General features: G+C 38.4%; 1 pseudogene; it reads left to right on the forward strand.

Moving 5' to 3' along the window:
* The first annotated feature begins 32,379 nt into the window (after positions 1-32,379).
* Positions 32,380-43,011, forward strand: LOC114614467 (annotated as a pseudogene).
* Positions 43,012-72,089: the final 29,078 nt, after the last annotated feature.

Consider the following 72,089-nt stretch of genomic DNA (forward strand, 5'->3'; position numbering starts at 1 on the left):
CCTCTACACATCTGTAGCAAACATGAGGCTTGATGTTCAGGTGGTCCCGATGACAAGTGGAGTGGGGGCTCTCTCAGTCTCTGTTCCCTGCCATTGAATCCCTTTTCCTCCTACCTGGACTGCTTGGATGGGCCTCACTGGGAGAGGGATATCTAGTCTTGATGGGACTAGATGCCCTAGGTCAGAGTCATACCGAAGGCAGGCCACCCCTTTCTTGAGGAGAAGGGGTGGGGGTAGTTGGGGAAGGGATTTGTAAGAGTGGCGCTTGGAAGAGAGGGAAGAGGAGGCTGTAAATAAAAAAAAAATAAAAAATAAAAAACAAACTACTAAGCTCTCAGGACTGTGCAAGACTTCTGCCTGTATACTCATGATGATTACTCTTATCAGCAAAGTAAAATTTGAGGTTGATCCAAAAACTTTTTAACAAAATTGACAAAAATGTCATGGATGAAACCCATGAAAGTCTGAGGGCTGCTTTTGTCAAGCTTTCCCAGTGGGGAACAGCAGCAGAACAAGAATGACAACTTTTATCCATTTCATTCTATTTGACCATTTACTCCTAAGCCTCTCTTTGTCATTATGGTTCCAAGTAGCAAATAATGACATTTCAAAAAAACTCTAAGTAAAGAGTGTAGACACTGTGAGACTCTGCAGTAGATTGGATTCAACAGAAAGTAATGTGAGCAGTTATCTTAGTTACAGTCTTTAGAGCTCAAGCATTAACCTTCATGAAAGATTCGTTGTTGGACAGGAACAGCATGCTATCAATAAACGTTAAGATGCTTATGCTTGTTTGTTGCCCCCAAATAAGCCTTTAGGAAATATAATTTATTCTGAAAGGGACATACTGGACCTAAACAAACATGATTTAGTTCATACTATTAATTTCAAGTCAAATCTTCTCACAGTAAACACTGATCTCCTAAGAACAAATAAAACATCAGAACCATGTTAGTGCAGGGGAATTATCAGATTACATGCTGTTGAAGGATGAATACTTATTTCCTATAGCTATTATTAATATCTATATATTTTAATAATTTGTTCTTGTGTGCATGTATTTATTGTGATTTTATAAAAAGTACAGTAAAATTATTGCCTAGGCTAAATGTCCCCAAAAAACCAGTCATTACTAAATGCCATGCATAGACAAGTTAAATGGGCCAACTACATTCTTAATTGTCATTCTGAAATTTATATTTTCCGAAACATACCAAATCTTGGTGGTTTTTATCTTCAGCTGCTATTTCACAGTATTTCTATGATTTGTGTGTGTATGTGTGTGTGTGTGTTTAAATCTAGAGTTTTCCATATGAAAGAATATACTTTCCAATAAATAATAAAGATCTCATAGTTAATTAAATGTATGAAACAATTCAAGGAACAAAATTATGCAGTTTTCTGCTTGACCCTTAGAACTTCCAGTATTTTAAAATGTATTCATATTATGCTAGAGATATAATAGAGAAGCATAATATATAATACTAGGTGCAATATTTTGTCCTAAAAGAAAGAGATGTATCAAGTTGCATTGTCGCTGGTTAAGATCTAGAGGTACATATGTTGAGATTCATTAACTACCCTAAATATCAGTGCTATTTAGATTCTCCATCACCTGTATCCTATATTATATGCCCCAGAGAAAACACAGTACACTAGGATGCACTAATTCTGTACTGCATATATTTTTTCACAAGCATAAGTTCTGTATTATTTGCTGTTTTGTCTGTGGATCTTGCCTCCTAGCTGGACTATTGTACTTGGTCTTGTGAATCATATCTTGCACTGTCTTATATGGCACACCATCTGGAAGTTGGTGAACATAGTGAATAATAGCACGCAGCTTTGGTTACCCATCCTGAAATTAAGTTCTTCATGTTTTAATGACATTGTAATACCAGAATCTGATGAGATTATCAGCTTACATTCAGTAGAATATTCTCTGGTAGTATTTTATGTCAAATATACCTTTATTTTTATGAAGAATTAATATGAGTACTTCATACATACAATTATCATGGTAAAACTAAGATTTGAAGTTTTGAAAATTATATATATATAATATATAATATATATTATAATATATACATTTATATACATATAGATTATATATATATGTACCAGATATTTGTTTTCAAATCCCATAAGCCAGTATACAAAAAAAGTCCAAATCCAGACAGACTATTACTTTGGTCTATTTATTTAGGCCATTACCAATGAAGTTCTTAATGAGACTCAGCAACTTTTTGTTATTGATCCTGCAAGTAATGCTGAAATTGTTAATTTATAAAGTATCCAGACTCCGTATTCCCACAGGTGGAGCTTACAGGAGTGAAGCCAGCTTCGAAGCTCCCTGGTCTGTGTCTTCCTAGCATGCTGCCCTTACAAGCACAGATTCTAGTATCTTTTTCACTAAAAGAAGAATGGTTGTATGCTCTTGTTTAATGTGCAGCTTATTTGTTACATTCCTTCATTCTTATAGGAATACTGAAGGCTTACTTAAATTTAGAACTTTTGCATGGATATTCAAAATTAAGAAAACAAAAAAAATACCCGTTTAAGCTCAGAAATCTGTTTAACATTCTATGCCTACAGTGTGAGGTGATAAATCGTGGTGCGGGGAGGTGGGGATTCCCCTGCTATGGCTTTTAGGCTACCTCAAATTTGGTGCTTGTGCCTACAATTCTAGTTATTCAGAAGACTGAGGCAGGAGGACTACTTGAGTCTGAGTGCATGAAGCAATCCTCAGCAACATAGCCAGCTGCCCAAACAACAACAACACCTTCCTACTCAAACAACAAGAAAAACCTCCAAGTGTTGTTTCTTCTGATTTTCTGGTGAGAAGACTGCATATATAGAAGAAAAAAGTCTTCAGAGTGATTAGCTTTATGCTGAATTTTAAAAAAATTACCAACCTATCACATACTTAAAGAAAAACATGACTTTTTTATTTATTGGTTATGTTATTTCTTTACATTTGAAATGTTATTCCCCTTCCCAGTTAAACCCCCTATCCCATCCCCCACCCTGTCCCCTTGCTTCTAAAGGGTGCTCTCCTACCCAACCTCCCGCTCTTGCCTAAGGGCCCTAGCATTCCCCTACACTGGGTTATCAAGCCTCCAAAGGACCAAGGGGCTCCCTTCCCATTAATGCCAGACAAGATAAACCTCTGGTAGATATGCAGCTGGAGCCATGGGTCCCTCCATGTGTACTCTTTGGTTGGTGGTTTAGTTGCTGGGAGCAATAGACTGTGTTTTATTTGTTTTTTTCGGGAATCTACCACTGTACAGTTATAGATTCTCAGAGCCAAACTGATTTACTTAGGGAAACCTGGAAATAACTTAGTATCTTAAATGAGCAAGTGAATGAACCAGAGAAGCAAACTATTTTTTGGTTATTCAGAAGACACGTATCTTAGATTGTTGTGAACACGTGCCTTAGGTGATTTTGCCAAGTCCCCACCTAAAGGGAGAAAACAGGATAAAATTATTTAACAATATTCTTTATTATGTTAACTTAATTATGTTAGTTTATTTGAGTATAGGTTTTTGAAAATCCCTCTTTTTTTTTTTTTTAAGAAACAAGAAAAGTCACCTCTCTCTATAGGATTTGGGTCCAAAGAGAAAGGTCGAAAAAGAGTGGGAATGAGATTTCAAAGTCAAGGAGCTGCCTGCACATACCTATCAAGGTTTCAACTCCAATCCTGTCCTCTCCTGGACACCATTAGGAGAACCATCAAAATTGAATTCAACGGCTATGTATTATGCATGACTGCGCTGTTTGCTGCACTGCGTTCGGCCGTGCCATTCAGTTCACCTAGATGAAATCAGGCAAAGGAGGTAAATTAAGTCTACGTTCAGAATGCCAGACTGCTGACTCTTATGAAAATTGATTTACTAGTTTATCTAATGTTTTAAAAACTCATTTTATTAAGTTGTAAATCATATCATTCAGGACCACTACATCAGAAGGTAAAATTAATGATCGAGATAAGGACATTAAAAAAAAAACACAGCATGGTTACATGACAACATGAAAAAAATTGATGAATAGCGGCTTAGGAGCAGTGACACAGGGTTCAGATTTAAATAGAATGGTGAAGGGCATCATCTTATGGAGCAGATGGGATAAGGATAAGTTCATATTGACACCTGGTTTGATGTCATCATGGGTGATGTGGACCAATGATACAGCGAGGAATTGCCATGTGTAATTTTGAGGACCCGAGAAATGAAAATTTGAGGTTTTCCGTGAAAAAATGGGGTTCATTTTCTTTACCAGATAGGAAAACCAAACAAAACATAACCCTGTTTAGTAATTCTTAAATGTAAAGTTGTTGGGTTTTTTTTTCTTTCCTTTTCTTAGAAGTTGTCTAAAAGGAAAGCAAATTTGATGACAAGGATATGGGGTCATGTTTGCTATAGAAATTAGGTGACAAGTTTGTGACTAGAAGTTTTATGTCAATAAGGTTTTACCAGATTGAGAGGAAAAGCTTTATAAAGATACAAGGTCTCCATTGGGAATCTGAGTTCCTTTCAAGTGGCAATGCTTCCCACAGTTCAGTATGCCACTGTTAATATACCTCAAGGAAGACATGATTTAAACAGAAGACAAAAAGAGTTTTAATTTTATGTAATGAGAAATTTGAGAAACAGAAGGCTGAGCTTCCCATGTGAGATTCTAGATGAAAAGGAGGAGGCTACCTCAACATACTGACTAGTGCATATCATTAGCTCTTCGAACCATGCCCTGATTCCATCCAGTTTAAGGTAGCAGCTTCTAGCCATTGGGCATCAGATTTCCCTGCACCTGAAGAGGGCTTCCACCACAACCAGCTAACTACACGCCACCACTCCTGAACCTGAAACAAAAGCACACAGATGGTAGCTGGCCTCAGTTTGAAAGCCTTACATCCTGTATCCCTGAGTCAAAGAGTGCTGATGAAGATCAGATTGTACAATCCTGTAAGTGTAGAAAATAATAAAGAGAAGTTGTCCCCCTCTAATCACCTAATGACAAAGCTAGAGAGCTTCAGCTCTCCCGGGGTTAATAAGCCTGCTCACAACAAACAGCAGCCATTTGCCCTATTTCATTTTCAAGGAAGGGATGATGTTTGTATGTCAAGAAAGGAAAATATCTCTTTTCAGGGGGAAAAGGTATTCTATTAATTCACTAAACTAAATTTCAAAAGATAACTATATCTTAATTATGTGAAAATCAGCAAAAACAAAACTCCGTAAAAGGAAAATAGTATTGAAACCATCACAGTGTCAAAAACAAAACCAATCTACATGTTTGGCAGTGAAAACGGAAAGATGCTAATCTTGAGAATTGTGTATGTGAGTCAGGCTTCCTGCTTGATTTGAAATGAACACATTTAAGGGCCGGTGCATGTGCCTCTCTACTGGTTTATGAGTGAGACTGAGGCAAGTGTGCACTTGCCCAAGAAAAGTAGACCTCTCCAGAACTCTCCTCTGACCATTTGAAGATTCACACTCACAGCATGAAATAATCAGGTCTCTGCTCATAAAATAACCACACTTTTATTTCTTTATTTCCTTAGAATTAAAAATTGATTTTTAATGATGAGCAAACATTTTTACCTTCAAAATGGAAATGAGGTTTATAAACCTTTTGTTTCTTTCGGTGATACACCTGGCTCCTCCTTAGTATTCTGCAGTGACATTTGAGATGCTCGGTACTCTAGCACCTCAGTATTTAATTGAAGACAAAGAAACATGCTCAAGTCCTGCAACTGTCTCAAGAGGGGTAGGCAGTGGTAAACAAGTATCGAGCATAGCTTAACTTTCCTTCAATTCAAGGATTAGGGACATATGAAAAGCAGAAATGTAGAAAAGAAAACTAGAAAATGATATAGGTATATGGCATGTTTGGCTCACATATACAGTTCTATTACTTAGGAAGCTGGGCCAGCCAGGATGATCAGAAGTTTGAAACCAATTTGGTCAACATAGAGATGCCATTTCTCAAAATGAAAAATAAAATTGAGTATGTTAAATACGGTGCCAAATCCCAATAAAGTATAAATACAAAGAATGCCTATGTGGGGGCAGGGACCTGTGACAGCACGGTGAAGCTGCATTGACCTTGCACAGCTCTTGACTTCTGCATTAAGATCTGTACTTACTAAACCCTTCTGAACTTATTCAGAATCTCATTGTTTACAGGTTGGCCTTACATAATAAATTCACACATCTGGGTAAATGTAAAGTTCTTATTTTATTTTTTAAATTTTAATAAATAATAAAGCACAAAAGTTAAAGCAGTTTTTTATTCTCCTTTACTTATTCTCAGTAACCATTTATTGATGCCCATGATGTGTGAATGGAAAAAGACAAGTGACCCTGAGTAATAAATCAGAAATGGAGAATACTCTACACAGAGACCTGTGTAGCTAGTCTTCTGAAGATGGATATCACTGACTACATCATCCTAGAAATGAAGCTGATGACTTAGAGTTGTAAGAAAGATCTGAGACCACTCATGGACCTTTGGGTTGTAGGAGCATGGATTGTTAGCAGGAGCTGACCCTCTAGTATGCCTTGCATTACAAAGAAGAATGAACAAATATAATGTGCTTTTCATAGCTTTAGTAATAAAAACTAAATGTTCAACAAAAATATAAAACAAAATTATTTATTGATGTAAATCTTATTCCCTCTACTTTTTCTTCCTGTTAGTACAGAGTGTCATAGTATAAGTAGTCTACCTTGGAATTTGTGGTCACTTTACTTCTTAATATGTGACTTTCTTCCTTCTAGAAGACCTTCCTTGAAGAGTGAAGGATGCTGTCTTAACTGTTCTTTCAGCTACATATTTTCCTAAATATTCACAAATAGAAATTAGTTGTTTATTATTATTTATCATACTTTGGCTCTATGAACATCAAAGATAATCATTACACACAGAAGCAATGCTTCAGAAGGGACGCTCTGTTTGCTGCTTCCTACTCTTTCCTCAGATTCCAGCTATTTCACAGGAACACAATATACAAAAGTGCCAGGCCACTCAACATTCCTTCAAAGGATGGAAGATGCTGAAGGGGAAATCCACAAGGTCATAAGAACTTGTGTACCCGAATTCAAGTCTCCAGAGTATAGCTGTATGTAAAGCTGCCCATTAGCACAGACAAAGGTCCTCAGTTCTCACCCTGCAGGACTGGGCAGCAGAAGTGCCTTCAGACCCTTCTCACATAATATGTTAGTGAATGAATTCTTAAAGACAAAAGACATCCCTGCAATCTTTAATAAAGGCAGGGTTCCCAGTAAGTGTATGAAAGCAGGATAATGAATGAGTGAGCTTTTATAAAAGAAATCTAAGTACTTTCAGCTGTTCTGAAATGCAGCATAAATGGTCTGTTTGGCTTTATATTATGGTAAATGTTGTGCTAAATCCTACAAAGGAAATAAAAATGGCCTTGTTTTCTCATGGATGAACACCATTTTCCTAGTTATACTGCAGCAATACAATGACTAGAAAGGTCAAATAACCAGAGCCTGGGCTGCAGGGACAAGCCACTCCTTTTTCCTTTCATTGTTTGCCACATCCACAAAAGCATACTGTGCAATTTCTTTCCCTAAGCAAAATAATAATTCAGTTCATTTATACATTGCTTATCTTATTTAAGAAATCCTTATATCGAAGGAGTTACCAAATTAATATTAAATAGAAAGAGTAAATATTTTTCCTGAATCTAATCTTTTATTAATCTGCATACATGTTATTCCAAATATATACATGTAGATCGCCACATATATATGTGCATAGAATGTATAAATGCATATATATTATACATGAATGATTTATTACAGAAATATCAGTGTTTCTAGATTACACTGAATACTTGATGAGCTGTCATTAGTGCAGAAACGATACATAGCTTTTCAACAAAAGAAAAGAATGAGGCTGCCAGAGTGTGCAGTGGTTTAGGCTTTTTTTTTCTTTCTTTCTTTCTTTTTTTTTTTTCAGCATCCATCCCTGCCAATCTCTGCACTGCCAGTAGGGAAAACCATATCCATGGCAACCAACCGTACCATTCCAACCCACATCAATGACGCCTCCAATCTAAACTGTCAAATATTCTATGCACATCATGTAAAATAGGTCTCTTTCCCCTTATACCTCTGTGCATCTCGTTTCCGTGGCTACATGTTTATGCAAATGAGAATTGTCCTTTCTCTCTCAGGTTGATTGAACACTGAATTTGTTTTGCACCTTGGCAATGCAAAGCCATGCTGTCTTGCCACCTGGTCTACCACATAATTGCAAAAAATTACATTATAATGATAACTGTCCCCAAATTAGCCTGATAACACCATCTACTTGCCTTGTGAGCAAAAGAAACAGTATGCAATAAAGAAGGATGTTAAAACAGAGTCGAGATAGGGGAATAATGTTTAATTGGCTCTCCAGAGTCTACTAATTTTCAGAATTGGAAACCTAGTGTTTGATTTGTTCTTTTTAGTCAGTGAGAAGAAAAAAATATCCTTCATAAATTCTGAATGACAAATTTGCCCATCCTTTTTTGCATGTGGTTTCAGCATCCCTGGGAATCTATAGTGTCATTTCCTCCCTAGAAGAAAGGAAGCACAAAACATGCTGGCCATGTACTCTAAATTTTCACTCAGAGTCAGTTTCAGCCATAAATTTCTCCCAATCCTCATGTCTCTCTCAATCTTTCCCCCAATCCACTCTAAATCTTGCATCAATATCTTTCTTTTAAAGTTAAGATGCAGAATTTTTACAAGATGACACATATTAAAATAAAATAAAGCTGCGAGTCTGGAAATCCCCTATATCCACTCCCTTCATCTTTTGCTTCCTACACTATTATGTGTAAGAATGATTCTCTGGTGGTGTTGACAGTATTTGATTTCAATTCCAGAAAAAGAACAAGCATATACAAATGAGAAAAATAATTAATTACTTTTCATTTGGTTAATTCAAATTATATTTTACAAAATATGATGACTTTAAGGATTACGTTTATGTTAATCTTTTTACCAAAAAAAAAAGACAATAATAGCAGATAAAAAAAGTAGAATATATTAATTTTCCCTAGAGTGTAAGTGAAAAAATAGAAAATATCAACCTCTATTATAACAAATACTGTATATATGTTTTCCTTTTCCCATATTTACTACCTGTGTTTTCGAAATATCAAATCCATACATATTGAAAAAAATGTGAAATTTCACAAGATGTTTCTCTTACACGGATCCCCTGAGGTTTGTATACACAGGACTGGAGTCACTTTTGAGGAGATCACGGAGAAACAGAGTTTGTAACTTTCTTTGCACTTCCCTTTATAAACTCTACATACCTTTCTGGGTTCAGCTGAGAGCACCCTTTCTTACTATCTCCGCCTAAAGAGATATCAGACTCCAGTCTCCTACTTGATCTCTTGGCAAGCTCAGAACAGTTGGAGCATGGCTGGAGGATGTTCACTTCCTGTTTGTATGACTTGCACTGACAATAATGTAAACCTCAGAACAGAGTAGCGGAAAAACCATGTGATACCTTTTTTTTCTGTTTTATCCTAAAAATAAGTACTGTGCTCAGCTGAATTGAATACCAAGTCATGATTGCCCTTAAATTTTGTAGAGGAGACATTGAGACAGTGAACAGTTAATAAACATGCCTGAGGTTACAGAAGAAAAGAGTACCTTTATTTAAGTGTTCATTATCCTCAAGAAATCACATCAAGTAATTTACACAGGAAATCATAATCTTTTTTATTGAAATTTAATTTTAAGAAACATTATATTTAAAAAAACAATTATTTGAATGAGAGATGGCATTCTGGGTAATCTTGTTTCATTGTTGCATCTACATACATACATATGCACGCATGCTCACACAAATGCATGTGAACAAAAATACAAATACACACATGTACACACGCACACACACACACATACACACTCAGAGGTACATACAGATGTTTGCTGAGCACTGTTTTTTCCTCTTCATAGAATTACTTAAGATTGAAAGATCTAACTATGTGAAGATCATAACCAAATAGGATAATAAACACATCACATACAGGTGACAAAAATGCTTAAAGTTATGATACCAGTCATCATATCATGATTATCATTCCAATGATCTTACCAAATGTAATATAGAGATTATACAAATATTTGGAGAAAAAAATTATTAGATTTATGTTCTCAATAAAAAGGCAAAGAGAGATTTGAAGCAGATTTACCTGAAGAAGACAAACATTTAAAGAGCTAAATTTTTTATTAACTCAACATTTTCCAAACTGAATGTGCAATAGGATCCACTCTCAGATTCAGAGCCCCGATCCTCTAAGCTGCATTACTCCCAGCACAAGAAACGTACTTTCAGAACAATAGCAGACAGAAGCAAAGTGAGATACAGGAAGGAAACATGGACAAAGACCTACTTCTTCAAGCTAGCACTTATCTCTTAAAGTTTCCAAAACTTTCCAGAATAGTGCCACCAGCAGGACATGAAGCATTAAATAAATGAGTCCATAGAGACAGTTTCAATTCAAATGGTAAAATCACTGAAGCCTCAAGCTCAAAATAGAGCCTGGCACTTACTATGTATGTAATAATACTTGACGCACTGAGGAAGCCAATGTATAAATCAAGGTACAAATATACCAAGAACAATCTACATCACTGCTGGCATTATGGTTAGTATACTTCTAATAACTGAATATTGTGAATAATTTCACAAGATTTGATATAATTTGTTGAACGATTAAAATAAAAGGGAAGTTGAGTTCTGAAGACAGAAGTTTAGGATTTAATTTTAAAGTTCCATCTTATTATTACAACTTTATTTAAAATACTGAGAATATAAACATTTAAAAGGAAAAGAACCTGTGGGGAAAAAATAGAAAGACAAACATTATAAAGATGTTGTTGCAAGATTCTCCTTTCAGGAGTGAGTTCCTGCTACCCTTCATCCTAGCTAAATGATATTAGTATGCACAAGACCACCTGCACATCACACACACACACACACACACACACACACACAGAGAGAGAGAGAGAGAGAGAGAGAGAGAGAGACAGAAGTGAATATTCGTTTAAAATGGGTAAGACAAATGAGGCAACTGCCACTCACATGCACATCTTACGTTTCTCTTGTGGACTCCATACTCATATTTTATGCCCTTATGTTTGTAAGTTATGTTTTATTTCTCTCTATTTCATATTATGCAAAAAAGAAAAGATAAAGAAAAACAAACAAAGTTAAAGGTAAAAGAGAAGAATTAAGCACAGGATCCGCGGAGAGAACAAAGTTGTGAAACCATGAGCCAAAATGAATCTTTTCTTCCTCATGTTGTTTGTATGTTTTGTTTCAGCAACACAAAAATAAGGAGTAAAATAAAGCTCTTACACTTATTGGGTTCTTGTATAATAGAAGTGACTAAAAGACAGAGAGGGAATAAGAAGAGGGAGGAGGGGGGAGGAAAAGAGAGGCTTCGGACCCAAGGGACAGGGCAGGAATAGAGGAGACTCCAAGCACACAGTGTTTTCTAGATGCAACAGGACTGATGTACACATGAACCCACAGAGACTGTGGCAGCATGCACAGGGCCAGCATAGGTTTGAGCCAGATGGAGTCCCAGTGCTGATAGTTAAAAGATACTATATAAAATTTTTTCTGTAATGAGGAAGGAGGAGGAGGAAGGAGAAGGAGAAGAGAGGATAATTGTATACTTTTAGAAAACAAAAATGTTAATGGAAATTTTACTGATAGAAAATATTTCTAGAGCTATCAATTATATACTTGGAATAAGTAAAAGGTAATTAAATAATTAATAACTTATTAATTTTCTTAGGTGTCTGAATTTGTTAGGTATTTACTCTAACATGGTGATTACTTGATCATTATTTCTTCAGTGCTGGCCTGTTCTCAGTACTGTCCACTTCTTCACTCGTGAGATAATGCTAGGATCTGGATAGGGGTCTTAGCAGTCAAGAGCAATGGTTGCTCTCTCAGAGGGGTGAGGTTTCATTTCATTCCTACACCCACAGAAATGGACATATCTGCAACTCCAGTTCTAGGATATCTGATGCCTACTTCTGGCTGCACAGACATACGTGTAGGCAAACACTAATAATAATAATAATAATAATAATAATAATAATAATAATATTTTAAGAAGACACAACTATGTAAGACTGGAAACATGTTCTCATGCAGAAGCAATGCCTCACTCACCAGTCTCTCTTTTTATCTTTCACATCTCAGATCTCTCCTCTCTCCATCATATATTTTTTATTTAATTAATTAATTTTCTTTTTTTACTATTCACTTTACATCCCACTCACTGCCTCCATCCCAGGAACTCCCTTCCACAATTCTTCCCCCTTCACCCCTCCTTTCTACTTTGAGTGGGTGAATCCCCCTGGATAACCTTACCATCGCACTTAAAGTGTCTGTGAATCTAGGCACTTCCTTTCCCACTGAAGGCAGAAAACGCAGCCCAGCTAAAAGAACATATCCCACATACAGCCAACAGGTTTTGTGAAGGCTCCTGCTCCAGTTGTTCTGGACCCACATGATCAAAGCTGCACATCTGCTACATGTGTGAGGGAAAAGCTAGGTTGAAGCCCTTGGATGTTCTTTGGTTGGTGGTTCACACTCTGAGAGTCCCAAGGGTCCAGGTCAGTTGATTCTGTTGGTCTTCCTGTGAAGTTTCTGTGGGACCTCAAAGGGCTGCCCTGCCCTGGGTGAGACTTTCTGTATGCTGCTGTCTACCAAGTAACATTTTTGGTGCCCCAGGCAGGTTATTTACACTTGACAGCCCATTGTCCCCCATTTGAGTTCCTGTTTGTGTTTTTCCTTCCCTGGCTTGGTGTATATATTGAAGCTGCCCAGTTAAAGTTTTGGCATTCTCTCTCTCTCTCTCTCTCTCTCTCTCTCTCTCTCTCTCTCTCTCTCTCTCTCTGAAATTTTTTATTGGATATTTTATTTACATTTCAGATGTTATATCCTTATCAGATTTCTTTCCCCTGCCCAGAAACACCCCACCCCATCCGCCTTCCTCCTGCTTCTATGAGAATGTGGCCCCACCTACCCCTCCACTCCCACCTCCCCACCCTCAAATTCCCCCACACTCGGCATCCAGCATTCATGTGACCAAGGATCTCCTCTCTCACTTATGCCCAACAAGGCCATCCTCCCCTACATATATAGCTGGAGTCATGGGTCCCTCCCTATGTGCTCTCAGGCTGGTGGTTTAGACTCTAGAAGCTCTAGTTGGTTGATACTGTTGCTCTCCTCATAGGCCGCAAACCCTTTCAGCTCCTTCAGTCTTCTGTCTAACTCCTCCATTGAGAACCCCTTGATCAGTTCAATGGTTAGCTGTGAGCATCCTCCTCTGAATATGTCAGACTCTGGCAGACCTCTAAGGAGACAGCTATATCAGGCTCCTGTCAGCACGCACTTCCTGACAACCACATCAGCATCTACCTCTGTTTGGAGATCATTCCACCTGGGTATCCATCCAGACAGATCCTCCTTCAGTTTCTTCTCTACTCTTTGATCCCATATTTGTTCCCTTGAGTATTTTGTTACTCCTTCTAAGAAGGGTCGAAGTACCCATAGTTGGTCTTCCTTCTTCATGAGCTTCAAGTGGTCTGTGAGTTGAATTTTGGGTATTTCAAGCTTCTAGGCTAATATCCAATTATCAGTGAATGAATACCATGTGTATTCTTTTGTGATTGGGTTACCTGACTCAGGATGATATTTTCTAGTTCCATCCATTTGCCTCAGAATTTCTCGAATTCATTGATTTAATAGCTGAGTAATACTCCATTGTGTAAATGTACCACATTTTTTGAATCCATTCCTCTGTTGAAGAACATCTGGGTTCTTTCCAGCTTCTGGCTATTATAAATAAAGCTGCTATGAACATAGTGGAGGAGATGTCCTTGTTATACGTTGGAGCATCTTCTGGGTATATGCCCAGGAATGCTATAGCTAGGTCCTCAGGTAATGCTATGTCCAATTTTCTGAGGAACCTCCAGACTGATTTCCATAGTGGTTGCACCATCTTGCAATCCCACCAACAATGGAGGAGTGTTCCTCTTTCTCCACACCCTTGCCAGCATCTACTATCACTCGAGTTTTTGATCTTAGCCACTCTGGCTGGTGTGAGGTGGAATCTTGGGGTTGTTTTGATTTGCATTTCTCTCATGACTAAGGATTAATATAGTAAAATTGGCCATCTTGCCAAAAACAATCTACAGATTCAGTGCAATCCCCAACAAAATTCCAAATCAATTCTTCATAGATGTAGAAAGAACAATTTGCAAATTCATTTGGAATAACAAAAAACCTAGGATAGTGAGAACTATTCTCAACAATAAAGGAACTTCTTGGGGGAATCACCATCCCTGATACTACAGAGCAATAATGATAAAAATGGCTTGGTATTGGTACAGACACAGGCAAGAAGATCAATGGAAAAGAATTGAAGATCCAGAAATGAACCCATACACTTCTGGTCACTTGATCTTTGACAAAGGAGCTGAAACAGTCCAGTGGAAAAAGGACAGCATTTTCAACAAATGGTGCTGGTTCAACTGGAGGTCAGCATGTAAAAGAATGCAAATTGATCCATTCTTATCTCCTTGAACAAAGATCAAGTCAAAGTGGCATTCTCTCTTAACAAATGACTGCAGTCTGTGTCTTCCTTTAATCCCCCAGGCCTATACCTGAGCTCGGTACCATGACAGCACTGGCACTGTCAAGTGGAGGTCCCACCAAGATCAGGAAAGTGAGGAGAACCTGACAGGATCGTTCCTGAAAGAAGCCAGCCAGCCGGCTGATGCAGTAAGTGGAACATTTTGGAGAAGTGGAGCAGGAACCAACTGAAAGTTGCACTACATAAGTTTTGGTTACACCATGGGGATTATGAGTTCCTTCCTGTGAGTAGTGGCACAGGATGACGCATCTAAAAATGTCTTTGTATGAGGCAGAGAATAGCTCCAGCTCTGAGGATGAGAAAGAAACTTTAGAAAAAGAAATAGCTCATTTAAAGGAAAAATTGAAGAAATGCAAGGTCCAAAAGAGAGCAAATTGGAAAGGGGAGCGACCACCTAGTAAAATCCCTTTTGTGGATTCTACAGAGGCCACTGCTCCTCTGGTGTATGATGAATACTACCTTGTGGACTCTATGGAGGCCACTGCTCCTCCAGTGTATGATGAATGTTCACTGAGGGGTTGGTGGGTAGAGGAGCCCATCCCTAAGAAGGGGGTGATTTTTTCTAAAGGGGGTTCCAAGTATACTTATCCTGTAATGGAAGTCCCTCATCCGAATAACCCTGGGCAGATGCTTAGGCAGCATGTGCCTTTGTCTTTTAAGGAATTAAAGAGCCTTAAAGAAGCAGTTTTCTTTTATGGGGCCTTGCCCTTTACTTTGGCAATTTTTGAGTCCTATAGCACTTTTAATTTAACGTCAGGAGATTGGAACAACTATGCTGCACGACGTTGAGTGGAGGAGACTATTTAATGTGGAAGGGAGAACATCAGGAGCAATGCATTTCCTTAGCATGATTAAATGCACAGGCAGGGCAGCCCCAGAGAAATCTGCAAATGGTAACTGGATCAGGACAATATGCTGCTCTCTATCAGCAGATTAATTGTGATTCTGCTGTTTCTGCCCAAGTTGCTGCTGCAGCCAGCAGAGCTTGTAAAGCTTTGCCTAATAAGGCAGCTGGAGATCAACTATATAAGGTGGTTCAAGGACCCTCTGATCCCTTCTAAGATTTTATGAATAGACTACTCCAGTTAGCAGAAAAAATGTTTGAGGATGCTGATACCGCCATGCCCATAGTAAAACTGTTAGCCTTTGAAAATGCTAATAAATGGTGCTAAGAAGCCATTAGGCAACATGAATCAAAAACCTGAAATGATTACATTAGAGTTTACAAGTTGGAAATTTTGTTATAGGGCAAGTACTTGCAGCTGCCCTGCAAAAGGATCTAGAAGAATAAAACTTGTGTTGGTTGTGGCCAAGCTGGACATTTTAAGAGGGATTGTCCCAGGGAACAAGAAGATTATGGGTCCTGGCCTGTGCCCTCGATGCCAAAAAGGCCATCATTGGGGTAATGAATGCAGGTCAAAATCAGATGCTGATGGCCACCCTCTCCTCCCCTCCAGGAAATAGGCAGTAGGGCCCACTCCAGGGCCCACAAACCAAAGTGTACAGAGTCATGAATACCACTATTATCCCAACTCTAGTTCAGTTTGTGCCTCAAACCAACCACTTTATGTCAAAGACCTTGTCAGAGTTACCCCAAGAAGTGCAGGACTGGAACTCCACTCCTCCGCCAGAGCAGTTTTGACACCTCAAATGGGCCCTCAAGCATTAGGCACTGGAGTGTATGGCCCCATCCCTTCAGGGAGTGTAGGCCTTGTCCTAGGATGCAGCAGTGCCTTGTTGAAGGGAATTAGGATACTTCCAGGAGTGATAGGCTCAGATTATACTGGAGAAATTAAAATTATGGTTACTGTGGATAGGGGAGTTGTAGTTATTCCCCAGGGAGATAGAATTGCTCAGCTAGTTCTTTTGCCACAGTTATCCACTAAACATGCTACAATTAAGGATACCAGAAGTGATAAAGGACTTGGATCCACAGGGACTGCCCCCTTCTGGGTTTCTACCCTCGAGGACTACCCTACCCTTACCCTTTGGGTTGATGGAAAGCCTATGAACAGAGTTCTAGATACTGGTGCAGATACTACTGTGATATCTAAAACATCTTGGCCTAGTAGCTGGGCCCTGGATAGATCCTCTTCCACCTTACAAGGAGTAGGGACAGCTGCTGCACCCTTCAAGAGCAGTGAGATCTTAAAATGGCAAGATGAGGAAGGACATGAAGGATGGTTTCAACCATTTGTCTTGGAATATCTCCCCATTAATTTATGGGGTCAAAATGTAGTTAATGACATGGGAGCTGTTCTCCCAACCCAACCAGTTCAGAGTATGATGAAAAAGTAAGGATATATTTCTGGGAAAGGATTAGGGAAATATTTACAAGGAAGACCCCATAGTGTGTGGCCAAAGGATGTCATATAGTCAGACAACATAAAGACAAAACTGGGATAGAAAATATATATTAAGGGTCATTGTGAAGCCTCCTAAACACTATCAATCACATGGAAGTCCGACGAGCCTGTGTGGATTGAACAGTGGCCCTTATCTAAGGAAAATTTAGAGGCAGCTCATTTATTGGTAAAAGAACAACTTTTGACCAGTCATAGTTTCCACCAACAAGACTACTGGAAAAATCACAGCAGAATTGATAATCTTTTGCCACTTTCGCAGACAGCAGATCCAGTCCCAGGCAATTACTAAGCAGATGCTTATATCACTGACACGAGAGAACCCTTCTGCCCAGGTTTGGCTCAGCCTTTACCAAGAATAGTTAGTTGATGACAGGTAACTCCTTTGCAGTCCTTACCTACCTAAGACAGGGGCCCTGAGGTTTGCAGGATTCCCAATAATGGGTAATTGGTATTGACAGAAGTTGACCTAAGACAGACACTATTCGCCTATAAAATAAAAACAGGGGACTCGTAGGATCCTGAAGAGCTGCTATGCCCTGAGTGAAACTTTCTGTGTGCTGCTGTCTACCAAGTAACATTCTGCAGTTTTTCTAAGATCAAAACATTCTGATATAGGTATGGTGCCCCAGGCAGGGTATTTATACTTCACAGCCCATTGTCCCCCAGTTGAGTTCCTGTTTGTGTTTTTCCTTCCCTGGCTTGGTGTATGTATTGAACCTGCTCAGTAAAAGTTTTGGCATTCTCTCTTAACAAATGACCCAAGTCTGTGTCTTCCTTTTAATCCCCCAGGCCTACACCCAAGCTCAGTACCATGGCAGCTCTGGTGCTATCAGTTTCTATCCCCTTTGGGACCTGAAACCCTTCCTCCCATTCTTCCATAAGAGTTCCCAAGTTCCATCCACTATGGCTGTGTGTGTCTGTATTGTCTGAATCAGCTGCTGGATAGAGCCTCTCAGAGAGCAACATGCTCTTGTCAGCAATCCTAACAGCATGATTAATAGCGTCAGGGACTGTGCTGGGAAGGGTCTCAAGTTGGGCCAGTTACTGGTTATCCATTCCCTGACTCTCTACTCCATGCACCATGCCTGTATTTCTTGTACACAGGATAAATTTTGGTTGATAGTTTGTGGGTTGGTTGATATCTCTACTGGGGGTCTTGCCTGGCTACAGGAGGTTGCATTTTCAGATTTCATGTCCTCAGTTTTGTGAGCCACAGATAAGGTCACCCCATTGATTCTTGGGCACCTCCCTTTTCCCAGGTCTCTGTCTCAACCTGGAGATACCCTCAACCTCCTCCCCTGTCAGTTTAAGACTTTTATTAATTTTCATGGCCAATTCTTTCCTTCCCTGCACCTTATCCTGAACACCACATCCCCCTTTCCATTCCCTCTCCCTCCCAGTTCCCTCACTCCATCTGCCTCTTATGACTATTTTTCCTCCTGTTAAATGAGACTCAAGCATCCTCTCTTGTCCCTTCCTTCTTCTTTAGCCTCTTTGGGTTTATAGAGTTTAGTATGGTTACTGTATTTTATGGGTAATATCCACTTATAAGTGAGCACATACCATGCATGTCCTTTTGGGTCGACATTACTGCACTCAGGATGATATTCTCAATTTCCATCCATTTGCCTTCAAAATTCATAATGTCTTTGTTTTTAATAGTTGAATAGTATTCCATTGTGTAGATAGATCACATTTTCTTTATCCATTCTTCAGTTGAGGGACATCTAGGTTGTTTCAAGTTTCTGGCTATTACAAATAAAGCTACTATGAACATAGTTGAGCAAGTGTTTTGTGGGAGCATCTTTTGGTTCTATGCCCAGAAGTGATATAGCTGAGTCTTGAGATAAAACTATTCCCAGTTTTCTGAGAAACTGCCAAATTGGTTTCCAAAGTGGTTGTTCAAGTTTGCAGTCCCTTCAGCAATGAAGAAGTATCCTCCGTGATCCACATCCTTGCCAGCATGTGCTATCTCTTGAATTTTTTTCTTAGTCATTCTGATTCTCCATCACATTTTAAACTAGTCTTTCACACTCTGTTTTTTTAGACTCCTTTATTTTCTTATTTTCTTGTCAGCTAGTATATTTTTTAATTCATTATTTTAAAAAATCCAGTATAAAATTATATTTTAGATCCATTTACAGCTTACAATGGCAAACTCCACCAGAAAAGTCTTCAATTATTAAATTAATAATGATGACAAAAATTTTCTCTTCTTACAATGGTTAATAACAAAGGGATTACTTACATGTGGCTTTTATGAACTTAGAAGATGGTATGTATCAATTAAGATTTCTTTAGTCATAAAATACACACTGAATTACAAAGCATAGAAAAAAGAACACAAAATTTCATACTAAAATGACTTTTTAAATATTTACAAAATTAAATACATTATTAAAATCAATTCCATGTTTCTTTTACATTTTAGGGTAGCTATCACAGTTACAAATATAGCTCACATGGTATTTTTACTGGACACTGATGCTTAGCCATTGACGTTTCATGAGCACCTGTCTTATTCTGACCCTAGTGTATAATGTATTGATTATTGGATGAGCAAGTGCGTGTAAAATGAAAAAAAAAACTACAAAGTAGCATAAACTATATAAAAAGTACTGTTGGTGAACAATCTTTTCTCAAGAGATGTTAAAGATAATTAGTTTGTGTAGAGTCAACCAATATAGTTTTGACTGAACTCAAACAGGGTTTCTCTGAGTAGCCTTGGCTATCGTGAAACTTGGTTGTAGATTAGGTTGGCCTCAAACTCATAGAGATTCACCTGCTTCTATCTTCTGAGTGCTGGGATTAAAAGCATGTGTAGCCACAATCTGGCTTTAAATCAGTTCTTATAGTTTGCATACAACACAATGTATTTCATTTGTTACAACGAACACTCTTGGTTCTTATTAATGTTCTTGTCATTCTTCCTACCCCTTAAACCCTCTTGCTGGACCCCTTTCTCTAACAGGCCCCTTTTAATTTTATGCCCTGTATCACATTGCTTCTTTCTTCTTAAAATAGAGGATTATGAGTTATTAAACTTTTAAAACAAATTACGATGCTTCAAAACCAAAATACATTGAAATCGTGCTGAAGTGGAGGGATGAGGAGAAGAGAGCAGAATGTTCAGACATTGATGAAATGCAGTAACAGTATGCAGATAGCAGTATTTAATCAAGATAGCATTTCCCACCAGTCAGAAAAATGTAGTTTGACTTTTTTAAGTCGAATGATGAGATATTCAGCTTAAGCTATCAATAATAAATGTAGAGAAATTTATCAACATAGAATACATTCTACAAATGAAACAAATATTAGTAAAAATAATGAAATAGATGAAGAAAACTCAACATGAGGCAAACATAAATTATGTAGTAGAATAAATAGGTGAAGATATTTCTGTTGGGAAAACATGTAATCAAGTGACAAAAGAAATATCAACTAAGAAAAAATATAAATATGAGTGACCAATGAGTTAATGAATTCACTAAAAATCGTACAAAATTTCAATGAAATAGACATAATCAATTAGGCATAAAATACAAATAATCAAATTACTAAATTTGCTTCTTGTCATGGTTTGAATGAGAGTACCTTCCACAAGATCCTGTTTGAAGGCTTGGGTCTCAGTTAATAGTATTGTTTGGGAAGAGTCAGGAGGTGTGGCTTAGTTGGAGGAGATGTGATCTTGGTGGAGGAGGTGTATCACTAGAGGTGGACTTTGAAGTTCCAAAAGCTAACACTAGGCTCATTCTCTTTATTTCTATCTTTTTTGTTCCCCTCTTCAAGATCAGGATGTAAGCTCTTACCTACTGCTTCAGCGCCATGCCTGCCTGTCGGCTGCCAAATTGTCATGATGGTCTTGCACACACCCTCTCAAACTGGAAACAAGCCCCTAGTTAAAGGCTTCTGTGGTGGCTTGAATAAGAACGGGCCCCATAGACTCATACATTTGAATGCTTAGTCATCAAGCAGTGACACTATTTGAAAAGGATTAGGGCACAAGATCTTATTGGAGGAAGTGTGTTATTAGATGTGGCCTTTGAGTTTTCAAATCCAGCTGCCCTCTGCCATGGAATCAGGATGTAAGCTCTCAGTTAATTCCCAGCACTGCTCATACTGCCTTGCTCTCTGCAGTAGCAGTATTTTCCCCTAATTGATTAACATAATAAATACAAGAAGCCAATCACTGGGCGAGGAGGCAAAACTTCTAGGTCCGAGAGAGGAAGAGGGATGGCAGGAGGAGTCAAAGACCCTTTTGGACCACAAGAGCAAGGAGACATGATGTAGGCTTGGGGCTGTCAGGTCAAGTGGCGAATCCACCAAGATGCACCACTGGGAAGATTTCTAACTTAGAATAGTTGGTGAAATTAGGATTCTAGGTTCTGTGCCCAGCGATTGTGTTATCTGTTGATTCTGAACTGAGATTGTCTGATGTTTTCCTTCTCCCAGAAATTCAGCTGTACTCCAGGGAAAGGAAACTGTTGGGGAGCATTGGTTTGTGAGTGTTCGCTGCAGCTAGCCATGGAAGTTTGGGAGTGCTAATCGGGTTTGGGAGCAGCCAAACCCGGAGGAGATAGCTATTTCAGGGCTCTGAAGAGGCAGAGCCATCTTTGGTGGGACAGGCTTTGGCAAAAGTGAAAACATGCAGTCTTGGCCTTTGTGCCAGACTGGGAACTGAGACCGAGAACAGACTGGGGCCTAGCTGGCTATAGTGTGGATTGGTTTTTAATATTACACACTACACTCTGCCATGATGATCATAGACTAACCCTCTGAAACTGGAAGAAAGCCCTCAATTAAATGCTTTCGTTAGAAGAGTTGCCTTAATTGTGGTGTCTATTCGCTGCAATAGAACGGTAAACTATGGGATATTAATAAGCAGCTTATAAAAATAAAACACCATATTTTATAAAAATAAGCTATAAAAATATTTCACCTTACTGATAATCACAGTCGTAAAACTATCATGTGTGATCTCATCAATTATAATCAATTAAAGCATTTAAGGGGGGCTGAGGAGACGGCCGAGTGGTTATTTAGGCATACTGCTCTATCAGAACCCTGAAGTTATGTTCTCAGTACCCATGTTTAGAAGTTCAGAAAAGCTTATAACTCTAGTTCTAAAGTTTCTGACACTCTTTTTCTGATATTCAAGGGGAATATTCACACAAAGAAACACACCACACAAAGAAACAAATTGAGATAAAGAATAAAAATGCCCAGCATAGCTGAGCAAGAAATATACATTTAACATTGTTTATAAGAAACAGAAATGTTCAAAATTTGAAAGATATTAGAACTTTTCTCAAAAATTCAGGTTCCAAGAATTTTCCTCATTTAATGTATGGATTCCTAAAGATGAAGATATGAATGAACACTGTAATATCACAAGTTCTGAAAACCTAGGAACAAATAAACACCCAGATATTCACATGTCACTGAATGATCTTCAGTCAACTGTAGATTTCCTTTACATCAGGAGCGTCTCACAGTTACATCACCTAATGATGTTTTAGTTTGTGTTATCTCAATGATGATCACATCACAACAGTGCCGAAAACCCATTTCTGAAAGAATGTCTACACTGAACTTGTAATTTAGAATCCATCCAGTCAATAAATGCAAGGGCTTATCATGTCTTAGTATGCTGAAGACACATTATTACATGATGAAGGTAGCTATGACAAATGACAACAACAAAACCCAACATCTACTCTGATCCTGCTTGAAAGATGCATGTATTTCATTTATATCACTTGGAACAACCTACAAGAATACTCAATAAAATCCTAACAGTAGCAATATTGGAAATATGGCTGGAAGTGCTATGTGAGATAAGGATATGTGTACTTTTTCTTGTTTCTGTTGGGCTTTCTACTTATTTGTTTGTTTTTTTTTACATAAACACAAATTAGTTGAGTGTTTTAAAGTTTCAAAAACTATTTCTATTTTGAAACATTTTGAAACAGAAGTGAAGTTGTATTCCAATGTCAAAATCTACTTGTGTCATGTTTTTTTCCCTTTATAACGCAATAAATCTTCAAGCCCACAACATTCTGCATGTATTTATATCAATGTGGATACAGACACCTAGATATATCTGGTTTGACTGTTGGAAGAAAACATGTACTGTGCCTCATCTCAGTACCTAAGTCTAAATGAGTCCTCTCTCTCTCTCTCTCTCTCTCTCTCTCTCTCTCTCTCTCTCTCTCTCCCTCCCTCCCTCCCTCCCTCCCTCCCTCTCTGTCTCTCTCTGTCTCTCTCTGTCTCTGTCTCTCTCTCTCTCCCTGAAAAAAAGAGTAACAACAACAATAACAAAAACAAACAACTTTTATTCAGTGTTTCTAAGTAAACAGAATGTTACATGGTGATCTGGGGACAGATTTGGCTGTTCACTAACCTAATATAAAAACAAGAATAAAAAGTTTTAAGTTATAGATATTTGTGTGTTTTCAAAAGAACTCTTTGGGCTTGATTGTTTGTCTTTTTCTTTCTAATCACATGTTAGGAAAATGAAGTTCAAAAATTTATATAATTTTTCTAATGTGATGATTCAAACACAGCAACTTTTGTTTCAAGCCCTAGGTTGTGTTCCAGCTTAACACAGATTTTGTGTCTCTTGTTGACAAGAAGAGCCTTAAAATACTTTAAAGCAATGTAAACACAAAACTTTTATTATAAAATCTGACTGATAAGAATTTATGAATAATCAATTAATAAAATACAAAAAACAGGTGGAATTGGACATTGTGATGCACAACTGTAATCTTGTCAGGTGGGATTCTGAGGCAGCAAAAGGACACATTGTGCGTGTGTGCGCGCGCATGTGTGTGTGTGTGTGTGTGTGTTTCCATGTATCCATTTAGAGAAAAAGTTACTTAGCACCCTTAAAGCAGATGAATTTTCTATGTTATTGGATATTGTCAAGACTTTTTTTGTTTTACTGGTCAAACAAGGTTAGAAAACTACACTGTGAAACCCAGTGTGTGCCCTTCCCCCAGCCTTGAGCAGGCCTAAGAGATGAGACCTTGTTTACCACAATAGACCAAACAATAGGACTCTGGAGGTATGGCCTGGGCATTTCCTGCCCTTGGCAGAGGCAGTGCTTGCTTTGGTTTTGGCGCCTTTTTGGCTGCCTGTAGCCTGGTACAGGAGCTGAGAAGAATAGACTGCCTGCTGAGCTTGCTTTGAGACATCTCTGGCCTGCAATTACCTATGGATTCCTCTCACCTCCAGCAGGATGGTTTCCACTCACCCCCAGCTGAAGCAAGAAGGAACTCTGGGGGTGGGGTGGGTTATCCCCTTTAAATTGAAAGCTGAACATTAAAGCATTGAGCCTCAATCAGAAACCTTTGTCCTGGCTTCATCTCTTCCCTCCCTCCTGTCCCTTCCCAGCCTCTCTTTCAGGTGAACCTGGTCGACTGTGGCTGACGGCCCACAACACCAGTGCTTTTAAATAAATATACATGTACATGCACATGAACATATACATGCACGTATACATGAACATATACATGAACATACACATATACATATAGGCCCTATATGAATTATAGATGACATGCTAGACTATAAACAATGGATTACAGAAAAATGCATATGATAGAATTTTGTAAAGTGTATTGTTCATCTGATTTAGCTTATATTCTTTAAGCATAATAGAGATTGCCATTTCTCTGTTTCTTATGATGTTATGCTTCAAATTTGAAGCTATAAAATCATGGAACGTATCCTACAATTTTCATAGATTAAAGAGTTTAGGCCAAATATATTTTAATGATATCCCACTTTCTGACTACCCCTCCACAACCCCCATTCCCACATCCACCCTTTCCTCCCTCCCCTTTGCCTCTATGAGGGTGCTCCCCACTAATCCACCCTCTCCCACCCCACTGCTCCTATGCTAGGGCATCAAACCTCCACAGGACCAACGGCCTACTCACCTACTGATGTCAGACAAGGCCATCCTCTGCTACATATGTATCTGGAGCCATGGATCCCTCCCTGTATACTCCTTGATTGGTAGTCTAGTCCCTGGGAGCACTAGGTGGTTTTTCTTTCTATAGGGTTGCAATCCCTCTTAGCTCCTCCAGTCCTTCCGGCAGCTCTCCCACTGTGGTCCCTGAGCTCAGTCTGATCTTTGACTCCAAGCATCCACATCTGTATTGGCCAGTTGCTAGCTGAATCTCCCAAGGAGCAGCCACACCAGGTTCCTTCCTCAAGCGCCTCTTGGCAACGGCAACAGTGTAGGGTTTGGTGTCTGCAGATAGATGGATCCCTAGTGGGGCAGTCCACGGATGGCCCTTCCTTCAGTCTCTGCTCCATTTTTTGCCCCTGTTCTTCATTTGGACAGGAACATTTCTGGGTTAAAAATTTTGAGATGGATGGGTGGTTCCATCCTTCAAGCTGGGGCCATGCCTATCTACTGGAGATGGTATCTACATGTTCTATCTCCCCTTCGCTGCACATTTAGGCTAAAATCATCCCTGCTGGGTCCTGAGAGCCTCTCATTTCTCTGGCTTCTTGGACCTTCCAGTGGCTATCCCCAGTTCTTCCTCCCCCCCCTACATATTTTTTTCGATTTCCTGACCTCACTCCTGTCCTCTCCAGTACCCGATACTGCCCCCCTTATTTCTTCCCTCTCCTCTCTCCCTCCCAGTTCCCCCTCTCCCTCCACCTCCCACAATCATCATGTTCCCCCCTTAATGCAGGACTGAAACGCCCACATCTTGGTCTTCCTTCTTACTAAGCTCCATATAGTCTGTGGGTTGTATCATGGGCATTATGAGATTGAGGCTAATACCCACTTATCACACTTATCATATGTGTTCTACTGTGTCTGGATTATCTCACTCAGGATGATATTTTCTAGTTCCATCCATTTGCCTGCGAATTTCATTTTAAAAACTGAATAGTCCATTGTGTAAATGTACCATGATTTCTGTATCTGATAGATGGCTAATACCCAAAATATACAAAGAATTCAAGAGGTTAGAATCCAGAGAACCAAATAACCCTATTAAAAATGGAATACAGAGCTAAACAGAGAATTCTCAACTGAGGAATCTTGAATGGCCGAGAAGAACTTTAAAGAAGTGTTCAATATCCTTGGTCATCAGGGAAATGCAAATCAAAATGACCCTGAGATACCACCTCACGCCAATAAGAATGGCTAAGATGAAAAAACTGCAGAAGACAGAAGAATCTGGTGAGGGTGTGGAGAAAGAGGGACACTCCTCCACTGCTGGTGGGATGGCATGCTGGTAAAACCACTTTGGAAATAAATCTGGTTGTTGTTCCTGAGAAAATTGAAAATAGTTCTACCTGAAGAAGCAGTTATACCACTCCTGGGCATATACCCAAAAGATGTTCCAACATACACCAAGGACACATGCTTCACTATGTTTATAGCAGCCTTATTTACAATAACCCGAAGCTGGAAACAACCCAGATGTCCCTCAACAGATGACTGGCCAAATATTTTTAAAACTTAATTTGGTAGAAAGTTTTTCTAATTCTATTTGATCATCCAGGAGTGTTGGTAGGTGAGCATGCAGTGGAGTCATTTTGCATGAATGGTGTCATCCAAGGGTCCAATCAATTTGCTTCTATGATGAGTCATACCGTGTTCCTACTGTCTCAAATCATCAACTGTATGTATGTGCAATCAGTACTTCCTGTATACAGCTTCAGCAGAAATAACAGATGAGCATAGCACTCGGTCATATGACTTTACTATTTAAAACCCAACTGTTTTATTTCCTGGGTCAATGCCAAACAACTTCTTTATTAGGAAAGATAAGATTTCATCATTATTTGGATCTGACATGTACTCTCTCTAGTGCCTATCCAATGCAAGTTTAAGGTTGGCTTTCTATATGTCTGCTGGCTACAAAGAATGATCAAGAGTTTTCTCAAAGGCTAGTCAATTTTAGTTTATTCTTCATGTTTATACAAGTTCATTCATGTACAGACCCATTTTTCTAGATACTAATTTTTAATGAGTTCTAAACATTTGTCCACAGTATATTAATATGATCTAGAAAAACAGAAGAAAAGAACATTTAGCACAGTAAGATAACAAATGCTTATTAAAATCTAGTTTTGTACAAATAATTTTAACAATACTTGCATTTTCAATATGTGTAATTTTTTCTCACTCTTGGCCTGTAGGAATAAATATAAGAGTCAAAATATTTGGTTTAGGACAAGCATCACTTGTCTTGAATTATTCATTCAAGATACTAGTTATTCCGTATTTACTTACTTCTAAATCTAAAACACGTTACAATTTAGTACTATCCTCTCACAAAATTAGGCACTGAGAGAGACTAATTTCTGTCTCATACATTTCCTCTCTGTCTTATCTTACTTGAGGTAACAATAATTCATATTCCTGGTTTTATCATTTCCTTACTGAATGTGTATATAATATGTATAAACTCTATAGACACATTAAAAAGGTACTCACACATGTGGTTGTATGTATGTGTGTGTGTTTATGCATGTGTGTGTATGTGTGTGTGTGTGTGTGTGTGTGTGTGTGTGAGAGAGAGAGAGAGAGAGAGAGAGAGAGAGAGAGAGAGAGAGATTTATACAAGTTCCTAAAGAGCACATATTTTATTTGTGGCTTTATTAAACGTGAGCCTTACAGAGTTGTGATTTTATGAAAGTTCTATTCTTGGATATTTATTTTTCATTTAACAATGTTATCACAAAGAGTTATTCTCAGTGTTGTTTATCACTTAATGCTATTTGCTATGACTTTCATATAACAAGTTGTACTTTGTTAATCTTGTCTCATTTAAATGGGCTTTTGAATTGTTTTCTTTGTTTTCTTTATAACTATCAATTTTAGTCATTTCATGCTCTTTCATTATTTAGTTTTCTATTTGGAAAATTTAGCTCTATATAATACTATGTTATGTTGATCAGAATTTGAATGAGATAAATGTTAATAATAGCCGGAGAGATGGCTTAGCAGTTAAGAGTGCTTTTCCAGAGGCCCTGAGTTCAATTCCCAGCAATCACACAGTGGCTCACAACCATCTGTAAAGAGATCCCATGCCTTCTTCTGGTGTGTCTGAAGACAGGAACAGCAATAGTGTACTCACATATACAAAGTAACAATAAATCTTTAAAAAATGCTGTTAAAAATAATAGATATCTTACCTTACACATGAAGAAAGAAAATTATTACATCAAATGGTTTGTAAAAAGACAAATACTAAATTTTACATTGTGAATGAGAGCAATATTTTAAATACTCTCATCCAGTTTTATTGTTACTGATTTAATAAATATTTACATTTTGATTTAAGAGGTCATATGATTTTAATGTATGAATCAATCAATCAATATTGGCATTTAATTACAAGAATATGACATGGCCTTTGATCTGGTAGTGTTTCCTTAATAGACACAAATGTCTATTTAGAGTTAAATGATGGATACTAGCACAGAGAAATTCTAACTGGACGACACTGTCCATGGTTACTGTTCACTCTCCGTGATGTTCCCACCTTGTAGACAGAAAGCTGGAGAAGCATGAAGCACAGTGTCAGGTTTCTGACACTGCAGTTAATATTTCATTATAGTACATTGCTGTCAAACTAATTAAATATAAAAAGCAATCAACAAAAACATTTGTTTTATGTAAATTTTGAATTATCTTTTTAAGTTTTTATAGATTTATAATGCAGGTATATTTTGGTATCAAACATAAGCTTGCATTAATTATTATTTTGAATTCTTTATGGATAATGGTCTCTTTCCCTTTAGTCTTGCCCCTTGGATTTATTCCTCACAGGGTAATTTACTCTAGATTTAGAACATTGTTAATACAGATATGCTGAACTGTACTATCAGAATTTATACTTTCTTTATCAGTGACATTTTCTGAACAATTTTCATATATCAAAATTTTATTAGTTTTGCTAATATTCAGTAATGCTATTTGTTGTTTATATCATATATTGCAGAATAATGTACATTGCTATGCTGTACCATTTACATAAATTTCTGCCACAATTTTCATACTCTAGGAATGGTCCTATTGCTTAGCCCTGGAAACATAAACAGAGAGAACACTTCCCAGGCACACACAACCTATAGCCATTCTCTTCTTCATCATGATAATTATGTAGATAATTGATGCTCAGGCTGACTTATCCGAAACTAACTCCCCACTTTTACACACACACACACACACACACACACACACACACGCACGCACATGCACACATGCATGTACACACCCTTGTACATTTAAGTTTGAGTATGGAGTAACGAGTTTTATTACTGTTTCCTTATATGCATATGCCACTATATTTAGGCTTGGTGATTAATGCAAGTGACTTTATCCATCATAATTTCAAGTTCCCACCCTCCTCTTGCACACCTTGATCTCTGCGTCACTTGCCTGATGATTGATTACTGTGCCTGGATAACTCTACCCACCGTTATAGACAGTTACCAACCATTGTAGAATTGTATTTAAAATGATCTTTTACATAGGTCATTCACTACTCATAGTCATATTCAATGATTCATATGAATCAGACAAATCTGTTAAACAAATGCACTTTCACTTTTGTCTTTTTTTTTTCCTGATCTTCCTCTGGAATACTGAGACTTGCCTCAGTTTCGTTAAACAGAAGCATGGCCCTAAGCATGTTTTCATTTTTCCATCTGAACAATCACTTTCTTTGGCTGCAGAGGGATTTATATCCACAGATTTAATGAATCAGAGAGCCTCACTCTTCTTCCTTAGTAACTGAACTCTGGCACACCACATTTACTCAGTAAAACAGTTGATGTGCTATATACATCTGTCTTTACAGCCCTGGCAGCATAGACATTTCCAGGATCACATATTGGTTTTATGAGCACAAAAGATAGAAGATGAGCCCTTTAACATACCCTTCTCAGTGATAAGCCTACTTTGTACTGTAACACATAATGCATTTTCTCAAGGACTTTTCTGTATTTTACAGACAAAAACTGAGGGCATTTAGTAGATAAGGAACTCGACTGACAGGAAGCTAAAATAACCACCGTGCCAACAAGCGGGCAGTCCCTAGGCAGTTTTGCTCAGAGCCTTGACCTTCTAATCATCTTTTCTATAACATTATATAGAACTTTTAAAACTCCAGCCAGAGTGAAGGTTTTTCCAGACATTTGATGATATGATGTTACCTCTTATTTCTCTTGATATACAAACACCTGACAGTCAAAACTAAGAGAATATCAAGGGAAAGAAATCAATTCTATTGAAATACCACCTACAAATAGCACAAGAAGTGTAGACCACTTTAAACTGCTACATACTGAACCTTTAAATGGAATACATAAATCGTTAATTTTGAAAATAATTATTTGCCCAATAGAATATAGGTTTTTGTTTTCAATTGAAATCACATGTATCTTGTGTTATGTGATTGGAAAGTAATTTTAAGAGAATAAAAACTCTTTTAATACATAATATACTCACTGCTATGGCTAATACTTTTTGGACTCTATTTCGCATCTTCCTTTGGAAGGAAACATTTCAAGCTCCAGCCCCTGTCACCATAACCTCTGAAAAAGCAGACAAGACACATTTTCACAATGAAAAAGAAGATGACTCTGGAAAGTAAGGCAGAGAGAACTTCAAAAACAGTCTCCCAAGTCTGTATTTCTACAGGATAAATGCTTTTTTCTAACAGCCTAAAGCATGCTAGACAGCTCCTGGGGTTCTCTGATTTAACAAAGAATACTAGTCTCTCTCTTCTGATGGCAGTGGTGTTCTGGAGGGTGACCACCTCTCATTCCCACATATTCTGTGCAAGAGGGCTTTCTTCTGATACAGAACATAATGTCGCACACAAAGAAGCATAAACGAAAAGGGAAGAAACATATCATGGTCCAAGGGCATAGTCTAGGTAAAGAAAGTGCAGAAAATATTCCACTAATTATCATAGTAAGAAGAAAAAGTACAATTAAATGACAGCAGTATTTAAGTCACACTTTAATAGTCCACTAGGAACATCTACTTTTATATTTACTTTTTAAATTAAGGCTTTTTCAATGACTTTTCAGTTTCAGTATGCTGTGCTGCATTGTAGGCATGCAGGAACTCATGTGCTAAAGAAGCATACGACAAAGGTTGAAAATACTGAAGGTCTACTCTGCAGTTTACCAGGTGACTGAGTAGGAGCCTGTCTAAACAGAATGGAGACCAAAGTGAGTATTAGAATTTGAACCAATATATACGCCAGTCCTATTGGAAACCTGGTCTCTTTACATTGTTTTCTGGGCAGCTGATCAAGAGGTGAGAACTAGAACCAACTACTAGAGACTTCAAAGAGATAGCTTTAAACTATTTGCTTCAGATCAGAATTTATTTTAGAGATTACAGTAGGAATAAACTGTGAAGCAGAAAGTAGTATTGTTAGATCACTCTGTATGGTAAGAAAGAAAGATTTCTAAACTACATGAGTTCTTTTTTTTTCTCCCCTGGATTGCTACCTTTTGGGACTTGATTTTCACCTTTTCCACATTCTTCTGATATTTGCTACCACAGTAAGTCAATATTTCTGATAAGAATAATTAATAGTCTGCATTTTATGTGGACAAGATGGTTGAAACTCATGTTCACAGTAGTAGAATAAAAAGACATATAATTACTGAGGTCAAACCAACAGAACATTGAATATCTGCTTAGAGTTCACAGCCCCATGAGGAGAGCAACAATACCAACCAACCAGAGCTCCCAGGGTCTAAACCACCAGCCTGGGAGCACTTAGGGAGAGATCCATGGCTCCAGCTGTATATATAGGGGAGGATGGCCCTATTGGGCATAGGTGGGAGAAGAGATCCTTGGTATCATAAAGACTGGATGCCCCAGTGGGTGGGAATTTGAGGGTGGGGAGGTGGGAGTGGGGGGATAGTTAGGGGCACATTCACAGAGAAGCAGGAGGAGGGGGATGGGATGAGGGTTCCTGGGGGGGGGGGAGATGGGGTAAGGGGATAACATATGAAATGTAAATAAAACATCCAATAAAAATAGAAAAAAAGAAAAAAGAGGAAAAAAGGAAAGAGAGAAAAGAAAAGAAAGAAAAGAAAAGAAGAGAAGAGAAAAGAAAAGAGAGTCAAATATAGATTGTGTGATCAATTTTGATGTGTTTAGAAAGAAACGAATTCAACCCAGATTAGAATACGTTAAAGGCAGGTTTATTGGAAACCTGCTCTTTGGTTAGTTAGCTGGACTCAAGGATTGAGGTCAGGGGAGTAGCCATTGGAGTGGGGATGAGCGAGAAAGACAGGAAAGGTGAGTGAGAATCCAGGTACAGAAGAGAAGAAGAGAGAGAGCGAACAAAACATCTGAACTATATAGGGAAGAGGTTCTGGGGGAAAGGCAGCCCAGGCCCTGGGCTGGAAAGCTCAGGGTTAGGTACAGGGTGTGCCAGGCAAGTACTGAGGGATGCTGGAAGAACCTAGAAGCCCGGTCTGCTTTGCTGTGTAAAATATGCACATCATCTCTTGTTCCGGTGTTGAAACCAAACAAATTTGTACAAATTTGTCACTAAATTTAATTAACTCTTAAAAGAATATTTATATTATTTATATTCAAAAGACTGTAAGTGACTATTATATAATTACGGAAAATAATTTACTCATTTATTGTTTGTTTTATTCTTTGGCAATAATTGCTGATAATAATTTACTAATAATATCTATAGCTCGTTTAGTTCTTTCACAAGTATTGTTAGAAACTCATGTATTACTATGTGTCTAATATTCCTCAATGGGTAGAAGACTATTTCTCAATCAAAATCAAGAAATAGGAGACTTAAAGAAAAATACAATGTACTGCTGCCCTCTTGGTCAGAGGCATCACATTACATAGAAGTAAAAGCAATGAATCAATAAGCCAATATGAGAAACCATTTAATTTTGAAATTCATATTTCTTTTGAAATTAAATATTTGGTAAATTTTCCATTTCTCTTTAATCACATTTTATTGACATAGAGAAGCTTTCTTAGGATGTTTATAGACAGTAATTCTGACATTCAATGAGGCTTATCCTCCTTTGGGATATTCTACGTAAGTTTCTTCTTGCATTAGATGAGGATTAACACAGAGATACACAATTGGTCAAGGTTCACAGAATAAGAGACTGGGGAATACTCAGTTTTAAAAATGACATCTTTATTACATTTGCCTCCTCTGAAGGCGCAGAGATTACTGTGGAAGAGAAGAAGGTATGAGTGTAAAAGCCAGAGGTGATAGATTTGGTTAACTATGCCTTTAGGCAATTTGTGGTGTTAATAATAATGTTTGAAAATGATGAGGTTTGTACATTCTGGAAAGGAAAAGGAATCTAATATTTATAGAACTTAATGATTTAAAAATAACTCTAAAAAGCATTCTTCATAGATCATAAGATGCAAACTGATAAAACAAAATATAGTAGCAATTATTTTTGTGAAAGAGACATTCAACATTACAGAAAAAAATAAAAGCAATAAAATGCAAATCTCAGCCACCACCATTCTTCTCCAGAAGAAATTGGCTTTGTTTATGGAGGTGAAATCACAGACTTTGTCTCTCCTTATTACAAAATGCTATTCCTGTATTTTCGGTCATGGAAAGGCTTTATAAACTGAAAAGTTCACAGATAATTTTAACAGTAGCCTTTGAAGAATTTTTTTCATTATTGACTAAAGATGACCAATTTTTCAAAACTGGAGAGAAGTCTAAGTGGTCAAAGTCATTGCTGTGTAAATGTGAGGACCTTAATTTGGATCCTAGGTCCATTGGTGTCTGTCTGTAACACTAAGACTGTGTGTTAGAGGCAGAGAGTTCAGCTTAATTAGAGAGTCCCTGGTTCAATAAAGATGTTAGCACAAGATACAAGCTAGAGGTGGAGAAGCAGACAGGATAGCCCACAATTTCAATCTCAACACTGGAGGGCAGAGCAGACTGATATTGGTGAGTCTTAGGCCAGCCCAGAGTGAGACCTAGTCTCAAAACAGAGGAAGAGGAGAAGGAGAGAAAGAGAGGAAGAGGAGAAGAAGGGGGAGGAGAGGAAAAGAAGGAAGGAAAAATAGAGAAAGAGAGGGAAAGGAGAATGATAGAGGAAGACTTCAGCATTGATCTTTGGCCTCCAAATATGCATACACACACATACACTATATCTGTCTAATTTGGAGAGAGAGAGAGAGAGAGAGAGAGAGAGAGAGAGAGAGAGAGAGAGAGAGGTCAGCCATCCTTTGTGAAGAAGACTTTTTCCTGTGCTCAGTTCAGCTGATGATGCAGAAACTGCATGACACTTATGATTTCTTGTATGACCAAACAATTGTGTTACATCATTCACAACAACTAGGTGTATTCCTTTTCATGTGTCCTTTCTCTATAGTGCTGTTTGTACCAATTAAAGATTGAATTAAATAATATCTGGTGGCATTCCCAGAGGGAGAGAAGAGACTGACTTTGTCAGTTTGGTTAGGATACAACAGCATCCACTAGAGATAGCACTGGTAGACTGTGACTCTCATGTAATTGTCTCGCCAGCAAGAACACACATGGACACCAGGATCCTTCTGCAGCAAACGTTTATTCCAATGAAAAGGAGGAAGACCCCGGGCCCGGAAAAGGCACTGTTTATATACCCTTGGAGCGGCATGTTCACTTCTGATTGGCTGCTTACTCGTTACCCGCCAAAACGCCCCGGGATGGGCTGTGACTTAGCGTGCTTTTACCATAGCACATGAGCGGTTTACTTGTTTACTTGGAGGAGCACCGGATGCCAGCGCCATTTTGTAATGGCGAATGCTGTCAGCACAAGCCGCGGCTTTCCACATCTCCCCCTTTTTATTTTATTAAGATGGAACTGCCCTTAGCCTATCTAGCACGGTACCAATCATGACTCAAACTCAAGCCCGATCAAGCAAATTCCATCTTTGGGGAATAAGCGATCAAGGACTGATAGTTTAAGACAGTCTCCCTTACCCTACCAGGTGCAATGGAAACAAGTCCTCTGGGTGCAAGGGCTAGGGGAAACAGAGAGAGATGCAAACACCCGTCCCTGTGCAATGGAGCCATCTCCCAGGGGTGCAAGGGCTGTTTGCCTCAAATTCAGGTACCACAGCTACACAGACAAGGACCAGCCAGGCCAAGACTCCTCACCGACCCAGTGCAATGGGCAAATCCCTTGGGGTGCAACGGCTGAGGAATCTGTCTACTGACTAGTTCTTTAATCATGGATAACCAAATTTCAGGAGATGAGCCTTGTTCTAGGGCTGTAAGTGCTTGGGTAATAACGACCTTGTCACGTTTTTGTTGAGCTCTGAGTTTGCAGACCAACCATAGCATGAACACTAATCCGCAACATAGGGCGTACCAAACAGGCCTACTCCCACCCACTTTTTAAAGAAAGAGAAAGCTAAAGAGATCCAGGAGGAGAGTCCCTCAGTCAGGGACAGATCCATGTGCGTCGAGTTGATGGCCACCACAGCCGCTCTCAATTTTTTGAGTGTCTCATCGAAGTTTTCTGACCAATTTCCTGCAAGATATTGAGACAAACGTCTGGACAAGTTAGCTGCTCGGGTAAAATTTTCATACTGTACACTGGTGATGCAAAGTGCACCCAGTTTTCTCTCACATCCCAATTGGGCTAATTGAAAGAGGATATCCAATCTCTCTCCCACTAAATCAAGGCGTTGATTAAGGATCATTAGCCCGCCTTTTAGTTGGGAGCTGGCTGAGGTTTGAAGGTTAACAGCCTCCGCCACCGTGGCTGACAATTGGTTGAGGGCAGTTGACATAGCAATCCCAGCGGCAGTGGCAGCAATGGCTGCAGTCATACCAAAATCTCTTTTTTGCCTAAATAATGACAAAGTGGAAGGAGTCTCCATGGGGACAGGAACCCATCGCGGGACTCTGGCAACCATGGCACGAGTGAATCTTTCAGAACTCCAACACTGGGACATCCAGCAGGTTTCATTGGTACAATTCTTAAAGGTGGAATTTGATAAAATAAACAAAAATACTAGGAACCCAAAGCTGGAGGATCCAAATAAGGATCTGCATATGAGTCTTTTGGGGGGTCATCTTCAGATGCCACGAGTCGTCGCGTCAGTCGCTCTGGTAGCCAAAATGGATTGTCTTCTTCCTGCGGAAAAACACAAACCGCTCCCCTGGATCTTATTAAAATAGGATCCGGGCCTTTCCATTGTCCAGTCAAGACATCCTTCCATTTGACCATCTCTTTTGGCCTATCCGGCTCTAAGCAATGACGGTCAGCTGCCGTGTGTCCTTGACTGCCCAGATTTAAAAAATTAAGGGTAAAAAGTGTTATAGAAACGGTGACTCATGGCACTGAGGGTAGAGCCTCCTCGACTCCCCCTTTTTGTTTTATTAGATAAGATTTAAGAGTGCGATGAGCCCGTTCTATGCCTTGTCCTTGAGGGTTATAAGGGAGACCCGTCAGATTGGTCACCTCCATTTGGCAACAAAATTGTCCAAACTTTTGAGAAGTGTAAGCTGGTTAAATTAAACTGTGTTCGTGTAAATAACTGTAAAATTTGAGAATTAGCAATGTCTAAAAAGGCAACAATTTTAAGTAGTTACAAACCATGAGCCATATACTGGCTATGAGTGTACCAATTGAAAGCTTGATTTTTCATCATTTCAAACAGTGGTTACAGCACATAATTTAATTATTTGTGCTGAAGCAGGGGAAAATTCAAGAAAATGAAAATATACACTGAGAGATTTAAATGTTTAACTTTTGTATTAAAGCAACAACAAATTTTTAATGCCATTAATAATTCTGAGACAAACCTTTTTTTAATGATATCGCTTCATCGGCTCTCAAAAATCACTAGTAAATTCACTGAATTTAAACCTCACCACCTTTACCAGGATGTAAAGGAACAATAAAAACAATCTTTTAAATCTATAATAATTCTATATGTATTTACTAGAATGGCAACTGAAGTAGGAAAGACAGGCTGTAATGTCCCATTAGTTACATAAATCTTAAATTTGAACTTTGCTTTTGGATTAATTGAATAACCAACTCCTTTTAGCTGAGTGAAGTATCAGATAAAAGCCAATCTTGTCTTCTCTTACTCTAGAGCAATTCTTTTGTTAACAGGCACAGCTATAATGCCATGGAGGGAAACAGGCACACTTTTAATTCCTCCAGCATAATCATTATCTCTAACTCCTGGCCCATAAGCTGTTTTGAATTTCTTTTGAGTCTGAGGCTGACACCTCCCTAAGGGACAAACAAGGCAATAAACAAATTCTAGAAAACACCCTTCTAGAGGCAGGTCAGAACAAAAGGAATGTCTGAAATACAAGCTCCTGCCTTGCCCACTCTGTATATAGCCTTAATTTAAATGTAAATGTTTTTAATCTTGGCCTATATCCTGAGGCCTGGCCCAAAGATTATCCTTCCTGCACCAAGGACAAGTTTGTCATGTAACCTTGGTCACCTGACTGTTGCTCAAGCCTTTGTTCCTGGGACAGTCATTTTTAAAAACTATCTAAATTTCCACATCTAAAACATCTTTTATCTTTACGGTTCTGTGCAAGCTATGGCCAGACCCTGATTGTATGAGGGTGCAATTTCATCGCAAAGATGAATGTATCTAAGTCTGTCTTTGCTTGTATGGTCTGAGAGCTGTGTAGGCAGTTCAACCTGATTAGCAGCACACTGACCTTCTCCTACAGGCATGTTAAGATCCCAGTCTGCATCACCTGTCTGAGCATTCATCATGGCACTGTGATTTTTACTAGTGTTACTCCAAACTGAGCTCCAAATCAAGTAATCTCCTCCTGACAAAATAGGCAACTCTCCTCTATCCTCTTCTCAACCATAAACATGGATGAGTCAAAGAATTCCAAACTCACAATTGAACTGCCAACTGTAGCCAATGGAATACTGGCAGTTTAACTAAATTTTTAAATTTCTTTTGTATCATTAGAGTATAACCATTAATTTTGAGAAGCAAAACCAGAAGCAATGTAAACAATCTATTTTTTCTAAAATCAACACCAAGTAGATTACCTTTATGTTACAAAGTTTTGCTGTCAATTCTTATATATGAGTGTGTGAAGCAGCTTTTACTATCTCATTGAAGAGATACTGGTTTCTGGTTTCTGAATGACTATAACACTGAGTTAGTTTTACACCAACTTTCTGTTACCAAAGTTGTAAATTTCTAATCACACCCAATAATTTAAGCCAATAATCTATAACCAAGACATGTAGAACATTTTTATACTTTTAAAACCAATTAGAAACAAAATGAAATGGCTACATATCTTATTTTTAGATCAAATAAAATTTGTTGCTTTTTCTAGCTGTAATTTCAAGAGAAAAGCACCTTGTCACAGAGATTTTTCTAGGACAAAACAACTCTTAGCTTCCTTATAAAACCCCAAAAGCTACTGGTCTCTTTTAAAAGCAGCTTATGTCAACCTCAATTCCTGGAAAGGCTTTTTCAGCTCAGCTCAACTCTTAGCTACAGGTGCAGGGTAGCTTATCAGCCTCTGCTGTGTATATTAAGACTGCCTTTAAAACAAAGTTAAACTAGCCCAAGAGTTGGATATGTAACCATTTTTGTCTTTTGAACATGCAACATAGAACATACACTTAGACAACGAAACAAAAAACAAACAATTGACACACGTGGACATTGGCACACCAAGGACAGACAACAAAGAAGGACATCTAGGAGCTAAATAAAGAGAAATTCAGGACGTCTCCCGAATTTCTTTCTTTTTCTAGATGAGCTCTGAAATATCCTTTTCATTCCTTTTTGTTGACACAGCTCAGAGAGAGGACAACAGTTTTTCTAAAACCCTTTCTCTCTCTCTCATATTCAAGATGTAACTTTTCATCTCATTCATTGGAGATGTAGCAGGCAGCTATTGTAGCACCTCAATACCCTGTTTTCTTAGTTTTCCAATTCTTTCTAACCCTGTTCTTTCCTTTCTGGTATCTTTCCTCCTCATCTGTCTCTTCGTCTAAGTCCTCCGACTCGGAGGAAGTTAGCTCCTCCGACTCAGAGCCACCCAGCCCCGAGGCCTCCAGTTCCTTTACTGGATAAAGAGGTTTCTTTCTGAGGCTTCTTTTCCCTTCGTCTCTCCCAAGGGCGTCTTTTCCCTTACCTCTCACTTCCGTGGACTGAACATCTTTGGAAGGGTCTGTTTCCTTAGGCATGCCTTCTTTCTGAGCTCCCTTTTTCTTCTGAGCTCTTAAGTGCTTATCCTGCTCTGTTTCTGACATGTTGCCCTGTAATTCGTCTAGCACTCCCTGGCCCGCCGCTACAGTCAAGCGGCTTTTCTCATCCTGTAAAACCAGAAGGAAGAGAACGAGTGCCGCCTGGAGAGGGAGACGAAATAGATCAAGGCCAAACATGCCTCTCAGAGCTTACCTTTGTCCTGCAGTTCTGAATCCACTCCGCGAGTGGAGGGTCTCCTTGGCACCGGCGTTGGTGAATTTCCTGGGTTTCGGCACCAGCTGTGACCCGCGTGTAATTGTCTCGCCAGCAAGAACACACATGGACACCAGGATCCTTCCGCAGCAAACGTTTATTCCAATGAAAAGGAGGAAGACCCCGGGCCCGGAAAAGGCACTGTTTATATACCCTTGGAGTGGCATGTTCACTTCTGATTGGCTGCTTACTCGTTACCCGCCAAAACGCCCCGGGATGGGCTGTGACTTAGTGTGCTTTTACCATAGCACATGCGCGGTTTACTTGTTTACTTGGAGGAGCACCGGATGCCAGCGCCATCTTGTAATGGCGAATGCTGTCACCACAGCACATGCGCGGTTTACATGTTTACTTGGAGGAGCACCGGATGCCAGCGCCATCTTGTAATGGCGAATGCTGTCAGCACAAGCCGTGGCTTTCTACAGTAGACTGAAAAACAACCCAACATAGACTGAACATGTGTAATCTAAAAATCTAAAATCCTGAAGCCAAGATCTGAAACTCTGTGAATCCTAATGCAATGCCACAGATAGAATATTTCACTCCTGACCACATCTGGCAAAGGACATGTACACTAAAAATAGTGTGTAAGTTCCTGAAGCCTATGAGTATAAGACTTATGCAAAACATAAATGAACATGAAGTTTGGATGTCAATCTCATCCCCAAGATATCTCATTATGCTTATGAAAATATTCAGAATATGAAGTCTTCACTACTTCTGGTTCCAAGTATTTTGAATTTCAACAAGTAGTGGTAATTTGAAGTCTCTCCAATCCACTATTAAGATTCTCACATTTTTATCTCTATCAGTTGTATGAAATTACATTTCAACATTTTCTGAAATAAATTGAGTCTTGGGAACTCTCTCCTGTTCTCAGATTTAGACTTGTGAATACCTAGTAACTTACAAAGCTATGTGTCCATTTTATTTTGCATTTGGAAGCTATTAACTCAAAGTTGAAGAAAGAATTTGTCCATCCACTCAAAGTAAAATCCTGTTTACTGTGTACAGGGAGTGCATACGAGAAACAGAACTTCAAACAAAACTGAACTGTGGCTTACATCCCACTGCAGAGAAGAATAACAAAGAAAAAAGTCTCAACATAAATGTGAACTATTATTTATAGCTCGTGAAGTTTAGCCTTCAACTAAACTTTACCCATAGTCTCTTACTTCATCAAACTACGGTTATTATTTCCTGATAGTTAGATATCATTATATCTATTGATACTATCTCCTCCTTGCTTGTAGTATTATTCTTATTCCAAAAGAATACAAATAAAAGGCCAAATTACTTTTACAGTGCATAAAAACCAGAATTATTTTCCTAGTATAGTTATATTGATTCAATTTATATACATTTCAAAATACTAGCTCCCCCTTATAAAAATGAACATAGTTAAAGTGCACATCTGCATTAATGTGCAAACCTCTCAGGATAAGAACTGCTCAGTGTTGTGACTGTTGTATGTGCACTGCTCATGGACAGTCATGCACTGCTGGAAATGAATAATACAGGCAGAAATCCACATAACACTGACACCGTCAATAAATCTTCTCTTAGTGGAAAAAAATCCATATTTTTGAAAAGCAATATATATCTGCATCTAGGACCTATTTAAAGAAGGTACTTTGTAATCAAACCCACAGTAGTACATATCATGTCACAGAAAATGTTGACTTCCTGACTATATTTGTAGCAATTCTATGACACAGCATAAAATAAAGTATTTCATAAAGTATGAAATACATATAAAATGGCAAGTTTATAATAGAGACCTATTGACTGCAATTAACACATTGATTCTGGCTAACATAGTCTGCTGTATCCATGGGATAGCTATGTTTCCAGGAAATGAAATGGAACTCTACATTGAATCCTGCTGAATGCATCTTCACTCTATTCTCACTAAACTTAACAATGCTTGAATTTGACGTGTGTAAATTTGACAACTTGTAGTGTATTTTAACATTCCTTTTCTATAATAAAATAAAAGGTTCTCCGTTTTATACAACTAAAACAAGGATTTTGTTTTCCTAGTACAACTTTATCTCATTTTCTGTTCCGCAGGTTTAACTTTGGGTCACATCAGTTCAAGTTATGAATTTTATCCCCTATAACCCTATTCCAACACTAAAGGTACCTGTGTTTAAAACCATCCTGAGTCCATGTCATGGGACTAACTCATAATGAGATCCTTTTTGCTTCTCCAGCAAAACTAAATCTTCTTGGACAATACCTAAGACATACATGTCATATTGAATTCATTTCCAGAAAACGTGACTATGTGGATATAGAATTCAGTGACTATATCCCTGGATCTAGTTAAACAGCGACTTTTATTAAATTGCTTCTTGCCCCTGGAGTGTAGCATGTAAACCAGACATCTCAGGTCTTAGTTTTCCTGTTTGCACAGGTAAAGATGTCTTTGAAGCATTTTACAAGAAAGACTTAGCAAAAAGGCTGCTGGTGCGGAAGAGTGTGTCGGTGGATGCCGAGAAGTCCATGCTGTCCAAGCTCAAGCACGGTGAGCTCAGGGCGGGCCGGTCCCAGGGCGGGCGTCATGCCAGCTCTCTCTCACCCTTCCTTCATGTACGCAGAGTGTGGAGCTGCGTTAACCAGCAAGCTGGAGGGCATGTTCAAGGACATGGAGCTTTCCAAAGACATCATGGTTCACTTCAAGCAGCATATGCAGAACCAAAGTGCACCAGGCCCCATTGACCTCATGGTGAACATACTCACCGTGGGCTACTGGCCCACATACACACCCATGAAAGTGCACCTCCCTCCAAAGATGGTCAGACTTCAGGAAGTATTCAAGACGTTCTACCTGGGCAAGCACAGTGGCTGGAAGCAGCAATGGCAGACAACGCTGGGACATGCCGTGTTGAAGGCAGACTTTAAGGAGGGGAAGAAGGAATTCCAGGTGTCGCTCTTCCAGACGCTGGTGCTGCTCATGTTCAATGAGGGGGATGGATTCAGCTTCGAAGACATAAAGATGGCCACCGGCATAGAGGACAGCGAGTTGCGAAGAACACTGTAGTCTCTTGCCTGTGGTAAGATTAAAAGTCCCAAAGGAAAGGAGGTGGAAGACGGGGATAAGTTCATCTTCAATGGAGACTTCAAACACAAGCTGTTCAGAATAAAGATCAATCAAATCCAGACGAAGGAAACTGTTGAAGAACAGGTTAGCACCACAGAGATTATTCCAGGATAGACAGTACCAAATCGACGCTGCTATAGTCAGAATAATGAAAATGAGGAAGACATTTGGTCATAATCTTCTAGTTTCTGAATTATACAATCGACTGAAATTTCCAGTGAAGCCTGGAGATTTGAAAAAGAGAATTGAGTCACTTATAGACAGAGACCATATGGAACGAGACAAAGACAGTCCAAATCAGTACCACTACATGGCGTGATGCACCAGCAGACTGTTGTCTCCCAGTGAGACACACACACGAAGCACCTGAGAGTGTGAAGCTGCTGTGCTGTGTCCCGGTCCTCGAAGCTGCCCCAACTGTGGACGCTTGGATTCAGAGCAGAGGATGTGGTTCTTGGTTCATCCTTCCCAGGGCACAAGGACTCTGAGATGACACCCATCCTTCCTTCCTGCTCTTCCCCTACTTCTTTCTTGTTTCTGTTACTCTCTGACTTTGCATTGAGAAGTTCCTTCACAAGCTATTGTTCCTCTGGCAGAAAGCCACAGGCTTGGTTTGTTGTGTTTGTGATAGTGGGACACAGTGGAAATACCCTAGGTGCTGTGTTCTTCCCCAGATGCAGACTCAGAGAGAGCCCTGGTCTGGTGGGCACTGGGAAGAAACCGTCCAGGCTGCCACTCAGCTCTCTGCACCCTGAGCATTCGCCTCTCTTCTGTGCATTTTCAGAAAGTTGGAAACTTTGGCTTCTGTAATCAGGTTTCTAAGTGAGGTCCCTGATGTGCCAAGAGGACATCATGCCTGTCATTAGACACAGCTCACCCAGAGGGCTGCTTGTCGTTTGTTTAGGGGCTTGGGGGTTTCATGTTTGTTTCCATGTTGGTTGAGTGTGGAGGTCCTGGTTTTGGCTTTGGGGTGACTGCTGTTTGACTGTTGAAGTTGCAGTTTGTGTGATTACCATAATAAAATTGGGCCTGGTTTTATAGGCTTGCACAGAGACCATCCTGGATCTCTGCCCTGGCACTCACTGTATGGAGCTTAGTTATGTTTGTCCAAAGGACTTGTTGGTTCCTAGTGACATAGTGTGTGTGCACATGAGATTGAGCAGAGAGAACGAGGCTCCATCGTGGTGTTGGCATGGTGATGATGACAGACACTTTTGCAACATTTAAAAGTACTTTATATTTTACAAAGTAGCATGTTTCAGTTTGATTAAAAGCTACCAAAGGAATTTTGATCATGTATAAGTGTTTAAAGCAATATTTTCTGGAATATATCAAGTTTATATAACTCGATTTTATGCTAAATTATTAAAGGATTCTCCCTTTTTGAAACATGCATGTTTAAGATAGGACATCTTTTGGGTCCCCATATTAAACCTTACTCTGTAAGTATCATTTCTATATTTGTACATTTTCATTTATGAGTTCTATGATGTGGTCTTTGAAAGACCAAATAGATTTCTATTTCTAATTCTTATATTTTAAGTTCATTGTGTCTACAGATTTTTAATATTGTAATTTAATGTAGACTTACTTTGAATAAAACCAGTTTAATTGGCCTTTAAAATAAATAAATAAATAAATAAATAAATAAATAAATAAATAATACTATCCTGGCACATGATTGGCAAGTGACCATTTTAACTGATGTAGATTCAATTTTAAAAATAGTATGAAGCAACTGATTAGAAGTACAGTATTAAAATATTGTCTTTTATCAAAAATTTTGTAGAGAATAGAAGGTATTCCAACTGGATTAAAGAATAAATTTCAAATAAAAGACACAGGTAAGTATTTAAGACTCTGGGATTACTGAATTGCTGCATGGGAATCCTACACCTTCCTCAGTGTAGGACTAGTGCCCTGCAACTGATTTGTTGGAAAAGGGTTTTTTTTTTTAATAAAAAAAGAGAAAGAAACAGGAATGCAATTTGAAGATCACATAGAACAAGATAGATAGCTTTGAACTATAAATGTATTTAATACTGTACATCAAATGTCATACAATCAAAAGGCAAATAAACGGCCAAACATTTGAAAAAGGTATACTAATAGTAATCTCATAGCAATATACATATATATGTATGTATATATATATATATATATATCAACATCATCAAACCAGAACCTAATAATTTAGTAAGTATTTGCATAAGTAAATAAGATACCTTACTCAAAATGTAAAAGTGTTTAAGTATAATATAAATAAATATTTATAAATTTTGGTATGTGAGCAATTTTGATGAAGCTCAAGCGAGGACTTCTTGTCATCATACTGGTTGTGAATGCATACAATTTCAAACACTTCAGTGGGAAGCAATTACATTAACGTGTCATCATAACATGACTTTAAATAGGGGCTAGGAAGTCAAAGTGGGTAAAGTTCTTGCCATACACATGTAGGGGCCAGAGTTCAAACACCAGCATACATGTTATAAAGAAGGCATGGTGGTGAACAGCTTAACCCCAAGACTTGTAAAGATAGGAACAGAGACAGGTGGGCCCCAGAGACTTGCGGATCAGCCAGGAAATACAAACATGTAGGCTTACTGAGAGACTTGTCTCAAAAATAAGAGTAGACAAAAATAAAGAAAGATATTTGATGACTACATATGATCTCCGTTCATTAATTTGTATGGACATTAATTTGTATACACATATTCAACACACATAAATGCAAATACCTCCTAATATATATATATATATATATATATCATTGTCTGATTCAATAAAGCTGTCTTTGCATTAAGCATTAAAAACCAATCTATAGAAACAGATTTATTACTGCCATATTTTTTAATCTTCATGAGTATGAATTAAATTCCAGGTACCTGCTACAGTAAGCACATGACACAAAACAACCTGTGTCAGGTATTGACCATCTTCCTAGTTTGTTGTCCAAAATGCTAAATTGTGGGCAAAACATTCTACATTCCCAGACTCCTGAGATCAGTGAATCTTGGAGAAATGTGCTGATCACACTGACTCAGAGCTCATGTCCTGAACACACCTATCTGCAACTGAGAATAACAAACACAGGTGAGAGCTATGTGCAAGAAGAAGGGAGTTTACACATAAATATTTGGAGGCATCAATGGGCCGAATATCTGACCTATAACTATAAAATCCCCAGAATAATATGTGTTGACCTAGGAGTTTTTATTTTAATGAGGACAAGTAGTTCTACAATTCCAAATCAAACCATTCACTTCATTTTAATGATTAAGTGCAATGAGGTGAAGCTTATGAAGACAGAAGTATGAACTGTTGTGAATGAAACCTTTTAAAACCTACCTGAAGAATTCTTCAAGCTGCATCAATATTTAAAAACCTTTTAAACTCCATGACCCATTAATTTATTTTTTGTGGATTTTCCCTTAGGAACAGAACACGTGTTCATGTCAAATTGTTTCTAGCACATTTAAGGTAAATAAAAGTACAAGTATTTAATCTTCTTCTTAAAAGTTTTACAGTAACTAAAAGTTCAATTTAGCATTCACTGAATGCTACCCATATGATACACTATTGTAAAAGCTTTATTAAATAATACTTGAAATTTCCTGTTTTCATAATATATTTCAGGAATCGTTGCAATGATGTTACATTCCCTAATCCCTCACAATGCTTTCCATCCATTCACCTGAACTGCATGTCAAAAAGCTGAATTTTGATTAATGCTAACTGCTTTGCTAACAGTTACTGAGCTACAGTTCATCTATGCCAATCAAACACTCTTTAAAAGTCTTTATTTATTATTTAAGAATTTCATACATGAATGTAAAGTAATTGGTCATCTCCACTCTATGGTCCTCCTTCTCCTCCTCCAGGTACACATCCACCTCGTTCCATTCCTGTCTCATGCCCTCTTTTCTCTACATCTAACTCAGAATCAAGCCAGTGAAAACTGAACTTCCCTGACATTCTTGTCACTTCCATTTCTTTACTCTCTTCCCAAGTCTCTCAAATTCATTAGCCCCATCCTTGTTTATACCCACACAGTAGCATTGCATCTTTATTGTGGTAGAATGGTTAGGAATTAGAAAGATTGATTTTACATCTAATTCTTATTGATGCCCAAATGAATTCAAATGGTATCTGAAATTGTTGTCTCTACTAGAAAATAGGAGCTAATACCGTGTTTTATTTCATAAAACCTTTCTTGAACTAAACTAGATAACTCATAAAATCATTTTAAAGATATACAATTTAGAATCGTATGCATATTAAGTTCATGTCTTTATATAAAAACACATCTGGTAATTTTACATGACTATTGATAAGTATAATAAAAAAATTTAAGGATAAACCAAATTCAGCTTTGGCTAATATGGAAAAGGAGAGAAATATGAAAGAATGCATCTTCAAATTCTGTCTTTGGTTTGGGAACTATTACACAATGAACTTAAGTTATTCAGTATTTATGATCTTCCAGTTATTAAGTTAAGGTGTTTCTCTCATAAGCGCCATTCTATGAAGCAAGTACAATAATTATCTTTATTTCATGAGTAATAAAAGAGATTATCAGAATAGCATATGGTTTATAAATAACCTAATCTGTAGCCAGTACAGCCTGAATTATCAATAAGTCCTAATCTAAAAGGAAAATGTAGAACCCTTTGCTCAAAGATTTTTAATATTTTTAAGACACTAGAGCATTGAAACAAATGTACGCCCCCTCCCCCCCCACACACTTTATTCAGAAGGCACCAGGCACCTGCATGGGTTACACACCAACACCAGGGAGTCCGCTCTGCCTCCTTACGTGTATGCCTCAAATTTTTAGAATGTGTTTGCCTTAGTTGAGTGAGGTTCCTGGAGGGCACCAGAGTGTTTAAGTGGTTATCAATTGACCTGAAGTTCTTCTTTTCATACCTGGGTAACAACACACCTGCTCACTGACAGGATTTAGATGTTCAATCCCACCTGGATCACACAGTTTCTGTGAAATATCAAAGTACTGTGAAGATTTGAAGCTCCCTACTGAGTTCATGTCTGAAAATAGAAAATGACTGGAAGAAAAAGGAGTCCTCACTATGCACCACTGAACTACAGCTGAACAACAGTTAGCTCTCTGTGGCTCCTCTTCTCATATGATCTAATGGCAGGCATCATTGTATGCAATTAACACTGTGCTAAGGTAACCTCTAGATGACAAGAAATATTAGAACTACAAACCGACACAAGTTTTTTTCGTTGTCGTCGTCATTGTTGTTTGCTTTTACTTTTTTACAGTAAATGGACGGATATACATTAATACTGAAGCCACTATCATGATAAGGGCATAAAGCTGCTGAATAAAAATGCTTCTTCACACTGAAATACAGTAACTATGAGCATGGTCAAGTAGCATGAAGTGAAGACATTTTCTGGAATGTACTTCTGTTATTCCCAAGAAGAAGCAACTACACAAATTGACCATTAACCATCATTGCATGATACATGATTGGGACTTGTGTATCATTTTATTATTCATAGGACTAGAGAGTAGCCTATTCTGATTTTATTGTAAAGGTTAGCATCCATTTTAACAATTCACTTCATATTTGGATAGAGTTTGAACCAAAAGAAAAAGGAAAAAAAAACAAAGATTGACACTGGTCTTCTATGTTAGCCATAGTAAAAATGGTTGCATCTTGTGCTTAGTTTTTTTTTTTCAAATTTTGGTATCAACAGGATCAGCTCATTGAAAATGCTTATAAACTCCAAAGGATAAATTTGTTATGAGAGACAGAATAGATGATGTCAGATGGGTACAGGTGAATGTATCAACAAAAAGATAAGCAAACTTCTTAAATAGAATTATGATTCTGAATTTAGTAGAAATGTTTTTAATGTATGTATTTTTAACTCTTCTCTCATATATTACAATCTGATCACAGTTTTCCCTCCACCTCCTCCCCCCAGTCTCTGCCTCATGTCTCCCAACTCCTCTCAGAAAAGTGTAGGACTCCCAGTAATGCAAACTAAACACAGCATAAACAATTACAATAAGACCTGGCACGTACCATCACATGAAGGCAACCCAGTAGGAGGAAAGGGTCCCACAAATAGGTGACAGAGTCAGGGACAGCCTCTGTTCCCACTCTTAGGATTTCCATAAGAACACCAAGTTACTTAGCCATGACATAAGCAGAGGACTTAGGTCAGACCCCTTCAGTCTCCTTGATCTCTGTGAGCCTCCATGAGTCAGTTGATTCTGTGAGCCATATTCTTTTGATGTGTCCCTGATTTCTCTCATTCTTCCCTCTCCCTCTCCCTCCCCCTTCCCCTCCCCCTCCCCCTCCCCCTCTCCCTCACCCTCACCCTCAAACACACACATATCCTTTTACTCTCTCAATGAAGAAGGAGGAAGAGGAGGAGGAGGAGGAGGAGGAGGGGGAGGAGGAAGATTCAGCTAGGTTCTGTTCCCAGAATATTCTGCAGGCAGGAAAAACTGTAGGTCAAAGGTTTTGCTGGATTGGTATCCTAATCCCTCCACTTGAGGCTTCTTTGGTTACAGAGATGACCAGTTCAGGCTCCCTATCTCCCAGTGCTAGGAGTCTTTGCTAGAGTGTTAGAGGTACACTCATAGATTCCAAAGAATTTCCATTGCACTAGTTTTCCACTTCTTTCCTAAATGCCCCTCAATTCTACTAGTTTTTCCCTCCCTCCATGCTCTCCCCTCTACCTGATCCCTCCCCTTCCTAACTCATCCTTCCTGTACTTGGCCCCCGCTTCCCCAATTCCACCTGCAAAATCTATTCTATTTCCCTTTCCTGTGGAGATCCTTGCATCCTTGTTTTTTAGCCTCTCTGGGTCTGTGGACTGTAGAATGATTTCCTTTACTGTTAATACCCTATTATAAGTTAGTACATATGTTTGTCTTTCTGAATCTGGGCTACCTCATTCAGGATGATTTTTTTTAACTTCCATCCATTTTTCTGTAAATTTTGCGATGTCATTGTTTGTAACAGTTGAGTGAAATTCCATTGTGTAAATATACTACATTTTCCTTATCCATTCTTTGGTTGAGGGACATCTAGGTTGTTTACAGATTTTTGGCTATTATAAATAAAACTGTTATGAACATAGTTCAGTAAATGTCCTTGTGATAAGATAAAGTGTTCTTTCAGTATATGTCCAGGAGTGGTATAGCTCGGTTTTGAGGTAGAAAATTTTCCATTTTTCTGAATAACTGGCTTATTGACTTGCAAAGTGCTTGTATAAGTGTTCACCTTGCTCCACATCCTCAGAAGCATGAGTTGTCACTTGTCTTTCTGGTCTTAGTCATTCTAGCAGGTGAAAGACAGAATCTCAAATTTGTTTTGATTTGCATTTCTCTGATGGCTAAGGATGTTGAACATTTCTTTAAGCACTTCTCAGCCTTTATATATCACTCTGTTGAGAATTCTGTTTAGATCTGTACACTATTTTAGAAATTGGATTATTTAGTTTGTCTAGTTTCTTTCTTGAGTTCTTTATATATTTTGGATATTAACGCTCTGTCAGATATGAAGTTGGTGAAAATCTTTGCCCATTCTGTGGACTGCAGTTTTGTCTTATTGACAATTTCCTTTGCCTTACAGAAGCTTTTCAGTTTCATGAGGTCCAGTTTATTAATTGTTGATCTTAGTTCCTGTGCTATTGGTGTCCTGTTCAGGAACTTGTCTTGAAGTGGAAGTTTATGGTTGTGTCATGTGATACAGACACAACTTGCTGAGGCAAGTCCCATGGGAGGACACATGATGTTTAGTATAAATAGGACTCAGTGGACAGTGACAGAGCATTTGCATAGCTAGCTATGAAGCTCTTTATTGGTCTCCAGTCTTTGCTGATCTTCACTTCACTGAGAGAGGCAAGACAGAATGCTTGGCAATCTGGCTGATCCTGATCATTCCTGCTGACTTGTCCCAGTTGAGCAGAGGCCTGGTGATTTCTGCTGGATCTTGTCACCATTGCTGATTGGTGTTTTGTGGCACTTTTGAATTGGACTCTTGATATCCTGACACTACTGAACAGGACTGCTGGTATCCTGACTAATGGAGATTAGAATTGCCCCCCAAAACTACATCTGAGCAGGCCTTTGTTCTATTTACCATCCTTTCTCCCCTACCTTTCGACTGTGATGTAGAATGGAAATTGAAGTATTTGAGAACCCTTATAAAAGTAGGTTTTGAAAAATCTAAGCCTACGTTGTCTCATCTATCAATGTGTTCAAGGCTATTCCCCACTTTCTATTCTGTCAGATTTAGTGTTTCTGGCTTTACATTGAGGTCTTTGATACACTTGAGTTTTTTGCAGGGTAATAAATATTGATTTATTTGCATTCTTCTACATATTGACATCCAATTATAGCAGCACCATTTGCTGAAGATGTAGGAGGAGCTAAGGTGGGAGGAGTAAGGAGAGGGAGAGGAGGGGTAAGGTGGAGAGGAGGGAAAGGAAGAGGAGAAGCTTAGGAGAAAGGAAGGAGAGAGAGGGAAACATGGAGGTGGATGTTCTCGTGTCTATAGCAGTCAAAGGTAGTTGGTATATCTAGCTTGGGTATTGGATCACACTTCTGATTGTATCTTGTTATTGATCATTACCAAATATATAAGCTCTTAGATAATTTAAGCATTAGAGTCTCATTTTTCTACTGGGCCTGCATGGATGGCAGGATGGTCTGGGCAATGCCCAGCCTTGCGGATACAGCGTGGAAGATTGGCAGAGCCATCTCCCAGGCTGGTGTCTCGTGAGTGGCAGGGCTGGTGTTTCTGGTTGGCTGTTTCTAGCTGCAGCGTGCACGTGACCTCTGGCTGAAAAACATGGCAGCTGAGCTAGGCAGAGCCACTGCAGCTTAGAAACAGCCATCCAAAAATACCAGCCCTGCCACCCACGAGACGACAACATGGAAGATGGCTCTGCCAATCTTCCACGCTGTCTCTGCAAGGCTGAGCATTGCCCAGACCATCCCGCCATCCATGTGGGCCCAGTAGAAAAATGAGACCGTAATGCTTAAATTATCTAAAGCTTATATATTTTGGTAATGATCAGTAATAAGATGTCCATACAATCAGAAGTGTAATCCAATACCCAACCTAGATATACCAACTACCTTTGACTGCTACAGACACGTGAACATCCGCCTCCATGTTCCCCTCTCTCTCCTTCCTCTCTCCCAGCTCCTCCTCTTCCTTCTCCTCCTCTTCTTCGTATTCCTCCTCTTCCTCACCTTACTCCTCCCACCTTAGCTCCTCCTACAGAAGATGCTTTCCTTTTTTCCATTGTATAATTCTGGTTTCTTTATGAAAATCCAGTTTTCCATAGGTGTATGGATTTACATTTAGGTCTTTGATTGGATTCCATTGCTCAATCATTTGTTTTTATGCCAATACCTTGTAGTTTTTGTTACTATGGCTCTGAAGTACAGATTGAAATCAGGGATGATGATATCTCTGGAAGTTCTTTTACTGTACAGGGTTGTTTTAATTATCCTGAGATTTTTGTTTTCCTATATAAAGTTAAGTATTGTTCTTTCAATGTCTGTAAAAAATTGTGTTAGAATTTTGATGGGGATTACTTGATTCTGTGGATTGCTTTTGGTAGGATGTCCATTTTTATTCTGTTTATCCTACTGATCCATGAGCAAGGGCGATCTTTCCAACTTCTGTTATCTTCTTCAATTTCATTCTTCAAAGACATGACGTATTTATCATACAGGTCTTTTACTTGCTTGATAACATTACCCCCAAGATATTTTATATTGTTTGTGGGTATTGTTAAGGGTATTCGTTCCATGATTTCTGTCTCAGCCCATTTCTCATTTGTAGATAGGAGTGCTATTGATGTTTTTCTTTTGTTTACTTATTCATTTTACATTTTATCAAAGTAGCCTTCCTCCTCTTCTTTCAGTCCTACCCTCATACCCCTCTCCTTCTCTGAGAAGAAAAGCTCCCCACCCCTATGGGTACCAACAGCCCTGGCACATCAAATTGCAGCAGGACTAAACACATCCTCTTCGAAGTGAGGCCAGCAAAGCAGCTCAAGTAGGACAAAGATTTCCAACAGGAGGCAACATATTCAGAGCCATTCTCCAACCATTTGTTAATGGACTGACATGAAGACCACATGGCATATCTGTCATATATTAATAAGTGGCCTAGGTACATCCCATGAATGTTCTTTGGTTGGTGGTCCAGTCTCTTTGAGACTGAATGGGCCCAGGTTATTTGACTCTGTTGATATTCTTGTGGTGTCCTTGATCCCTCTGGCTCCATCAATTCTTCCTCCTACTCTTCCACCAAACTGTCTGAGTACCACCGAATGTTTGGTTGAGCATCTCTGCATCTGTTTCCATCAGCTACTTGACGAAGCCTCTCAGAGAACAGTTATGCTAGACACCTGTCTGCAAGCATAGAGGAGTATCATTAACAGTGTCAGGGAGTTGACTCTCCCATGAGGTGAGACTAGTTATTGGTTGCCCATCCCCTTAGTCTCTGCTCCATTATTGTCCATGTACATTTGTATGCAGGACAAATTTTGGGTGGAAGGTTGTGTGGGTCAGTTGGTATGCCCTGCATGAACCAGAAGTCCTGACTGGCAACATGAGGTGATTATATCAGCCTCCATATCACCCACTGCCAGGAGTGTCAGCTAGGGCCATCCCCACAGATTCCCAGGAGGAATACCATTCCAGAGATTCCCACCAACACTACCTATTTCCCTTCTCTCTTCTAGCCCTTTAAATGCCTCCCCGCTTCCCACATCTGATGACTACTTCTGTTTGACTCCCCATCCCCTCTACTGCCCAGTTCCTTCCATCCATCCACCTCTAATGTCTATTTTATTTCCCCTTCTGAGTGAGATTCAAACATCCTCCCTTGTTACTTAGCTTCTTTGTGTCTGTGGATTGTAGAATGAGTATCCTGTACTTTATGGCTATTATCCAATTATAAGTGAGTACATACCATAAGTGTCTTTCTGGGTCTGGATTACCTCACTCAGGATGATATTTTCTAGTTCCATTCATTTGCCTGTAAATTGCATGGTGTCTTTGTTTTTAATAGCTGAGTGGTATTCCATTTTGTAAATGTGCCATATTTTCTTGATCCATTCCTTGGTTCAGTGACATCTAAATTGTTTCAAATTTCTAGCTATTATGAATAAATCTGCTATGAAAACAGCTGAGCAAGTGTCCTTGTGGTACGGTGTAGCATCTTTTAGTTATATGCTCAGGACTCATATGTCTGGGTCTTGAGGTAGATCAATTCCCATATTTCTGAGAAACCTCCTTATCAACGTTCAAAATGGCTGTACAAGTTTGCACTCCCAGCAACAATGGAGGAGTCTCCTCTGTTTCAGTGAAGGTGATTATCAGATATAGCACATAAGATCTACAAATAGTGATACTTCGACATCTTCCTTTCCAATTTTTGATACCTTTATTTCCTTTCATTGTACTATTGCTCCAGCTAGAACTTCAACTACTATATTGAATAGACAGATATGGAGAGAGTGGACAGCCTTTTCCTGTTCCTGATTTTAGTAAAATTGCTTTGAGTTTCTCTCCATTTAATTTGATGTTAGCTTTCAATTTGCTTTATATAGCCTTTATTAAGTTTAGGTTTAGTTATGATTCTTATATCCCTGATTTCTCCAAGACTTTTATCATAAAGGGAGTTGGATTTTAGCAAAGTTTTCTTTGTTTTTGTTATTTTGTTTTTGTTTTGTTTTGTTTTAATGAGATAATCATGTGGGGTTCTTGTGGAGTGATGGGTTGTGAGAGGCAGCTGGGTACCTGGTCGAGCTCAGGCCTCGAACCCTGGAGACCCTAAAGGAACGGTAGGTGTTTGGCTTTGCTCCTGGACCCTGGTTCCTTTCACTTAGTTTTAGCCATCCACAGCCCCTCCCAAAAAAAGGTTTGTGGATTTTGGTCATGTAGCACAGGTAGAGGGCATGACTACAGGCCGCAAAGCCTCAAGAAAGCTCCATATTCATGAGATACTCAAAGGCCAAAGGATGTAGCCAATTAAGCATTCCTACCCAGACCCTCCAATTTGCAAAAGGTATTTAACCTCAGACCCACCCTGAGAACACAGGATACAGCTTAATTCACTTTCTGCCATGACAATAAACCTTTTAAAACCATGTACTACCTACCTAACCTCCTGCCAAAGTTCCCTTTGCATTCCAGCCATGAAGACCTGCAAACTTAAGCAAGCTAGTCGAGCCAGCCATGACCCAGCCAAGCAAGTTGCTGTGACCAAGAGTCTCTATCCTTTGGGGCACCACAGTAGGTCATCTTCTCCCCCTTGCCCCTTTCTTCCTCGCCCCTTTTGGCTGCCATCTGGTCCAACCCATATGTCCCATGTCTCAATCCTTCTGCAGATTCTCAGCAGCTCCTGGGAGCCCAAAGGCTGAAACCAGCTCGTCTCTGACTAGCCACCTCAAACCCCCAACCCAAGAGTTCCAGCCCACACAGGGTCTCAGACTGTGATCTCCCCATGCCCAGAGTGGACCCAAACGGCTTACCACAGCCCGGCATCTGCCCAGTGCTGCATGGAACGAGCACAGTCAAATTCCTGTGTTTCTGCCCTCTGAGCAGCGGCTCCAACTACCTGGGGTGGCAGACATGCAGGACCCACAACTCAACCCACCGGACCCACACCCATGCATGAGCCACAGCCCCACAGTTTTTTTTTTCTCATTCAGTTTGTTTATATAGTAGATTACATTGACAGATTTTTGTATGTTGAATTATTCCTGGGATGGTAACTGCTTGATCATGATGGATAATCTTTTTGATGTGTTTTTGGATTTGGTTTGTGAATATTTTATTGAATATTTTGCATCACTCTTTATGAGGAAAATTGGTTTGTAATTCCCTTTCTCGTGTGTTACTTTGTGTGGCTTGGACACTAAAGCCATCTGGTCCTGGGCTTTTTGGTTTAGAGATTTTTAATGACTGCCTCTATTTCATTAGGTGTGATGGGTCTAATTAAATTGTTTAATTTTGATTTAACTTTGGTAAATGGTATCTATGTAGAAAATGGTTCATCCCAAGTGAGGTAATCCAGTCATAAAAGAACATACATGGTATGTACTCAATGATAAGTGAATATTAACCATAAAGTACAGGAAAACTAACAGACCCAAAGAAGCCAAATAACAAGGAGGGCCCAAAGGAGGATGGTTGAATCTTCCTCAGAAGAGGAAACAAAATAAAGATCAGAGGTCAATGGAAGGAGGGAATTGGGTGGGAATTGGAATGGGGCATGGAGTGGAGGGAGATCAGTTGTAGGGACAGCAGGGGAGAGAAAAAGGAAATTGGAGGTAGGAGGAGCAATCTCTAGGAGGAGCCAGAGTCCTGGGATTGGTGAGAGCCCCAGGGGGTATATAGGGGCGACTCTAGATGTGACTCCTACCAGTGGGGCATATGGAGCCTGAAGTAGCTACTTCCTCTAGCTGTCAGGACTCCTAGGGGAAAACTAAGGACAGTAACCCACTCATGATACCTTCGACCAAAAATGTGTTTTGCCTACAAGAAGTGTGGGGATAAAGATAGAGCAGACTAAGGCAATAACCAAACAATGACTGCCTCAAATTGAGACCTATCCCATGGGCAAGAACCAATCTTTGACTCTATTAATGGTACTTTGTTATGCTTATAGACAGAAACCTAGCATAACTGTCCTCTGAGAGGCTCCACCCAGCAGTCAATAGAAGGAGAGGCACAAACCCACATCAAAACATTAGACAGAGATTGGTAGTCATATGAAATAGTTTGGAGAAGGACTGAGGGACCTGAATAGGGCAGGGACTCTACAGGAAGACTTGCAGAGTAAATTCGCCTGGACCCTTGGGATCCCAAGATCCTGAATTAGCAACCAGAGTGAGCACTGGCTGGACCTAGGTCCCCTCATATATGTAGCATATGAGTAGCTTGGTCTTCATTTGGGTACCCCAACAACTGGAACAGGGGCTGTCCCTGAGTTTGTTGCCTGCCTGCCTATGGATCTCATTCTCCCAAATAGTTTGCCTTGTCTGGCCTCAGTGGGAGAACATGTGCCTAGTCCTTCAGAGACTTGACGTTCTGGATGGAGAATAGTGTGGAGTCTAACTCCCAGAGTGGGCTTCCCCTTAGCAATAGAGAAGGAAAGGGTGGAATGTGGAGGGTATCTTCATGAGGGGGAATTATAATGAGAGAAGGGTTGATATGGGAATATAAAGTGAATAAATAAATTCAATATAAAAATTGTCCACATTTATTCTATTAATAACTTATTCCATCTTTTTATGTACAGCATTATGTCTTATGAGTATACCATAGTTTAAAGTATTTTATTAACATGTAATGATTTTGCAGAGAAATAGGATTTACTGTAATACTTTCATACATGTACAGAAAACATACAAATCTTATGCATCTATGCTTCTGTCCCCATCTGTCCCTCCCCTGCCATGCCTTCAATTCCCAGCAATGACACCACTACTTTAGAATGGCTTTTGTTTTGACATAGAGAGAAAAAGTGATACTTATCAACTTGTAGCTGGCTATTTTACTTAACATAATGTCCTCTAATTCCATGTATTTTGCTATACACATTAGTATTCCATTCTCATTATATTTGAATAATATTCCATTGTCAAACTACACCATGTTTCCTTTGTTTATTTTCTTCTTAGTGGGCACTTAGGTTGGTTTGTTTTTTACCTTAGCAAGAATAAATGACACATAACAAAAACATGCAGGTATCTTTTTGTGTGCTGACTTCATTTCCTTTGCATATAAAACCAAAAGTGTATCACTAGATGATATCTATTTTTAATCCCTTTCAAGGGATCTCCATAGTGCCTTCCACAGCCTGTACTAATTTATATTCCAAACTAACAGTGTGTGATTCCATTCACTTTGTATCTTTTTCAGCATATTTTAAACATTTATTTATTAATTTTTTGGTAATAGTAATTCTAATTTTGGGAAAGATGTTATTTATTTATAGTTTTGATAATATTACCATGAAGAATAAACACACATACACACACACACACACGCACACGCACACGCACATGCACACACATATGTTTCATTCATTTTTGGCTACTTATTCTTTCAAAAATATATATTCAAATAAGTCACCTATATATTAATTAAATTACTTATTTTGATGTTAAATATTCAGTGTTCTTTCTGTATTCAAGGTATCACTGCACTTTTGAATATCTGGCAAATACTTTACACTATTCTGTAGGGCATCTCTTTCCTTTCCTGGTTAATTCCTTTGTTGTCCAGAAGCTCTTTAGTTTAATGTAATTCTACTTTGTTAATCTTATTGTTTTCTGAAAGGCTTTGCCTCCCAACTGCAACTTCAGAGTGGTAGATACTTCAGTAAAATCTTTGATCCTCACTGATTTAGTTTTAGAATGAGGTAAGAGATAAGATGTCAAGTTTCCATCTACTGCATGGAAACATTCAGTTATTCTAGCTTTACCAGCAGAGGAGGTTGCTCTTGCTCTGATATTATGTTTGGGGCACCAATGTCAAGAATTAGTTGACTATAGATGTGTGGGTTTATTTCTCAGCCATCTATTTTAATTTAGATGCCTGCTCTTACCCCATTATTAAGCCGTATTGTGATCTGACTTCATTCCAGTATTATGATGCTTCCATCTTTTTTTTTTTCTAGTCAAGAATGCTTTAGCTGATGGAGTCTTGTGCATTCATATGAAATTTAGGATTAAGTTTTCTCTATCTGTAAAGAATATCACTAGTATTTTGATAGGAATTAATTGAATCTGTAGATTGCTTTGTGTAATGTGAGCATTTTGTAAACATTAATCCTTCCCATCTGTGAAATTGGGAATTCAGACTTGACCTGTACCAGTAGGCTATTTTCAGTAACAGAGTCCTGAGAGGGAAGGTCCATGGCTTCAGAAAGGCTCAGGAAGTCTTTACAAACTATGTCCTATGCCAAGCAAGCTTAATAAGACCTATAAGATTTTACATATTTTTCCATGGGAGATTGAAATAAAACCATACATTGGGACAAAGATAATCAGGCAATGTTACAGAGGGGATACACAGGGTATCTTAAAGACACTGTAGACCAAACACATAACAGCCTTGGAAGTGAAACCCATGGCCTTGTAATGTAGGAAGAGTTCAGTTTTCAGAATCTGAAGCCACAGCTCCTTCCAGAATTCTGGCCCAGGACATTACTGACTCTGTGAAGCATATTCCTGACTTTAGAGAGAAACTATGTCAGGGCCTCAGGGAAAGTCTTGGGTCAATCTAGCCTTCAATATATACTACCCTCCAATGTCTTCTTCAATGTCTTCATTCAGTGCTTTCAAATTTAAATTACAGACATCTTCCATTTTTAGTTACTTAGTCCTACGCAACTGAAGGAGTATTGAAAATGAGATAGATTTGATGATTTATTTCTCAAAAATTTCATTATTGACATATAGAAAAGCTATGGATTTTCATTTGGTTTTATAGCCTTGTATTTTGCTACTGAAACCTTTGTGCTTATCTATGTATAAAATCATATAATACACAGATTGAAAATTTGGTATTTTCCTTCTGTATTTGTATGACATTTATTTCTTTTTTCCTAAATACATTGATCAAATGTCTGGTACTATGTAGAGTAAAGGTGGTGAAGAATAGACACCTTTGCCTTTTACTCCTTTGGTTGGCTGATTTTATGTCAACTTAATACAACATAGGGTCATCAGAAGGAAAGGAGCTCATTTGAGAAAATGCCCCCATAGAATTGGGCTGTAGCCAAGCCTGTAGGGCATTTGGACTTGAGTCCTGACTTGATTTACCTCAATGATAAACCATGAAAGTATAAGCCAAATAAGCCCTTTCCTCCCCCAAATGCATTGGTCATAATGTTTTATCTTAGCAGTAGTAATACTAAGACATCCTACAACACATCTGTCATCAAGCCACTCAAGGTTATGTACACACACAAAGTCACATATAACTACATACAGTTACATTAGTATCTTATTGTTTACTTCATAATATTCACACAAATGAAGGCACAGATCTTTACAAAATATAGTAGTCAGAAGCAAATACTCACTATTTAAAGACATGCTTAGACATATGTCAGCTTTTTGTTATTTTTTTCCTCATCAGCAACCACAATAATGACCTTCCTAAAATTTAAATAACCACTTAATATTCTATAATGAATTACATATTTAAGCTAATAAGGTGTTATTTAAATTTAGAACAATGTGTGTTCTTTGGGTGGCTATACATGTTACAAATAAATTCAAGAAAACGATATGTGAATATCAAAAGGAAATAAATTAGAAAAAAGACTCAAATTCAATTAGTGTGAGTCTGTTTAGTGGTTGGATGAGTTCTTTTTTATTGGATATTTTATTTATTTACATTTCATGTGTCATCCCCTTCCCCCATTTCCCCACACTATAAACCCCCTCTCCCATCCCCCCTCCTCCTTTTTGCTTTTATACTATTTTAATTGCATGCAAGTATTAAGGTCAGTTCTAGGTTAAGGAACTAGCAATACAATAGATGCTGAGTACTGTATGTTAAAAGCAACTGTGCTTCAATTAGGACCACATTTTATCCATTCAATATATTTGCACAATTTTCAAAATATTATATTTAAAACACTTTAGTACATTTTAATTCACAGACCACATGAAGCTCAAGAAGAAAGAAGATCAAAGTGTGGATGCTTTGATCCTTCTTAGAAGAGGGAACAAAATACTCATGGGAGCAATGTCGAGAAGAGACTGAAGGAAAGGCCATTCAGAGATTGCCCCACCTGGGGATCTATACCATACTCAACATCACCAAATTCAGACACTATTGTGGATATCAAGAACTGCTTGCTGACAGGAGCCTGATATACCTGTCTCCTGAGAGACTATGCCAGAGCCTGACAAATAGAGATGGATGCTCGAAGCCAACCATTGGACTGAGCACAGGGTCCCCAATAGAGAAGTTCAAGAAAGGACTGAAGGAGCTGAAGGGATTTGCAACTCTATGGGAAGAACAAAAATATCAAACAACAAGATCCCCCAGAGCTTCCAGGAACTAAACCAGCAACCAAAGAGCACACATGGAGGGACCCATGGCTCCAGCTGCATATGTAGCAGAGGATAGCCCTGTCAGGCATCAGTGGGAGGAGAGGCCCTTGGTCCTGTGGAGGCTCGATGCCTCAGTGTAGGGGAATGCCAGGGCGGGGAGGCGAAAGTGGGTGGGTGGGGGAGCACCCTGATGGAAGCAGGGGGGATGGTATAGGGGTTTTCAGAGAGGAAACCAGGAAAAGGTATAACAATTGAAATATAAATAAAGAAAATATTCAATTAAAAAAATAAAATGTAATTAAATCACTTTTCACTCTTTCCTTTCCTCCCTCTAGATTATCCCAAAGCTCCTCCTTCTAACTCCTTCCATGTTTCCCTTCCTACTCACAGATTGATAACCTCTTCAATTCCTGATCTTAACCTTACCCATCAGTGCTACACAAGGCTTAAAGCATTGAAAGTTTCTCATCAACACATCTTTGGCAACAGAAGTTCCCCTTCTCATGATGTATCACAGAGACTGTATCTCTTTTGAAAGCATGAATGAATGAGGGTAGCATTTTTATTGACTGAGACGTGAACAAGTTCAGTAAGCAGCATTCTCAATATAGACCAGGCTCCAGCCCTTGCAGGTTGAGCTTTTTTTCGTAGATGAAGGTTCAAGGTTTCATTTTTAATGTTATCAACAATTGTTATTATATACTATGTTAATATATAACTATATATTTCTTCCCCAAATCCTCCTGTATAAATTGCAGGATAAAACTTCACTCCAAATTATTAATCTCATGATTAGTATAAAAATAATCTTAGATTCACGAAGTTCTTACAAATGGGAGAGATTCCAAAACACCCTGAGAAAGTTCATTTTGCTTTAATTTCATAATAGGTGGGTATTTCTTCTCTCTAATGAACTGTTTTCCGGTGTGTGCATTTAGCCTGACCAGTGGAAGAGCCTCACCCTCACTACACTGAGAGAAGTGTGTAGAAGTACCAAAAGGAACAGAGTTACAGTTCCACATTTGGTTTTACTTTTCGCAGATATTATTGATCTTGTTTCTTTTCCCTGAGAAATGAAGAAAATGTTAAGTGCATGTCAAAGTTGCTCAAATACTGAGTTATTTTAAAACACAGGAGCTGACTGACAACAACCACTGGTTACAGTTGTTACACTATTCTTCCTGATAAACCTGCCAGCATCATCAAGTTAAGAGGTTCAAACCTAATCTCACATGATGTTATTTGAAACACTTCATCTGTACAAGTTCCCCACACAGCCATTTGTGTGTGGAATCACAGTGGAAACAGGGGATAAATGTTTGAATGTTTCCAAGTAATCTCTTAAGTTACTTCATTCATTAGTTCACTTTGGGTTTTTAATTTCTATTCTGGCAAAAATATTTAATCTCTATCATACAAAAAAAACACAAAACAAAAAATATCCCTAAGCCAAAATTTTTATACAATGTAAAACTGTATTTTGCGTTTCCAGACTTGTTTCTATGTCTGTCTGTCTATTCTGCAATATCATGCACTGATAAGGTATAAGATAAGGTATATTCTATGGAGATGTCCCTAGCTAAATTAACAATAAATACCCTTAAAATCCCAATCTTGCTGATTATGAAAGGGCAGGGAAAACTCACAAATCTGATGAGAAAAATGGATGATATGTGTTTATCTGTCTAACACAATCATGTCTTTAAATGAGATGCCCAAGCTGTCAACTCATGCCTACTGTCAGAATCTATCGACAACATGCTTAATCACCAAGTTTCTGCATTTGGAAAGCTTCACTCCTTTTTCTGGTATTTTAAAAAATATACCTTTCAAGCCAGCCACAAAGCTGTCAATTTTCTCATATGCGTTTCTTTCTCTGGATGTCTACGTTTATGATGGTTCCTGATAATTCAAATAAGATATAGCTAGCAACATACGCTAAGAGAGTATTTTCAGTTTCACCTATCAAGTATAATAAATTTTTAAATGTTGGAGGGTTTTTTCTTAATATAATTAAAATTGTCAGTTGCCAGAGGACATAGTGAAAGACAGGTAAGATAGACATTCAACATTTTAAAATTTGGAATTCAGCTCTCTCACATTGTTTACAAAATAATGATCTTCATGAAAGTAGTATTTGCTTCTTCGATCTCTGTCTCTTGTTTATCCACTTACATGCATTATTAGTCACTGGTAAAATGAACTTACAGAGTGTCCTAAGGCTCTATTATCCCCTGGAAGGTCTTCCAGGTAGAAGACCAACTGCTTTCAGGAAGGGTGTGATTTCACAAGTTTAAAATAAAAGCTTTGCAACATCTCAGTTTGCCAAAGGGTTACTTTGAGGCTCCATCGGTTTTCTATATTGGGTGAAGTGAACAGTATCCTGGTTTGCTTCTATTAATATAATAAACACTATCTTAGTGACTTTTTATTGCTGTGAAGAGACACCGTAACACCAAGGCAACTTATTTTTAAAAATCATTTAACTTGAGGGGGGGCTTGCTTATAGTTTCAGAGGATGACTCCATGATCATCATATCAGGAAGTATGTCAGCAGACAGGCAGGCATGATACTGGAGCAGTAGTTGAGACCTTACATTTTGAGAGGACAACAACCGGGAGGGGGGGGGGGGAGAGAGAGAGAGAGAGAGAGGGAGAGAGAGAGAGAGAGAGAGAGAGAGAGAGAGAGAGAGAGAGATTAGACAGACATAGACAGACAGAGGGACAAACCTAAGTGGTACAGGCAGCTGGGATTGGTGGTGCATGGCTTTGATCATGGCACCTCACAGGCTAGCCTTATCTACATAGTGAGTTCCAGGACAGACAGAGGAGACCCTGTCCTCACCAAAAATAGAAAAACAAAAAAAAAAACAACAAAAAACAAAAACAAAAAACAAAAATTGTGTGGACTTTTGAAATCTTAAAGACCATAGCCAGTGATACACCTTCTCCAAGAAGGGCACAGTTTCTCAAGGAAGGCCATATTTCCTAATCCTTACCAAACAATCCCACCAAGTGGAAACTAAACATTAAGTAGATTAGCCTATGGGGGAATTTCTCATTCAAGCCACCTTTAAAGAAACTTGAGGAGGAAAGAGTTTATTTGACTTGCATATTTCAATTGTAGCCCAATACTGGAAACAAAGGCAGGAACCATGGGAGGAACAGAGGCAGAGACCATGTATGGCAGATACCTCTCTACTTCTCTACTGGCTTGTTCCCCTTGTTGTTCTGTTTGTTTTTTGTTTTGTTTGTTTTGTTTTGCTTTGCTTTTTGCTCAGCCTGCTTTCTTAGACCATCCTGCACTAACTGCTAGAGTTTGCACTGCCATAGTGGGTTGGGCCTTTGCACAATAATATGTAATCATGGAAATGCCCCCACAGGCTTGCCTACAGGAAAGCTGATGGAAACAGTTCCTCAGCTAAGGTTCCCTCTCCCCATGTGATTATAGTCTGTCACACTGACAAAACAAAGAAAACACTAGCCAGTATAACTCATCAAAGAAACACTATTTACATCTTCCAATATGTCAGCATGTCTTGCCAGTTCTATGTACTGTATATTTTCTGAATTTTTCCCTTTTCACTTCTCAATGCTACCTATTTCTACACCTGACATATTTTATCGGTCTCATTTTTTTCTATGTAAGCTTTTACTTTTGTGGCTTGTTGATTTATTAGTAATTTTTTAAATGTTAATCAAAAGCTTTATAAGTTTGGTAATGCTAAATAACAAGATGCCCATACAATCAGAAGTGTAACCCAATATCCAACCTAGATATACCAATTATCTTTGACTCACAGAGATATGCGAACATCTGCATTTATGTCACCCCCCCGTCTCCTAGCTACTCCTCTCCTTCTCCTCCTCCTCTCCTTACTCCTCCTCTTCTTGTCCTTACTCCTCCCACCTTAGCTCCTCCTACATATCACCCTTCCTGTTAAAATTTAAAAAAAAAATCCCTTTTCTTTCAAAATACAACTAGAGCATAACTATACCAATTTGTATCAGTAAGGTACAAGATAGACCTAATACACAGTCCATAATTTTCTTGACTAAGCAGAACCTCTGTCATCTCTCCTAACTAAAAGACTTAGTTCTGAACCTGGCTTTTTTCTTGGCGTTAGAATGAATGTCAGCTGAAAACCATCCTCTCAAATCTTTTCTCTCAAAGTAAATAGCAGGGATTGGCTATGAGACTATAAGTCTTCAACCCTGTCAGAAATCCAGAATGACTGAATTAACTGAAATTATGGGAAGCCCAAAGCATAGCTTCTAAAACTTAGCCAATTTATAGAGACTGCTGAACACCTGGACAGTCCCTATACTACAAAACGTTGGAGCATCCGATCATCAGCCTTCTGGCCCAGGATCATCTGGCAGACCTAGTGATGCAGAATTATTAAGGGCTAATTACTCTGTCTTGGCAAATATAATCAGTTGACTGTTCCACAAGAGTGTCCTTTTCTGGACATTAATTTGTCTGTAGATGAAAAGAAGCAATTCTTGCCTAGTGGATATCTCACCACAACTGGAGTAACTCCAAAGATGCTCAATTTCTTCTTAGAATCCAAGACAGGGAAGCTGTCAGGAGCAGACAGGTCTCTAATCCAAATGAACATTAATGCAGAAATGTTTATAACATCAATTCTGTGGACTTCTGACATTTTGAAAACCAACTATCCATGTAAGGCAATCTGGACTGTTGTCTGTTAACTCCTCTCAGCTATTTCTAAATAAAATATAGAAAACACCCTAACAATAAACTCAGAACCATGAACTTGCTATAGGCCCTTAACTCACAGGCTAACCATCTCAAATCAGTTAAAAAAGTTAAAGAAGGACTGAGTCTAAGCCTTGTATTCCTAAATGTGTTATATAGGCACAATGCCTGAGAGTAACAGTACTAATTTCACTTCTATATCAATAAGAAACGTGTACCAATGAAAACCTTAAATTTGAAATCAAAGTAAATTTTGTACCATTTAATAAATTATAACTTCAGCTTAATAACAATTATACAGATTTCTACCAATAAGTTATGGCTATGCAATAAATCCTAGCTATTCCTCTCTGTTCCACCAAAACCACTACTTTTCCCTAGAAAGACAGCCCAATATTAACCACCTCAGTCCCCAAGCCCAAGGAATAGGGGCACCAACTCTTCATTAACTTCTTCAAGCTGATTACGGGTGTTGAGATATTAGAAGAGGGGTGGGGGAAGAGTAAAGTGATAAGCCTCTGACGTCTGTGTCTTCACTGGATCCAGCTGGAGTTCCAGGACATCAGAGGTTCAAGCAGGTCTGCTCAACTTGCTTGATGAGTAGATACACCAAGGCTGTGTATTCTGCAATATACATTTCTCAATGTGCTACCTTCCCACTCATCGAATGCCACACTCTTTCTCTTAAACAAAACCAAGAAACCCATGTAAGCTTCCACTAAAGTATTAAATCTGAAACCCTAATATACAAGCAAAAGACAAAGTAGACAAAATTTGTGGAAGAGAAAGTAAAACAAAAAGTCTAAAAAAAAATACCAGTGACTTTTTCGGGGTTATCTACATACTTCCAAGCATTAGCCTACCATGAAGTGTGGTTAATAGCTCAATGAAACATCTGTATACAAACTATTGTTTTTCTTCCCATTCTTCTCAAGCAGATTACAATTTTCAGGTAGCTTCTTGATTAGGAGTAGCAGCCTGTGTCCACTTCCCCATCCGTTAACTGGGGTCCCATCTAACGTGAATCTGTACAGTTCCCATGCATGCTGCCACAATCTTTGTGAGTTCATGGGTGCATCAGTCCTGTGGCGTCTGGAAGGCACTGCTTCTTGGTGTCATCTATCCCCTCTCACTCTCATGGTATTTCTGTCTTCTCCTCAGCATAGCTTCTTGAGCCCTGAGGGAAGAGCTTTGGTGAAGACATCTCATTTAGGACTGAGTTCTACAAAGTCTCTCATTCTCTGCACACTGTTTAGTTGTAAGTCTCAGTGTTAGATCCAAAGTACTGCAAGAGGCCCCTTTGATGATAGCTGAGCAAAACACTGATTTGTTGGTAAAACAGAATATCATTAAGAATCATGCATGGTATTGGTGTGTTACATTTAGAAGTGCAATAGAATTTGATTTTTTCCCAAGGCCATGGCCTATCCAGCCTCAGGTTCTTAGCCACCGTAGCAAAATCAATTATGGATTTTATTTCAAGCAGTGGGAATAAATGTGATGAAACATCAGTTATTCCCACATCATTTGTGCCACTATTGCTTCAGAAAATCTAGCAGTTAGATCACTAGGTTTGGGGGTGGTGGTTGGTGACTACCCTTCTCCTCTAGTGCTGTGAGAATAGGAGTGCTATGATTGTTAGTCACTATTGGTGAAGCCGCTAGGTAGGCACCAGATTGATTTCTCCACATTCTGTGAGGTATCCCAAGTATTCTTTTCAGCAATAGGATTTTTAGGTATGATTTAAAAAAAACTGAAAATATTTCTCCAATAGAGACATTTGTAAAACTGATATAGTACGGATTTACGGATAATTTAGCTGAAAAAAACAAGTATAGATTTGAATATAATCTATGAATATTTGAATACAATATTTGAATATAATACATATATATGTATATATATGTGTGTGTGTGTGTGTGTTTGCATTAGAAGTTACATATTTTCTTTACATATATAAAAACTGTTAAGATTGTGAATACACTAATTACAAATAATAAGAGATTCAATAAGATGAACAAGTGTTTTTAATTATCATGCAGACAAGATTGTGTGAGAGACGAAGTTTCTTAAGTTTATAAAGTTACTTTGAAATGTTACCAGAGAATCAAACTCCTTTCATGTTTCTGCATCAAAATTTCAGAATGTAGTTTTGAACTTCAAGGGCTCTCCTGATTTCTGAATGGCTGCTTCAGCTTTCCTCATCAGGCACATGTTCTGGGCAGTAGAGAGAGGAAGCAGTTAGAGCAGAACGATGTGCCCTGTAGCTAAAGGACTTTCCCAGAAAACTCAGTTCACTCCCCACTGTCTATATATTACGTAGTAACTTGATGGGAGAGGGAAGCTAGGAAGCAGTTTTATCTCAGTGCTGTGACACCTAACACCACTGAGCTTCCTGTTTTAAGGAGAAAGGAATGAGAGAAAACTGAGTTTATCACACAAATGTTCACAAACTATCAACAATGACGAAACAACTAAAGCAGTACATCTATGAAAAACAAATTATATTCATTTCTATCACTGTTATATCCCCATCACCTGTCATCATGCTTATACTCCAATAATTTATTCAGTACCAAACACATTAATAAATCAGTGCATGGTGTCAAAATCTCTGTGAGCTTTAATTTATGCTTGCCTAGGTAGGATGTGTGAGACTTTTCTGTCATGGACTAGTTCTCCTCAGTCATCTCGTAGCATCATTTCATGAGTCTCATAACTTAATGGCCAATCCACTCCGATTTATATCAGTTTTCCACTTTCTCATGTGAAGATCAATAGGCTAATAACATATTGCTCAAAGATTTTTATTTCAAAAGATCAACATGTGTACTCATTTACCTGTATAAAACAAGAAACTTCTGTTGCTATTTCCCAATGGATATATATTGGCAACTGCCATCATGTCAATAGGCTATGGTTTCTAAGTTTGTAGGCAGTCTACTGCTAAGAGAGGTTTTTATAAGATCTACTTTTAGATTTAGTGATTTTGATAGAAAAAGAACAATTCTGTCACATTTACTCAAAGGTTGTGGGTCACACTTTTCTTCCTGTTTCAACTTCTTACTTCTATACTTTGAACTTGAATGTCCATAAAAATTCTAAGTATTCAAAGCTTGGATTCTGTAGATTCTGGAGCCCAATAAAAAGAAACTGGGCCGTTGGGAAAACACCCCTCAAGGGGCCAAAGAACTCTGATCTCTTTCTGCCCTTTTTTTTTGATTCCCAGTTTATATGAGGTAAATGTATTGTCTGACTCATGGTTCTACCCTGATGTACTTCAACAGGCACAAAGCAATAGCCTAGGCAGCTGTGGACTAAAATCATTAGCCAAAATAAACCATGCTTCTCTTTCAATTGATCAACCCAAGAATTTTTAAAAGTAATGGAAAACTGACTAATATACACCAGGAGCTATGCTTTAAAAATAATTGTTCAACAATATTGTTTTTGTTACTTTCATGACCAACAATTCAAGAAAAGGTGAGTAAACAGATATCTTGAAAACAATATTCTTCTCCCATTTCATTTCTAAACTATATGCTTATAATTGTGATATGTATAATACTTCCAATTTGAGGGATGTTTCTATGTACTCTTTAGGATTTATGAATTTTCAATTGTTTTTAAGTAATCAAATAATATACAGCTAGTACATATGTAATGATGGATTCTAAGACCTGAAAAAGTTTGCAATGGTTCAAAGTTATAATATGGTACCCATAGAAACTGTATATATATAATTTTAAACTTGCCATTTCATAAATTCAGAAGCAAGAAAATAATGAAGAAATCAAACAAAACGCTAGTAAGTGGAAACATGCAAAAGAAGGAACTTACGTATAGCACATGTATAAACATGTGGCATAGACATCAGGTATAGAGATGTTACAAGGCTTAAAGGAACCTGAGAAATGACGACCAAAAGCAAATTTAAAGAAACAATGTGGCATAGTCATTTATGCCATGAATTTTCTGTTTCTGAGGTACTATCTGGTGGAAGGACTGAGTTCTCTGTTTTATTTAAAGTCTCAGCATTTTTCTTACTAAAAACTTTAAGGTTAAAACAATAGTGAAATCAGAAAAGTCTACTCATTGGTAGATTAAAATATATTTTATGTATTATGAATTATTGATTCTGAAATTTTGAGTACATTTATTTGGCAGGTAGAAGTTATTGTACAAGCATTGTTTACAAATTTAATAGATTTTCTGTGAAATATATGAGTTGATTGTAAGTTAATCCACAGCTCTGCCCTCACATCTGAAGTGGTGCCAGGAACCTGCCATAACCTCACTCAGTATGCAGTGAGTGAATGGATAAATCTGGCAAGAAGAGGTGACAAATCCATTTTTTTAAAATCCATGTTTATAGAAAGTTAAAACAATAAATTGCCTAACTTTGATGAATGCATAGGGGCTATTTTAACTAGAAGTGAATTCAAAATTATAGTTCAGAATCCTGTACACCATGATTATTGCAGGAATTACATAATTTTATTTCAAGTTTTGAGCAGAAAACAAATAAGAAACATAGAACAATTGCTTAGTATTTGTTGTATAACAAGAACCTAATGGTATATTCACATATTTCATTTTCTTTTAAAAATGCAAATTTAATAGTCCCAGTATAATTCTAGTTTTAAGATAATGGGACTCATAGGCCTGGTGGCTTAGGTCTGAAATCTTCTTACTTAGGAGGCTAAGAAAAAGGAATCATAGGAAATTCCAGGACAGCCTGGGCTACATAACATAATTGCCTTAACATTACAAGAGTATGATCAATATTAGCATGAGGTGTACACATGGCATATATGAAATTGGAGATTAGACAAATCCAAGCTTGTTAACTGTGTGGCCTTGAATAAACTGATGATATTTTACGTATGTACTTGCTTGTATGCATGCACACAAGTGTGGGGGGGGCTTGTGCACGCACATGTGTGTGTGCACGTGCACACACACACACACACCTCCTTCAGATTATGAGAGTTAATTGAAATGATTCATCTAAAACATTGACATTATGTCAGAACAGTTCAACTTCAGTAAACATGCAGTGCTGATTGTACCATGAGTCTAGAGCAACATGAGACATGAGTATGTCAAAGCATCTCAGGCCATTTTATCTAATCTGTTCTTAAGGTCACAGAAAATATGTATGTGATCAGGGGAGTCCAAAATGTACGGTGAATGGAAAGTTTTACTTAACAGTAATAGTCATTTTATGAGTTGTGATGGAAAGGAAGAATTTGGAAGGCTTTAGCTCTTAAACCACTGACTTTCTAGTAAACCAAAGCTGAGCTGGGGACAAGGACCTTTATACAGTGAGAGCAGAAGTATGACATAGAGAGGACACTGCCACCACAGAAACTCATCCACTCTGAAGCCTGTTCCTGTGGCCTTTGGAGTATTTTGTTTTAAATTTAAGCAAAGGGTAAAATACCGTTGAGCATGATAGAATTTTATTCTATCAATTTGGCTGCTCTGATAAGATAAGCTATGGCTGGAATACAGACAATCCACACACCTTTAATTCCTCTGGCTGGGATACAAGCAGGCTCTTACTATGCACCTTTAATCTCAAACAATGACGTCTAATTTCTAGGCAGACAAAGTAAAGAATCAGAGAAAGATTTGGCAAAATAAGTCTGAGATAGGACATCTTTCATAAGAACAGACAAGAAAGAGAGGCTACTTCAAAAGAGTTCAGTTCAGTTCAGTTCAGTTCAGTTCAGTTCAGTTCAGTTCAGTTCATACGGTTCAGTGCAGTGCAGTGCAGTACAGAACAGTTCAGTTTGATGCAGTTGAGGCCAGTTCAGAGCAGAGCATCCTCAGTTCATGGAGTTCAGAGGCAGCCTTTACAAGCAGAGCAGTTCAATCAGAAGCCAAGAGAAGCTGGATTGAGTCAGTCAGCTTGAAGAGGAGTTAGAGCAAGAACAGCTCAGTTGAGCCAGACATCCAGAGTTCAGAAAGAGCTAGAAGGGTGAGTTTATTCAGCAGCAATTCTTGATGTCTGAAACATTCTAGGCCTAGAAGATAGAGACTGGAGGCCAAAGTCATCAAGGTCCAGTTTTATAGAAGATTACATTCTATCGAGGCTAGAAGCTTCCAGGCCTAGGCTTAGGGATCGTTAATACAGGGAAAGAAACACTCTGGGCTCAACCCAAGCCATATATTCAGACTGCTTGGACATGGCTCTCATCTCATACCTTCCTCTGAGGAAAGAAAAGCAACATTTATGTTTACATTAGTGTCACTTATCAGTTCAGAGATATCATGAATAGGAAGAAAAGGACTATATTGTCCATTGTCTCATTACGTACTATGGCAATTACTGACAGCTATTGTTTTGCATTTTTAGTTTTAAAATATTTGAGAATTTCATACATGAATACTGTATTTACATACTTCGCATCTCAATCTCCGTCCAAATACTCTTATGTCTCCACAAACCTCCTCAGATTTGTCAGTTCTTCTTTAAATGTTATTGTTACAATATACACACATCTATATATATTATTCATATTTAAAGATGACATGGTACTATACATGAAATCCAAAATTCTCCACCAGGA

This window comes from Grammomys surdaster, unplaced genomic scaffold (genome assembly GCF_004785775.1).
Source record: "Grammomys surdaster isolate TR1022 unplaced genomic scaffold, NIH_TR_1.0 126391, whole genome shotgun sequence".
NCBI lineage: Eukaryota > Metazoa > Chordata > Mammalia > Rodentia > Muridae > Grammomys > Grammomys surdaster.